Source organism: Ornithodoros turicata, chromosome 5, assembly GCF_037126465.1.
Source record: "Ornithodoros turicata isolate Travis chromosome 5, ASM3712646v1, whole genome shotgun sequence".
Taxonomy (NCBI): Eukaryota; Metazoa; Arthropoda; class Arachnida; order Ixodida; family Argasidae; genus Ornithodoros; species Ornithodoros turicata.
In genome coordinates, this window is record NC_088205.1 from 74,504,128 (window position 1) to 74,557,019 (window position 52,892).

At 48.0% G+C, this 52,892-nt stretch overlaps 4 protein-coding genes across 6 annotated transcripts; all 4 read left to right on the top strand.

Moving 5' to 3' along the window:
• The first annotated feature begins 302 nt into the window (after positions 1-302).
• LOC135394805 (cytochrome P450 2J6-like) lies at positions 303-14,087 on the top strand. The gene is made up of 9 exons (XM_064625796.1): positions 303-579; positions 2,824-3,032; positions 4,971-5,095; positions 6,854-6,960; positions 8,579-8,880; positions 9,878-9,987; positions 10,772-11,030; positions 11,656-11,846; positions 13,859-14,087. The coding sequence occupies exons 1-9, from the start codon at positions 559-561 to the stop codon at positions 14,035-14,037; spliced, it is 1,503 nt and encodes a 500-aa protein (XP_064481866.1). The 5' UTR covers positions 303-558; the 3' UTR covers positions 14,038-14,087.
• Positions 14,088-14,153: 66 nt separating this feature from the next.
• Positions 14,154-27,723, top strand: LOC135394806 (uncharacterized). Of its 3 annotated transcripts, none has more exons than XM_064625798.1 (7): positions 14,154-16,106; positions 19,508-19,657; positions 21,844-22,133; positions 22,518-22,624; positions 22,689-22,715; positions 22,786-22,866; positions 27,411-27,723. In XM_064625798.1, the coding sequence occupies exons 2-7, from the start codon at positions 19,544-19,546 to the stop codon at positions 27,578-27,580; spliced, it is 789 nt and encodes a 262-aa protein (XP_064481868.1). In that variant the 5' UTR covers positions 14,154-16,106; positions 19,508-19,543; the 3' UTR covers positions 27,581-27,723. The 3 variants fall into 3 exon arrangements, with proteins under 3 accessions (XP_064481868.1, XP_064481869.1, XP_064481870.1); XM_064625799.1 differs by having other exon boundaries at positions 15,934-15,979; XM_064625800.1 differs by lacking the exon at positions 14,154-16,106 and having other exon boundaries at positions 19,224-19,657.
• A 2,971-nt stretch (positions 27,724-30,694) lies between these two features.
• Positions 30,695-33,797, top strand: LOC135396197 (uncharacterized). The gene is made up of 3 exons (XM_064627221.1): positions 30,695-31,426; positions 31,616-31,722; positions 33,633-33,797. The coding sequence occupies exons 1-3, from the start codon at positions 30,837-30,839 to the stop codon at positions 33,719-33,721; spliced, it is 786 nt and encodes a 261-aa protein (XP_064483291.1). The 5' UTR covers positions 30,695-30,836; the 3' UTR covers positions 33,722-33,797.
• Positions 33,798-45,240: 11,443 nt separating this feature from the next.
• On the top strand, positions 45,241-52,587 carry LOC135396198 (uncharacterized). The gene is made up of 6 exons (XM_064627222.1): positions 45,241-45,784; positions 46,479-46,588; positions 47,610-47,636; positions 47,734-47,775; positions 50,364-50,523; positions 52,370-52,587. The coding sequence occupies exons 1-6, from the start codon at positions 45,360-45,362 to the stop codon at positions 52,482-52,484; spliced, it is 879 nt and encodes a 292-aa protein (XP_064483292.1). The 5' UTR covers positions 45,241-45,359; the 3' UTR covers positions 52,485-52,587.
• The last annotated feature ends 305 nt before the right edge of the window (positions 52,588-52,892 follow it).

A 52,892-nucleotide genomic window follows, 5' to 3' on the forward strand; every position in this document is an offset into this window, starting at 1 on the left:
AAGCGTTAACATCGTTATTCTCCTCCACTTGACAATTAACAGATCCTCTCTTTTTTTTTTTTTCTATGTCTGGTATTCAAATCAAGGTTGCGCTGCGGAAGTCGTCCGACGGGTTTGTTCACCGCACGTGGAAGGCCTTTCGCCCCTCAAGCGTTCATATCTAACTGGCCTTGTAGCGAGACAAGAAGTCGTTGATTGTCTCATCCTCCAGGTAGCAATGCAGATTATCTCTCATCGGTGATAAAATATGTGCGGCCGGTGTCTCGGAGGGATAATAAACGCTTAGTGGAGATATTAGCGACTTTTAGTAGGGATCTGAATGCGTGTATGCGATAACGGGGTCAAGAGCGCAATTCTTTCGAAATGGACGACGTGTTGCTTAACTGGAGTTGCGAATGTTTTTTATCGTTTTCGGAGTGCGCATTCCACCTACTAAAAGTCACCATTGAAGGAAGATAGCGAGCGAGGTGTTTGCTTTCATTGTCCGCCGCACAGCGGTGTCTGCATTCGTCCAGAAAGAGGAGACGGACGGCTGTTTTTACGGTGGAACGTGCAGCGATGGTTGACGGCGTCTGGTCGGTGAGTAATATTGTTATTCCTGCATAATATCTATATTAATTGAAAAAAAAATAGCATAGGCTCTTTGGCTGCACGTTGAACATATGTTTATAAGTCGCAAACGTCGCCTCACCAGCATTGGACAGCTGTTTCGGCCTTATTGGGCCTTCATCAGCAATGCGTAGGTGGGCGTCGTTTGAGCGAGTGGCGTCGGAAGGTCAATATATATATATTCCAGCTTGTTATGCCGGCTACGATTTCACGATTGCTGCACTCTTAAAAATGTGTCTTAGCTCGTGCGCGTTAGTAGCTAACGAGGGGCGGGGCACTCGTCGAGAAGGGCACGTGATAAGACACGTGCACGGCGCTCTTCGCGCGATTCGTGAAGGGCGTGGTATACGTCACGCGCAATGTGTCACTTGCCCATCTTTTTTAATTTCCCGCCCGCTTTTTTGAATTTCCCGCCGCTCGTTAGCCCATAACGACCGCAACAACGATGAAGCGATTAAGCCCCCTGATTTGTTGAAAACGGGAGGCGTACGCCTTTTATGTGACGCTTATGCTGTTCATAATTGTCACAAAAAAAGGCGTACGCCTCCCGTTTCCAACAAATCAGGGCAGATAACGATATTATTCGAGATCATGGTTGGCTAGGAGCGTTCTATGCGGTGAAGTTCATTTCTAAGAGTGTGTGATTAGAATGTTGTACAGGGTGTTTCTTTGACATGTGCTTTTTTTTTTAATGTACAAAAGCTATCAGAGCAGCATATAGATGCCGTTATTGCAGACGGGTTCTATATGGCAGGGCGGACATTCTGTTGAAGAGAGTATGTAACTATTTACCGGAAGTATTATGTACAAACTACGTACCAACTTGCCCACACCAGTTGCTTTGACGCTGAAGTACTAACTTTCATAATTAGAGGCTTTCGGGAAAATGTCAGATAGCAGAACTGCATTCAGTCATTACTTGAAGCAAGCCCGTTAACGGCACCAGTGCTGTGCTGATAGCTTTTTATGAAAAATGTGTATTAAAAATAAGACACCGCGATGCTTATATCACTTCCGCATTGCTGTCAACGGATATCCTCGCATATCCTCTCGCTCGTAAATCACTATTGAAGCAATCAAAGCAAATTCTCTAAAAGTTAACGCATCTAAAACCAAAGCTTGTATATTTAGACCTAGAAATACAAATAGCAGAGCCTGTGAAGTCTTGGGATTTGCATGTAGATAATATTGAAAGGAAGTCGTGTTGGATAATTGGAGTAACGAGTAGACATCGACACATTTTCCCTTTCCGTATAAAGCCTTACTGCTTGTTTTTATCACATAATAATTATTGTTTTCTAGTATGGGGAACTAGCTACGACGGAAGTTCGTAATCATGATGCAAAAAAAGAAAAAGAAAGAATGATACGCGTAGTTGCTAATATTAGCTATTGAGATTCAGACGAATACATATTTCTACGGTATAATATATTAGATATGATTTGAAAATGGGTTGTCTATTGAAGAAATTAAACGAGGTTAGCCGTAATATTCATTTGGAGCCAAAACATGTTTGCAGGTAGCACACGTTATCGTAATCTATGGAAGATTACACGGGTGCGAACTCACTACGGCAATCAGTCCTTAAATTATCTGCTACCTAATCTCTTACCTAAACTGAACTCCAAATTTCATTGTCAAACGCGTCACTTCGATAAGATTATATCTGCCGGTGGTGAAAACTGTAGATAACGACATAGAGTGAGCATGGCCTTTTATCTCGTTTTGTCTCATTCCCCACATGTTTCTCCTTGATTATCGCTGTTTTCACGACGAAGCTTGTCGTGAGCTCTCTGCACATGGAACCAATTAATGCGACGACGAGCTTCTTAGGTATCCCAATGGGCTCCCAATTATTATTATTATTATTATTATTCGTAGATTGATGGGTGACTTTATAGTAAAGGTGGTGGTGATGGTGAAAGGGTTCACCGTTGCCGGCCTAACACATGTGGGCAACGGCACGACTGACGGCCTGGGGAATGTACGTCCTGGGCCGACTTCTAAGGGAAGCGTGCTGGCCATGTCACGTCGAGACTGGGAGGTACACGGGTTCGAATCCCGATGCGGGCTGTGCTGTCTGGGACTTTTCCTGGGTTTTCCTCAGACGCTTTATAGTAGAGAGAGGAAGCAAGTTAATTGATTCGTGTGTTCACTGCCAAGGAGCTCTCAGCAGAAATGACACTCTGTTCATTTCTTCTTCCTTCAACGCAGTTCGTCGGAAACGAAATTCTGAACTGGAACACAGCTGCCGTATTGACGTGCACGTTTCTCTTATGGGTCGTATGGGATTACTTTTACGATGACCATCGGAAACTTCCACCGGGTCCACGTGGCGTACCGCTTCTGGGCTACTTGCCCTTCTTGGGAGAAGAGCACGTCACCTACCGAGACTTGTCAGAAACTTACGGACCAATCATCAGGTAAGGTCACCCACACAACTCTGTCGAAAAGGAAACTCCTATTGATTCGCACACCGAACTTCACTACTTGAGAAGACCGCATTCCAACATCTGCTCGGCTTCCAGAGTGGAGTATCGAGCATTGATTGAGCATGATTGATGCAAGTAAAAGAACGTGGCCTTGTTTCTTCTCCGGTTTCATCGGCTTTAGGTCATCCAGTGCATTAGACATAAGGAATTTTTTTCTTCGTACGCTATTGCAAGTTAGCTCACTTTGCTTTATATACTGTCTCCTGGCGTATCGGACCTTCGGAGTGAACCCGGCCGAGGACGCCAGCAACTTGGTGGCAGAGTACAAGTTGCTTAGACACGCCGTCTTCCGCGAGGGACATTGAATACGGGGTGCCGTGTGATGAGCTTTCATCGCACGTTAAAGAACCCTCAGGTGGGCAAAAGCAATCCACAGACCGACCGCTGTGGCGTCGCTCATGATCTCAGTTGTCTCGCGACGTGAACCCCCAATTATTATATAGGACCTTCGGAGTGCATCTTCGGAAATATTCAAACGTATTCGATTTGGAAATATATATTGATACCGCTCGAAACTTAGAATTCCATATTCGACTGGGAACTTGAGTCGAATATACAATCACTCGCATCGATATTAAAAAAAATCTGAATATCCGCAAAACGCGCATCTTGTTCAACTTAAGAAGGAAACGAAATCTAGTCCGCCAGCTCTCAAAATATTACTGCGCCGTGGATAGGATGGTTGGATGCAGAGAGACCACCCTCCCTGCTTGCGCCAGATAATGTAATCCATCAAGCTCACTCTGCTTCCCTATTGGCTGTTAAGACTGGGCGCATGACACTACGCTGCGGCAGAAAGTGCGCTCCACTAGTGATGGCGCATGGTGGCGCTGCAGTATTTCCCCTGGCGCGCTATTGCTTCTCCTTATCTCTAACGGCGTATGTAGTTGACGAACTAGATTTCTTGTCTTTGTTAAGTTGAACACGCGAATACATACTCGTTAGTGTTCCCCGCTCCGCATGGACTGGTGCTCCGAAATACAGTGCATTACATCTCTAATACTTACCGCTACTTACGCACTCTTAAAAACGAACTTCGAACAATTTATTTTAATTAAAATCAAATGAAAATATTTTTGAAAGATGGCAAATTCAGTTGCCACACAAATGCCGTTTACCCCGTATTTTTCCGTCGCCCCATCAGCATCAGCCCCATCTCATCATCGTATCTCTATTTTGTGTGTGTGTGTGTGTGTGTGTCCGTCGCCCCGTTTTTTTATAAAGTCCGTATGACACGTTTTTGAAACACCCTGTATATTTTTTCAATAGAAATCGCTCATGGTGTCCGGACCACCTTGCCTGAGTTGATATGGAATCACCCAACTAATGCTTCTTGAAAGTCGTTTCGCATTTTTGTTCAACTTTGTTGGAACATGGTATAACAGATCGGGCCTTCTGTTCTGAAAGCCTGCACTCTTAAAACAGAACTTCACCGCATAACACGTTCCTAGAGAATTGTCATCCCGGATGACATTGTTTGTCGGAAATAGCAAGCGTACACCTTTTTGTGGCACTTATGCAGTTGTCTTAGCTGTCACAAAAGGCGTACGCCGTGCACTTTGGAGTGGTAACGGCGCCTTTCTCTCCTTCTCAAGAGACGCGACAATGCGGGACGGCCTCCCATTGGTTTCCGCAAACGATTTCCCGCGGTGATTGGATCTTCAGAAAGAGAGAGAGAGAGGAAGGAAGGAAGGAACGCGTAAATTGTGGTTTCTTTCGCGCATGAATCGCGAATGGCGCAACGTATGAATCCGTTCCTTTTGTATTGCTGTCAATGTAACGTTTTTTTTTTCATTCTGTCAGGAGAACATTTTTACACTTGAGTGCGCCCCTTCAACACTGGTTAATTAATTACATTGTTTCTATTAGCGTGAAACTCGGTCCCAAGCGAGTGGTGGTGCTCAATAATTTGGAGGTGATCAAGGAAGGCTTGAACAAAAGAGATGTACTGCATCGACCAGCTTACTTCTTCCTGGCACGATTAAATATTCATGGTGAGTCAGAATCAGTTATCGTCAAAGTTACTTTTCATTTCAGCCACGATTACTCTACAACACAGCACGTCATACACTTTGATACCAAAATTTCATGACCCCGTTTTACACCACCTAACATAATTCAACAGGTCGTCGAGAGCTCATTAGAATTCATTAGGACGCATGAATGTACAAAAAAGGGAACTTCACCGCGTAGCAGGCTGTGCCCCAACCATTGCCACGAATGACAGGGTTATCGCTCGTGGTTGGAAGACAGAGGGGGTGGGGCGTACGCCTTTTTTTGAGCAATTTTCATAGATCTAAATTGCCACAAAAGGACGTACGCCCCCCCCCCACCCCTCTCTCTCTCCCTTCGAATCGGCAGCGGTAGCCTCATCATTTGTGGCAATGCACTCTTAAAAATGAACTTCACCGCATAGCACGTTCCTAGCCAACCATCATCTCGAATGATATCGTTATCTGTCCTGATTTGTTGAAAACGGGAGGCGTACGCATTTTTTGTGACAATTATGAACAGCATAAGTGTCACAAAAAAGGCGTACGCCTCCCGTTTTCAACAAATCAGGGCAGATAACGATATCATTCGAGATTATGGTTGGCTAGGAGCGTGCAATGCGGTGAAGTTCATTTTTAAGAGTGTTGGCTAGGAGCGTGCTAAGTAAGGAAGTTCATTTTTAAGAGTGTGGTTGGCGAACTGCGTGCATTGCGGTCAAGTTCTGCTCTTAGAGTATAAAAAGAGGAGATAAAGATGCAGGTATTAAAAAAATAAGACACAGAGGACGTTGTAATGATGTTCGACGCCTTGAAATAGATGAGATTTTCGATCAAATGCAGTCACGAAGGAGTTCAAGCGAAAACAAGACAAAATTCAAACGCTCAATCGGGCATCGTCGTTCGTCTCGTCTCCTCCTCTCCCATTGCTTCCTTCGATGCTCATTGTCGAGATAGAAGCTTTCAGCGTTTCGTATTCTCTTTCGACGGCTCAAGACACAGTTTGCACATAATGAATGATTGTGTATCATCGTGTATGATGTGAAAAATGGCAGACAAGTTATAATACAATAAATAGACTCATAACTTGTCTGCCATTTTTCACATCATACACGATGATACACAATCAGTAAGACACCAACTCCGCGTTACTTTCCCAGAGTCTGGAAGCTCTTAGCCATCAAGGTGCTGTGTGTCCTCAATCCTTCGCCCTTGAGCCCTAATTCCCCGTACGCATTCTAAAGCCTTTTGTGCCAACTGGCTGCTGTACCTATTCATGTGCTGTTCACTGGTTTCCTCCACGTACAACTCCGACTCGTCTGTATGTATGTCTGTCTGACCTTGTCGAGCCACCTCCTACTGATTGCGTTTTGTTTTTCATTTTCATTTTTGTTGATATTTGTATCGCGTTTGTAGTTCTCTTCACCCTTACCCTTTTCTCTTGTACCATGTGACTTGGTTTTTTGATATATGCTTCACCACTTGTAACAGGTCCTCAAACCTGAAGAAGTGCAGCCTACTGCACGAAAGTCTTGTTTTTAATGTATATAGTAAACAGCTGATGCTCTTAACCGTCTTCGTTATTTTTGATTCTGCATCGCCGGAAACTTGCACATTGTTTTTCTTCACGTTCTACGTTGTGAAGCCTTACTGTGAGATCACGATGAATCTCTCAATACAAATTGGAAGTCAACATATAACTATTGGGTTCTGTTTCTGGTTTTTATGAACATATTGTGCGTGTGTGTGTGTGCTTTGTCGCAGGAATTATTTCTTTGAACGGAGATGCTTGGACCGACAATCGTCGTTTCTGCCTCCAAGTGCTACGGGACCTGGGATTTGGAAAGAGCAGCATGGAGGAACGCATCAGGGTATATTCCATGATAGGCAAGCCTGAGCGATGGGCAAGACACGTAAACAAACACAAACACGAAGGCTCAGGGTATGGTTTTGCTTTCGAAATTAATGGAGAAATCGAACTGCAACTGTTAGTAATGAGACGGAAGAATGGTATAGTTCTTTCTTCATCTGTATATCGCGCGCGCGTAGGCTGCCGTCTTTCCGCGTCCTCAACAGTTGATTTATATATACAGGGTGTTTCACCTAAAGTGATAAAAAGTTCGAACTAGCGACGTACTCGCCGGAGGAATGTGGGACTTCCTGCAATTACCTTCTGGAAACTTTTGCTGCCCTGTAGGAAGGCTTTGGACAATTTTTAATTGAGAGAAATTTATTTTGTTCAATTGAACTTTGAAATTACCAAGCGAACCTCTTTTTTTTTTTTTTTTACAGACATATGAAGTCCTCCATCGGATAACCACAGTCCCAACAAAAAGTACGCGCAGTATCACAACAGAAATAGTCGCAAAAAAAAAACAGTAAAAACCCCGCTTTAGCCCCGCCTGTTTGATTTTCGCAAAGAAGAGCGCAAGGAAGGTGCGGGAGTGCAAGGAGGAGGAAGTGTTTCCGCCTCTTGTTTTACCTTGCTTTCCTCCACTTTGTCCTTGATGCTGGTGACAAACCCTCTTATCGCAAAGAAAGCAAAACAAACGAAGGTGGGGCACTTTCTCTTTCAGACGCACTTCTCCTGTGCGTTTCTTTGCGGCAATCAAGCGGGCGGGGCTAAAGCGGAATTTTTACAATTTTTTTTCGACTATTTCTGTTGCAATACTGCGCATAGTTTTTGTTGGGTCTGCGGTTATCCGTGGACAACTTCAAATTTCTGGAAAACAAAAGAGAGAGAGAGAGAGAGAAAAAAGAACAGTGAAGTTCGTTTGTCAATTTTCAAAGTTCAATTGACAAAGTAAATTTTCCGCAATTTAAAATTGTCCAAAGCCTTCCTCAATGGTGGCAAAACTTCCCAGAAGGTAATTGCCGAAAGTCCCACAATCCTTTGGCGAGCACGTCGCGAGTTAGAATTTTTTATCACTTTAGATGAAACACCCTGTATACACGAGACTCGGCAGACGGTATAGACTATTGGAAGTGTTAGGAGGCCAGCGATTTTTTTTTTATTTTACAATTTATCCACTACGAACTGGTCAAAGTGGCAATTTTTGCATACATTTTTAGTCCGTAATAATTCCTTCAACGCACACCTTATATCTAAAACGGTTTTCCTTACGCGTTTTATGATCATTGCACACTCTTAGAAATGAACTTCACCGCATAGCGCGTTCCTAGCCAACCATCGTCTCGAATGATATCGTTATCAGCTCTGATTTGTTGAAAACGGGAGGTGTACACCTTTTTTTGTGACAATTATGTACAGCATAAGTGTCACAAAAAAAGGCACGCGCCTCCCGTTTTCGACAAATCAGGGCAGATAACGATAGCATTCATGATGATGGTTGGCTAGGAGCATGCTATGCGGTAAAGTTCATTTTCAAGAGTGCAAACCCTGTACTGCAACTTCGATAACTTTGTACATGGTTCTCGCAAATTTGAAGTTTAAAATTCACTCTAACATGTTCGTGTTTCAACAAACAGGAAGAGTGCAAGTACCTGACTGACGTCATAGCGTCCCACGGCGGCAACCCAATAGACGTTGGGGCCTACCTCGCCCCGAGTGTGTCCAACAACATCGCGTCCCTGGTGATGGGTAGACGCTTCGACTTTGACCATCCCAGGCGTCGGTTCATGGATCGCTGTTTAAATATTATTCTCCACAACGCGGCCTTTTTCTCCGCCGTCGATTTCTTTTACCTTCTGGGAGCCGCGCTACGAGCGGTGTCCTACTTTGCAGCAGGGAAAGTTAGTCGAACCGTCGAAGAACTCAAGGACTACTTCCGGTAAGTCACTCAGTGCGGCGCTCCGAAGGTGAGATTGTGGTCGAAGTATCGAAGAAGGTAATGGGAATTGATGTTCTGAGGCTCGAACACAGAGAAAGGACAAATACATACAAAGCGTCAAGTAAGGTTTTTTATGTGTTTGTCCTTTCTATATGTTCCAGCCTCAGAACATCAATTCCCATCATGTTCAACAGATGCCGCCTGCGTCGCCCCGTCGTGTGAATGTGTGTGCGAGTGAGAAGACATGTTAGAGTGAAAGTGGAGTGAGTGAGTGAGTGTATGTGTTTGCCCCTTCAAATGACGCACACTTGGAAGTCACTGGAGTGGCGTGTTAGCCTAGCTGAATTCGTAAGAGCTCTGGACTGGTAATCCAGAAGGTGTGGGTTGGAGTCCTACAGCTGGCTAACCTTTTCAGTGGCTTCATTCTTTCATCGTAGAAGGTAGAAGGTAGTTGTGGGTTTCGCTTGCAAAACAAGGGAGCTCGTGGGAGCTCATGCGGAATGCTCCGGCGGAAGGAGAGGAGAGAGAGAGAGAGTGATGTTTAGGGAAAGTACGGCGAGCCCGCTCCGAACTGGCGGTTCGGTCAACACGACCTATAGAAACAAGGCCGTAACGTAAGAACCTTTTAGTCCCAACGACAGCCTGCTGTCTGCTGTCCTAAAATAGTCAGGACTGATAAGTGCGTAATTCTGTGCAGTGGTTTGCCTTGAGCGTGCTATGTGATGAAGGTGGTTTTAATAAGATGCACAATAAACTACAAGACAGCCGTTATATCGAACGCCGGTGTCAGCATTTTATTGCGGCAATTAAAAAACGAACGGTGAATTTTGCATGGTTCTTCAACAAAGCTGCGGTGTGTGGTGAACTTTCGTTTTCGAGAGTGAGTTCACTAGGAAAAATGGCGGTGACGTCTCGCAGTCTTCATCCTCTTAGCCAGTCTTCTATGGTCACAAAAGCTATTCGAGGGAATTGATAATTTTGTGCTTTTTCTTTTCAGGCGAGAAATAAAAGAGAACAAAGAAACCATGAAGGAAAATGAGGACCGACATTTCATCGACGGATACCTGAAAAAAATCGCTCAGAGCGGACAAGTCACGAATTACAATAGTAAGCAACACAAGTTTGCGTATATCATTCCAGCTCATTGAATCATCTTAACCCACATGCATTGCGGTAGAATCCTGCACCCTGAGCTGGGAAACAACCCATGACATCCTCATTTGCAATTTAATTGTTACTGTTTGCAAATTTATTCCTTCCCTTCCCTTTCGCTAAGTGACGAAACTGTTTATCGAAGTTTATCGAAGTTATCTGTTCAATGAAGCTCTTAGTCGTGTTCAGCGCTGCGTATTCCTGTGCGGTTCGGAGCAGAGAAATGTGACTAAATACATTTACAGGGATATGAGATGAAAGTAAATTTCCCTTATAGAGTAGATGACATACCCGGTACGTTGTGACAGTGCTGCAAAAGTTCCGCCAAAGTTGTGTCCTACAGGTAGTTACGCCTTCTTGAAGCTCTGGTGAGGAATGAAATGGGGAAGGTTTGATCCCAAACGTGCTTGTAGTATCAGCCTGTATACATGCTTAAAGTTGTCTTCAGCTTTAAGATAAGCATACGCCAGCGCTGGGCTCTTTTTCGAACAATCACAGGCCTACTGCCTGCTCTGCTGCCTTCGCGTATGTGTCACGCTGATTCATCAAATCCTATCAACCCATATTACGTGGAGTAAGGTCCCGTAGCCTGAGCGAGGAAACACCTCGTGACCTCATGATTCATAATTTAATTGTTGTTGATGTTGTTGCGCATACTTCAATAAAAAAAGCAATGTCTCTCGTAAATGTGACAGATTTACAGGTTCATGTTGCTATTTTTATCTCTTTTCCTCATCAGATCAGTATCTGTTGGGCAACATGATCAACTTTTTCGGAGCTGGAACCAATACGGTTCGCACAACCATTCTGTGGCACTTGCTGAATTGTGCCAGATGCCCGCGAGAAGTTCAGGAGAAAATTCAGAAGGAAATTCAGGACGTCGTCGGCAACGAGCGGTTACCATGCTGGGAAGACCGGCTCAAAATGCCATTTACGATGGCCGTTATCTGGGAAATGTATCGCTGGAGGACCATCGCGCCGCTCAGTGTTGTCAGAGGGTAAGTTCAATATACCGCCATCTATATGGGCCTATTTTATAACTTGTATCAATTGAGATATGCATATGGACAAAAAAAGGGGGTATGACCCCCACCCCCCGGTCTTGTCGAATCGGAAGCGACAACCCTATTATTCGTGGCAATGGTTGGTGCACAGCGTGCTAGGCGATGAAGTGCTGTGTTTCCCTTCCTTTATCTCCACCCTTCATCCTCTATCCTCGATCAGTCTTTCTTTTTTTGCTATAGTTGTGACGACGCCCACTTCTGTGTGGCCAACAACGCCGAGCCGATCCTGCCATTACCCCCCACCCCACCCCCCACCTACCCACCCACCCTCGCTGTTTTTAGAGTGTAAGGAGGTCCACTTGGCTTAACGTATCGTCATTTATTGTAATTTAAAAACAAAACAAACAAAAGCACTCCCCTATTCTCATAAAATCCTGCACATAGTGCGGACCCTCCGCATATTCCACATCAATGCACCGATTGTTTGAAAAGGCTTGAAAACCAAACAGTGCAGATATAGGCTGTGCAGAATTTATTGAGATATTCAACGTGGCTCCCTGTGCCATACACCTCGTGCTTGAATGGTATTTGTTACTTATGCTTCAAGTTCTTCCCACAGTACTGCAGCGGATACGGAAATAGCGGGTTACACCATTCCAGCAGGCACACCCATACTGGCGAACCTTTGGGCTGTCCATACGAATCCTCTCGTGTGGGATAATCCCGAAGAGTTCAATCCCTACAGACACCTCAGTGACGACGGTTCTAAGCTCCTGCCCAGGCACGAGCACATTATTCCGTTTAGTACAGGTGAGTTACCCGTAATGATCAAAATGGGGGATCCACGGTTGTTCATTCATTATCTTGCTGTGCCAGCTCGGCAATCAAAATGTATGCTTTCGCAAAACAAGATGTATTACCTCTGCCTACCATTATTTCGATGCGGGAAGCGCTCCCATTTTCTGTTGGTCATGTTGATACAGGCTGCAGCCTTATACATGTGTGTCGCGGAAAACGTGTAATTGAATTATCATAAAGAACTGAGCCACTTAGAAGCATGCGGTCAACGACATTTGTTCTTACTTAGGTTTTTGCCACCTCATGATGTGAAAGGCGTCTAATTTAAGTTGTACAGTCGACCCCCGTTTATCCGGACTTCATTTATCCGGATCCCGCGGTATCCGGACAAAAGGCACGGGAACGGATTTTCCTCCATGTGTTTTGTTCTCGTTTATCCGGACTTCAGCTTCCGGACTCGGACAAGAATTCCAGGGAACGAAAGTCGAAAATTCTTGTAATCCAGCTTCAGTTATCCGGACTACCGTGAGTAAGAGGAGACGCTGACCCCGCTTCGTCACCCCTTTTCGCTGTTTTGGGGTTATTCCCGTCACACGTCAGGGACCTACATTCCTCCGTAAGGGAGACAACCGTGCACGATGACCCCCTTTTCTATTTGTGTGCGTTGGGTCACGTTGACCAGTCGAGTCATTTGGAAATATCTCGAGCAACTGTCCGGTTCTAGAGGGGAGAACTCCAACCCGAGGGCCTGCTGCTTACGGCCCGTTGGCCGATGAAGACATTCCCCTAGCTGAGCTGCGATCCCTGATGCAGAGGCTCACTGCGACTGCCGTAGATGATGCTGCGGTTTCTGACTACGTTTACGTTGACAAGGATGATGAAGCGTGTGCAGCTATGACTGATGACGGTGTGATTGCTGCTGTTGCCTCCGATGATGTGCAGCAAAACGGTGCCGATGATGCCAGTGAGAAACAAGGCTCCGACATTGACACTTTGCGACCGCACTGACATTCTTCGAGCAGCACAACACCGTGGCTCAACTCAATGCACTTAGCAAAAGTTTGCGGGAATCGAGTGCCTACACTAATATGTAACAACTGTCATTGTCGAGATTTCTGTGTTTTAATTAAACCTTGCCCTGTAGGACGTTTGTATTCGGTCGTTTCATTTATTCGGATGCTTCGGTATCCGGACGATTTCGCCGGGAACGGCACGGTCCGGATAAACGGGGGTCGACTGTATTATATGTCACGTTTTACGAACTGAACCCGAAAATTTTCCAAGTAAACGTCGCTTTCTTGCCCCACCAATGGGAAGCGCGTGCCGAATTTACTCAAGTCCATGATAACTGACACGGATATTGAGAAGCTATCCCATGGCGCCCATGGCTATCCCACGAGGGCACTCAAAAAGGTCTAGCGCTAGGCTATTGGTGCTCCAGAAAACATGATGTTCGGCTGTTTTTTTTTTTTTGTTTTTTGTGGGATAGCTTCTCAGTATCCCCTGTCAGTTATCATGAACTTGAGTAAATTCGGCACGCGCACCACATTGGTGGATTAAAAAAGCAACATTTACTTGGCAAATTTTCGAGGTCAGTTCGTAAAAATTGACACAATAAAACTTAAAGTAGATGACTTTCACATCAGGAGGTGGCAAAAACCTAAGAGCAAATGCCGTTGACCGCAGGCTTCTAGGTGGCGTAGTTTTTTTTATATTAAAATTTATATCAATGACACGTTTTCTGGGACACCCTGTATAGCTACAAGCTAATACTTAAAACTGGAAAGCGGGTACGGGTTCGAATGCTGCTACTGACTGTGCCGCCTGAGATTTCCCATGGAAAATTTCTGAGAAATTCTCCAGAGGTATGCTCGCCAGTTGCCCATGAAGTCGGCCCATGCCGCAGAATAACCCCGCCGTGTTTCACTCCTTCCTGCTGTCATGTCCGTAGCCGTACATCCGCCACTGTTGACGCGACAATACAATGACGTTCTCTTTACATTTTGCATGCTTCTTTCTCACAGGAAAACGCATGTGTCCCGGAGAGACTTTCGCTACCGTCGAAGTGTTCCTTTACCTGACAACTCTCCTCCAGAAGTTCACGGTGATGCCGGCAGATGGCAACGAAATTTCGATGGTGCCTTGCATGAGACTCGTCGCTGTTCCCGCTGTCAAACAGGCACTCCGGTTTCTACCGCGATAAAGGATGCGAAATAAATTTAAATGGCAAAATAATAGGGATGCTCAAACATTCTCAAACGTAGCTCAAACGTAATCCAGAAGATGTGGGTTCGATCCCTACAGCTGGCTAACCCTTTCAGTGACTTTCATCTTTGGCTTTGTTTGTATCTGTCCCTCTATATTTGTTCCAGCCTCAGAACATCAGTTTCTCTCTTATTCACTCGTTTGCGTGCAAGTGTCATGTGCTCGGGGAGAATATCTGCGGGTATCCCTTTTGCAACTTTCATTCATTGACCAAATTTGGGCAACGGTAGAATGAAGCCGCCTTCGTTCAGAAGCAAGCAACGCAAGCAATAAGCAAACAAGCAACAGAAGAAAAACATGCAGTCGAAGGATATATATGCTTTCGGAATTGCGCTACAGTTTAGATTAAAATGCGAACACCACACGTCTTCGTGACAGTAAAGAAAATGGCGGACATCGGCCTTGCACGCACACCGAACGCACCGCGCTCCGACGTCAGACGGGCCTCCAGCCAACTCCAGCGTGGCTGTAACAAAGTATCACCCTGCCGCTGTAAGAAAATATCACTAACTTTAGCGGGTATCGTGCACTTGGCAATGTGTTGACGCTGAATCTATGTATTTTAGCAGACCCCACCCCGGAGCAGCCTTGGTAGGGTCTCAGCACCGCACCGCACACCTGACCAAACGTCGATAATAATATATTCTAACCAGAATTTTCGCGAAAGAGGACCCAAAACCGTCCCGATGCCGCCAGCAGTACCTTCCAACAAGGAGAGATTAAAAAGAGGAAAAAGAAGGAATCTTTCGCACCTGGCCATATGAAATTATGGCAGAATATGCACTTGCGTTCATTTGATGCGAAGTATGCCATAACGTGCAAAAGTTGCATTTATATGCACCACGGAACCCTTGTGTCCCAGACCACGACCGAAAAGTTTTTTCTTCTTTATTTCCCAGACACGTAACCATATTCGAGAAAAAAGATGTAGCTGCATGAGAATCCGCGCTCTAGTAATTACGGTAAGTAGGTTGAGTGATGTACAGTGACTAAACCAATCTCGGTAGTGAAAACATGGGGAGTACTTGGCTGAGAACGTCTATTGGAACAGTCTGTTCCCAACGAAATTGTGCGTTCCACCGTTCAATTACCCTGACCTGAAAGATAATGGCTCGTAAATTTAGCTCGGAATGGTCACAAAATGACCGTTCCGGTTAACAATCGCTGATGGCTGAGTCCCTGGGGAATGCTAAGGACTTGTAACCACAAAGAGGACAGAAGATGACGAGGCAAAAATGACAGGGAGGAAGCACGAACCACGTCACCGCTTTGCCGTTGGAGGAGGAGAAGGCGTTCCTGGGGAAACCAGTCAAAAGCAGCGAAAGTCTGAAAAGGGTGGCCGAAGGATACAATGGCATCTGGTTGCTTTGGATTACTCCAAGTATCACTTCGTGCCACACTTTCAATGTAGACTATCCAACTCCGCGAGATCTTACTTACCTGGAATGGAAAGCTACGGTCAAACACACAGCCATACATCTACAATGACTCTGCATGTGAGTTATGCAAATAACCAGGACATGGACAATGCTTGCCCTTGTGCCATGGAGCCAAAACAAGCGAACTTCACCACCTCCACCACTTCAACCACCACATTCTCCACCAACCATCACATTCTCAACCCACCATCACATTCTCCACCCAGACTGTCACCGTCAAGTCATAGTACAGTTAGACAACCTCATAGCCCTGGCCGATCTTCCTTGTGGCTACCATTCTCCGTGGGACGAAGAAGAAGAAGAAGAAACCCAGGCGTCTGCCGAAAAGCGAGCCCCTTGTGGCGCACGGTCATCTTTGATTGGTAAAAGAAGAAGAAGAAGAAGCGGAAGAAGAAGAAGTAGTAGTAGAAGTTGTTCGACTTGCGGTCTCAGGGGCTATTTGTAAGTCGACAAAAAGTCTCGGGTGTAGTTCGTTACCGGGACCACTCGTTTTTAAAAATTTGTGAAAGCGTTTGAAAGGTAAATATTGCGTAGAAGTGAAAGAAGTTCATATACTGAATCGAAAAAGGTAAGAATTATAAATTTCTGTGGACTAGAAGTTTTTTTATAGGCATTTCAACAACCCCATCTGATTCACTTTTAGCACCGGAGAAACACGGGGGTGTAGTTCCGTAGTCGGGCTTATGGCTTTTTCTAATTAGCCGGAGTGTTCAGAAGCGAAATAATGCACTAAAGTGAGAGAAAACCATAAAGCGCATATAAAAAAAAAACAAGAATTACAAGAATGTGTGGTGTAGAAGTTTTTTTATGTGCATCTGAACAACCTCATCTGATGCACTTCTAGCGCTGGAGAAACACGGAAGTGCTAAGCCTAACTGGATTCGAAACTGCTCATCTTGCGAAAGGTAGGAGGCTAAATCACCTCACTTTAGTGAGGTTAGGTCAAGTTAGGTTCTACAGATTGGGGGGGATCTGGGGGGCGCCCCCCCCCCCCCCCCCCCCCCCCCCCCCGAGGCACGCAGTAGGCGGTGCGGGCGTCGAGACTGTGCCTCGGGTTAGGTCAGAAGGTCCTGAGCCAAGATGGCGGATTGCCTCGAAGAAACGAGCGACATTTTTGTATGTTTGGTACGTTATACGACGTTGATTCTTGTTTTATTTCATCCGTTATTTTCTCATCTTTCTAGTAAAATCATCCGTTATTTAATGTCTACTTCCGTTTGTTTAAAAAAGCCATAAGCCCGGCTACGGAACTACATCACCAGTTCCAAGCACGATGACGCAAAAGGAAAGATCGCTCAGCTGAGTTTAAAACTGGAAGACTGATCGAAAACGTCATGTTTAAATCGTTCGTTATTGCTTGTTGCCATACGGCCTGCTTCGTCTCGCGGAGTACACACAACGGTGGACGTCAGTCACGCTATCGTAATGACGATCTGTTGCTGGAATGAAGATTGCAAGGAAAGATGTGTTTGCAAATAAAATCGTTGATTAATATCGCAAAGTTTCTTTTTGAACTGTCCTAATTAAGAGACAATGTTCTTGCATTATCCTCGCAGTCACTTAAATTAATTAGAAGACGCGCTTCGCCGCGCGTGATAATAAATTTCATCACTTCGCTAGAGCTTACGCTAATAATTTAGCGTGATTGCGTGGATTTGTTATGCATAGTAAATATCCGATGCGGCTGCGACATATGCTACAAATGGGACAGGCTAAAACGGGAACGCAAAGAAAGAAAACGTTGTCGAGGGATTGAGAAATAAGTGTTGCCGAACAGCTGTTCCCGGAACAGGAAGCAAAATGCGATGAAAGCGCTCTCGCAGTTGTTCCCGTTGGAATTTATTCCTGACATGGCCGACGTTCAGTCGAATCGCTGATTGCATTATAGTTCGCTCTGGAAGAAAATTGTCTCTCTGCATGTCCCGCTCGTAATGCGAAGGCAGTTTGACTCAAATTGTGACATGGAAGAATGCGCTGGAGACACAAGGAGACACATCAAAACGGGAATATGGGGAATACTGCTGTACAAGACGAAGTCTTATGCAGATGGAGCTGCATTAGTCTGTCAAACGTTTTGTGCTGAAGCAGACAGAACGTGCTGAGGAGCGCGTTGCATTGCAAATTTGAAGGCCACTCGACGATTTACTTCCCAGTTACGACCATAATCGGTCGACGTATTCACTCATTATAGTAGACCTTCACAGATATCATTCACCATCACATCACGGAGCATATGATGTGATTTTGAGTGGTGAGCTATGATGTGATACGATGTTGAATTTGATATTGAGTGAATGGCTATGGTCTGATGTGATGTCGAAACTTGTGTTGAGTGATGGGCAATAATAAGCAGGGAGGTTGAAGTCCTGTGATGGGCTTTGAAGCTGGAAGGCGAATGATGGATTACGATTTGGATTGGCTGTGAGTTGATATCGAATGATGGTTCGTGATGTTGGTGTGATGTGATGGGCTGTACTACCCTAGCCACACGGCAAACTTACCAGGCAAACCAGGAGGCGTACGCCTTTTTGTGACAATTATGCAGGACATGATTGTAACAGAAAAGGCGTACACCTCCTGTTACATCTCCTGTACAAGCCGTGTGATGTTGAATGGATTTCTAGATAAGTGCCGACCTATCTTTACGGCCGATATATGTAAGGGGCCATTAGTTGCATTTATGTCCACCTGCGTCTCAAGTTTTACAGCAAACGGGGTAATAGGCGCGTAGAAAATTAGCATCGCAAATACCGAAACCTACTGTTCGGCTGCGGCAACGCAGCAGGCCTCTCCGCCAGTGAAGCTTCCGCGGGAGAGGTCACGTGTTTAAAAGAACCAATGGGAACGTTGTAGGTTCTCGCTCCCTCGGGAACTGCAACGCACACATATTTCGCCCCCCCCCCCCCGTAAGTACTCTGGCGTGCAGTGCAATACAGGCCGGATGTAAGAAACTACATCCATCAAAGTGTCGCTACACCTTTGGAGCGTAGAGGGAAATGCGTGTAGCATTCGTGCCATTTAATTTGGACGTAGTTGAACTTTTGGGTCGGATGAATTCGTTTCAATATGCTGGGATAGATCTTGTAGCATTATTTTATTTATTCATTTATTTATTTTTATTTTTGTAAGTACATTAGACTCACGTTGCTGATCTGAACATTGCACGTACACTGTTAAAACAGAACTTCACCACATAGCACGCTCCTGACCAACCATCATACCGGATGATATCATTCTGTGTCATGATTTGTTCAAAACAGGGGGGAGGCGCCTATCTGGCACAAGATAATCTGTCCCAGATAGGCGCCTCCTCTCATTTTCAACAAATCAATGTACAGAATGATATCATTCGGAATGACGGTTGGCTAGGAGCGTGCTATGCGGTGAAGTTCTGTTTTAACAGTGTACTGCTTGCGACACACTTGCCCAGAATCAAGAGCTCGCGTTCCATCCCATCTGAAATATGCAGATGTTGCAAGTTGCGATATCCAGTTGTTTGCCTGACTTAATACAATCGTGTGGCATACGCCTTCGAACGCAGTATTTGTACAACCCCTTCGAGAGCGACGACACCAGTACGGGCAGTTTAACCCCTGATTGAATATTTCCCAATCAGTACATTGCACTGAATAGTAATGATAATGAAATTCGTGCAAGAGAAAACGATACTATTCTCAAGGTTGGTTGGCCTATGCGACGAAGAGGACTACCTCCCAAGCAGCACAATGTACTGAAAGTTGAGTGCAATAGGGGTGGCCTGCATGTGTCTTATCAATGTTACTTAGTTTCACAAGTCTGTTCAAGGCCTTCCACCTACCCGTCCAACCCTATTGCACTCGACTTTCAGTACATTGTGCTGCTTGGGCTGTTAGTGCCTAAAAATCCTCTCTCTACAGTGATCAGAAGCTTAACCTTGCCCGCTGCAAGGTTCGTAGATAAAAGTTATCTCGTCTCGTCGTTGCAATGCAGGGAAAGAATCATCAGTGAACCATTGCGGCGCAGAAAATGCCATCGAAAGAGAGCCTCGTCACCGTAACGACGTCCAAGCGGAAAAGTCGCCGGAAGCATCGCTCTTCCGAGAAACTGTCACAGAAGCCCACCGACGCCGATGACGAACAGGTAAGTATGAGAGCAACCATCGTACAACTAACGCGAACGCTCCTATCGTTACAGGGTGCGCAGTTTTCGTTTGGGGAGTTGACGGTCTTCTCTTTCTCCTGGCAGTGTTTCTAATTCGAAATAGTTATTGCATCCAATGATATAAACTGAGTCGTCTTTGATACCTGCAACGTAGACGTCATTTGTAAGACGCGAGTATATAGAACTTCATGGAGATAGGGCCTGTAAGAGTGCCCTGCGAGCATGCGGGACTCATGTGGAAAATATACACCTACATCGACTAAGACTTCTGTCAAAGAACACCCAAACAGCTGCGATAAACAGCAACTTAGACACGGACAGGAAGAGAAATTGTCGCACATATTTCACAATACCTACACTCTTGAAAATGTACTTCACCACATAGCACGCTCGTAGCCAACCATCACCTCGAATGACAACGTTCTCGCCCTGGATTTGTTGAAAACGTGAGGAGGAGCCTATTTTGTGCCATTATGCACGGCACAAAATAGGCTCCTCCTCCCGTGTTCAACAAATCAGGGGTGAGAACGTTGTCATTCGAGGTGATGGTTGGCTAGGAGAGTGCTATGTGGTGAAGTTCATTTTTAAGAGTGTACCCATACACACCAAAAACAGAACTTCACCGCATAGCACGCTGTTCGCTAACCATTGCTACGAACGATACACTCTTAAAAATAAACTTCACCGCATAGCACGCTCCTAGCCAACCATCACCTGGAATGATATCGTTATCCGCCCTGATTTGTCGAAAACGGGAGGCGTACGCCATTTTTGTGACACTTATGCTGTTCATAATTGTCACAAAAAAAGGCGTACGCCTCCCGTTTTCAACAAATCAGGACAGATAACGATATCATTCGAGATGATGGTTGGCTAGGAGCGTGCTATGTAGTGAAGTTCATTTTTAAGAGTTTAGCGTTATCGGTTCTGATTCGAGGAGAGAGGGGGACGTACGCCATTTTGTATCAATCTGGGTATATGATAATTGGCACAAAATGGCGTGCCTCCCCCCTCCTCTCTCTCTCTCTCTCTTCGCATCAGAAGCGATAACCCTATTATTCGTGGCAATGGTTGGCGTACAATGTGCTATGCGGTGAGGTCCTGTTTTTGGAGTTAACACGCTCCTAGCAACCATATTCGCGAATGCAATCCTTCTTTCTCCTGATTTGTTGAAAATGGGAGACATACGCCCTTTAAGAACACTTGTGCAGTTATGTTATTGTCACAAAAAGGTGTACGTTTCCCACAAATCAGGGGAGAGAACGATGTCATTCTGGATTGTGGTTGGCTACACTGCCTAGCACGCTCCTAGCCAACCATGATCTCGAATGATATCGTAATCTGAAAACAGAAAACGGCGTACACCTCCAGTTTTCACCAAAGCAGGGCAGATAACTATGTCAGTCGAGATCATGATTGGCTAGGAGCGTGCTATGCGGTGAAGTTCATTTTTAACAGTGCAGTAGGATCATCTCATCCGGTGGTGTTCTGTTTTGAGTGTGTAGCTGTGCAATATTTTTGTAACCGTTTTTTTTTCATTCGTCAGGCATAAATATCAGTATATTTTGGTTGCCACGGAAACGATAATAGTGTGAGAGAGTCCATGGCGCATCTAGTGTCACTATCGCACACACGGTCTGGAGAACGGCTGTAATTTCCAACACATCTAGTTTGTCCAGTGATTTGTATCACCCGGCTGCGTGGTGTTTACAAGACCCAAAAGTTGTTAACCGCGTTATGCACGCCATGGTCAATATTTTAACACGGCACGCAGAAAGGCCGATACGTATTAGCCCGGCAAAGTGTGTGAGAATGTCTCCTCTATAGACAGGAAACGAGTGATTGGACAATACCGGGAAGCCTATACAGTTCAAAATGAAAATACGAGTCACTTGACAACATCTAACATCACTTGGAGAAACAAGGCCTGATCGTTTAAACGACGTGGCGTTGTCATTCGGAGTCAGCCAATGACGACCGTGCTCTCGGCGGCCATGACTATACAGACGAGCCGCCATAAGCCCCATGGGCAGCCACTGGTATAGCCAGAGAAAGCCTGTGTTTGAAATCGTCTGAAGCCGATTGGCTGAAACAGACGACGTCCCGACCTTATACGTCCTAACGTGGGAGTGAGAAGAGGTATTAAGCTGGCTTTCTGTACCCAGGTGGCGTTGCAACACCAGGGCAGGCCGGAACCAGGCGGTAGTGAAGCAGAACCAGACGACAAAAAGTCAACCCACGCGGCCACGCAGAAAATGACTCCCCCGGAAGTACTCCCGGGAGATCAGGGCAACCAGCCGCCCTCTGGTGTCAGCGCTTCGGTGGCTTCTAAAGAGGAAGAGCAGAGGAAGGAAGAAGAACAGAAGAAAGAGAGAGGCCGAAAGAAATCAATAAAGGGTCTCAAGATGCCCGATGGCACTTACGTAGGGCTCGAAGACAAGAACAAATACCTCAAGTGAGTTGGGCTTATAGGAAGAAAATGACGCGGGTCACGAAACTTGGATGTGTGCCTGGGCGTCAGCCAGGGGACCACGTATTCTTCCTGCCCCCCCTTTCCCAATAGCTCTATTACCACAGGAAGGAACACATGAGCTTAACCGCCTTTGATCCCGAAACCTTTTTAAGAAATTGGTTCAGTAAGTTTAATGAGAACGCAATTTCATGAGAATCGGGGGGGGGGGGATCTCGAGCTAAGTCATGATTAGTGAAAATTGAATGGTTCAATTCAGAGAAACGCATAATATATTTAGTTACTACCGTATATTATTACATGAGCTAGAGAACGCCTGAGGAGGAGAATGCATACCTAACGAACGACATCCCTGTTATATTTGCACAGGGCGATGAAGAAAGAGTACCTCAAGTGCGACTATGTACCCTTCTGCATTCTCGCCTCTCTCGCCGCCGTTGTCATCGGGCTCATTTACCTCTATTCGTACAGGCCAGGTACGTGCTGCCGTAGAACTAGTACGTAAGCCTGTTAACTGCCTCGTCGCTTCATCTTTCACAGATATTTTCAACAGCATGATTGAAAAAAGTGAGTATCAGTCACACTCAAAATATATCCAGTGTTTTTAAATGCAGTACTTGTGCGCATGCTTTTTCAGTAAGAAGGTTTTTCGGGCTTAGCTCTGGCGAGGAGAGCACGACTGAAAGGCTACAGCAAACTACTACTCCCGAGGGTCCAGGTACGTTTGTCGCGCAGCACCGTAAACCTTCGTCGTGAAAATTCAGTTACCTACGTATCTTTTTGAGGCGCTTTCGGAAAGAAAGGTACGAATGAAGTAACTGGGATACGTGATACCGCACCCACTCTAGGATCTCTGTTTTGCTTGAATGAGCTGCAACTGTACGCTCTGGTAAAGTCGCTGCTGTCTATGTATTTACGTACTGGTGGCAGTGCTGATGATCACGCATCCTTTTTGGCGCATCCCTTCGGGAGTACCTAATTCGACCGTCGGTTACCACTCTTCTGTTCGATTGCATCACTATGCTCCTGCCTTTCGTAACAAGTAGTACAGCTTGCGGCACATTTTGTCTGCAATCGACAACTTACGGTTTATCCGGCCTGGAATTTCTGCTCTGGAATTAGTCGCAAGAAACATTCTTCCAACACGTGTAGGCATTAGACAGGATAAACCGCAAGCTGTCGATTCCAGACAAGTATGTCGCAAGCTGTACTTCTCATGATGAGACCAGCCCTTCACATGCGCACTAGCTCGGCCAGTAATACGATGCTTGTTACCCAATGGCTGTTCTTCGACCCTACTTTCGCTTAGATTCGACTTAGATTCTGTCCTCATTATAACCTAGCATACAGATATCAACCACACTGCAAGTGAACCAGGTGATCTCATATGTAACCCGGGGAGTATCGTGCAACTGTTAGATAGCGCCCCAAACGCGCGTTTAGCCTCCACGAAGCTCTCATCCATAACCGTCCTCCTGGAAGAACGTCACGGAAACGTCATGCGAGCCCGTGGGAGCAGATACGGTGACGTAAAAAAAGGCATTGTACCCTTCGGCGCACATTCAAACGCGTACGAAATGCGATAGCATTGCAGCAGACGGGAGTGCGGTGCTCAAGCTGTGAAGTGCGGCGATGTGACTTACGTGCGGCGAACAGCAAACCTGACCATATGTGTGCTTCGTCACACGCCGCTTCCTTGCATTATCGGCCGCACACCGCTTTCGTTTTTTATTTTCGGCTATCGCGTCTGCATCTCCCACTGCAATGGCGACACGTCTGCGAACTCTATTCTTGCCCGAATGCTCCGCAGCACACCGCCTACGCTGTAACTCTGCGGCATCCGTGTTGCCAGATGACGTGGACCACGCCGAGTGAGACGCGTTGTGCAGACACTGAGCGACTGGTAGCAATGCCGAGTGGGTAAAAGCATGCGCTCGTTGGTGGTAGGCATGGTCGTGCAGAAGAATAGGAGGTGGTGGGTTCGAATCATGCCACATGCTGTGCCGTCTGAGGCTTTTCCTGTGTCTTCCGGCAGACTTTCCAGACGAGTGTGCACAGTAACCCCCTGAAGTCGTTAAATCTTTCCTGACGAGGACGACGATGCCACCTCGTGCTTCACTCATTCTTCTCTAGCCCTTCCATTAGACAATGTCACCTCTGTTCCTCCCTTGTACTGTCTTCTACAAAGTGGTGCCGTGACCAGGATACACCGAACTTTCATTTGAACGTCCCTGAACGACTGTTCGATCCAACTGATCGATCAACGCAGACTTGTAGTAGCAGAGGTGACGGCGTTAATGAACGATCTAGAACGACGAAGAACTGCAGAACAACAACAACAACAACTTATTTTGAGATGGAGAGTGGGGAGGTTCATCGCCAGAGGCGATACTCTACCCCATTGCTGGTGGGGATGTGGGGAATAAAATAATGAGGCCCTGCATACAGCCCATGACGTCCAAGACTTCAAAAGTACGGATCGTCTACGAAACTTGAAAGTACGTATTCAACAACTTGACAGTCAGATAGAGCCAATGCTTACCAAAGAAGAATTTGAAGACGGATATACAAAGCAGATCGAAATGCAAATGAGCATCTTAACGTCGCTTTTCTATGCCAACGAGTACCTAAACAGAAACAACGCTGAATTCATCACGACGTCTGCTACCACTTTAGTGCCGAACATCAACGATTCAACAGGTGGAATTCAGAAGATCGAAATATCATCTTAGACTGTAACACGTTGCAGTCAACAACACAACGGTAAATATCAGGAGGCAACGCACGACAGCACCGCATTACCGAACGACGCACCTGTGACTGATCGTTCTGGCGTCGCTGCACTGATCACGACAAGGACAGATTGTGTCATGTGAAGTTTTGCAACCAAACGACTTTTCTCTCGACCTGCAAGAGATCAATTGCACACGATTCATGAAACAGTTCCTGGACGACATGGCTTTCCTACCCAATGTTCTTACTTCAGCAGGAACCGAACAAAGCACGTCTAAAATGACTGACGACCTGAACCACACTCATGTACAGCCAGCATCTACGACTAATCACGGGGTCGTCGAACCGCTATTGAAGGAAGACGATACGTAAACAGAACGACCGCATCAGACTGACCGCTCTTCTAAACAGCCTATGAAAAGAACAGGAAAGCATGGGTCGGACTCGAACAAGAGCGTGAACTCAACCTATACACCGAATCCTGCTGACATGATAAGAGAGACAGTGATCATCAATGTAACGACTTCTTGGGAAAGTACCTGTATATCACCGACCGCAGGTACAGGCTTGATGACAGCTTACCAGTACTACGTGTGGGACACCAGGTCTTGGATGTGCTATACTGCGAAAAGTACTGCCAATTGGCGAGGGTTACTGAGCAGGAGAGCCATCGGAAGACGACAGATCGCTCGACCTGAAAAGCAATGTCCTGAGGGCACTGAGCAAGAGAACATTGTAAATGACAGAAACTCCGCAGTACTCTTCCAAAGAATACGACCTTGTGTGTCAATGGAACGTCACCTGGTGCGCGAAGGACCACCATGGCTTCAAACATTTCATGTTACCACACACGTAGACAGCAATGGAACGTAATCGCCTATCGGACCTCCTTCTCGTATGACCATCACGGTGATAAGAACACACAAGAATCCGATATCGCCTTTTCGCGGGGGGGAGTCTGTTAAATCTTTCCTGACGAGGACGACGACGCCACCTCGTGCTTCACTCATTCTTCTCTAGCCCTTCCATTAAACATTGTCACCTCTGTTCCTCCGTTGTGCTGTCTTCTACTGCCCAGGTGTCACATCAGCCCTCCTCTCCGCCACTCCTTCCTGCTATACTCTCTCCGTCTGTCACCGTCTGTACGTCGCTCATAGCCACAGTTGCTTCGCGGCGCTGACGCGGAATAAAAAAAGACGCACACGTTAGGGAAGCGCTCTACGAAAACTATATGATATAGGAGGCTGTCAAATCAAAGATAAGTAACTTCATGTCAGCCACTTCAAAGGAATCAGGTGCTTGGTCTATGTCTTCGGAACCGTTATTGTAAAGACCTTCCAATCTGCTACATGTCCCTACTGAGCCAGGGCGGCCGCCGAAACGTTTCTTTCTCAGCCCGGGCGGCGCGATAAAGAAACAAGCAAACGAGAGGGAGAGTGCGCATCGCGAGAGTGAGGGCCGTCTCCAACCAGCGTGACGCGACGCGCCTACACGGCGGTCTCAAAAGTGCGTTAAGGAAACGCTATCGTATTTAGCACGCTAATTTTGGACATGCGTCGATTTCAAGCGAAAGGGCTCGAAGGAGAGCTGTTTGAAGTGAAATGGTCCGGCCTGTCTGACACATTTATTTCAACTACCTTAGGGGGTCGTTCCTTCCTCCCTTTAACTTTTCTGGAGACACTGGGTTTTATGTTTGTACGGTGTTAAAACGGGGTGGGGGTGGGGGTGTCGAAGTAGCTTGCCGTTGTTGGCCGTATTCGAGTGGGCATCGTCATGACCGTAGCAAAAAAAAAAAAATCACCACAGAGGGGCGGGGGGGATGTTGGCCACACAGAAGTCACGACTATAGCCAAGAAAAAAAAAAGAAAAGACTGATGGAGGATGGAGGGTGGAGATGCGTAGAGGGTGCATGAGTTCGTCGGGGAGAGCAACCACTACAGAACTTCACCGGATAACACGCCCCTGGCCAACCACAATTTCGAACGATATCATTGTGTCTCCTGGTCGGTTGAAAATGGGAGGAGGGCGCCTATCTTGGACACATTGTGCATGTGCAAGATGGCGCCTCCACCTGTTTTCAACACCACAGTAGACTCGTTAAGTGGCGGCTCCGGAGCACATGGAGCTCGCTCTTTTTAATTAAGCGGGACATCTTCTCTTGCGGAGTGTGGCGCTTCCGTGCTCCTACCCAAAGGCCGGAGTGCTTCTCGCGCTCTTCACCCTCCTCTCCGGTTAGACCCACCTGCACCTTAATCCTTTGAAGGCTGCAGACAGTCGGATCGGATGACTGCTCTACCGGAAAATAACATTCAGTGACACGCAGACGAATAAGAGGCCCTTTGCACACGCAACGTGCACACATCACGTGCACACGCAGCGCTCTGTTGGCTTAAAACCCGTTTAGCAGTCGCTCTGGAGCGAGAGGGCAGAGTGGAACGGACGGATCCAAGTCCCATCGTTTTTGTGTTAAGCAAGTGGTGGACTCTTCGGGAAGCTGGTTAAAGGTAAAAAAAAAAGTCTTCGTTACAGATCGGCACGTGACGACACCCATGGAACACCGACGCGCGGTGGACGACAATAACGGGACGGCCGTCGCATCCCACGGGTCTGCTACAAGGTTCATCGGGAGCACGGGCGTACTGCATCACGTCTTGCGCCATTACACCACCTTTATTTGTTTGTGTGTGTATTACTTGTAATTCCGCAGCAGTCTTGCTGCGGTGCCGGCTTCATCAGCAGCACGGAGTTCATGATCTTGATTGTGTGACGTCATCATGGATGCGTATCATATAGGATGACTTCCGAATACAATGTTTGCATAAAATATTCAATATGTGATAAATGATGATGAACGTTGTTCTTTCTTTTTGTGCAAATTATTAAATACGTTGCACAGAAATGTTAGTTTCTGGGCTACGTGTAGAATGCTTGCGGACATAGTCAATTTTACCGTCTATTACACATTTCCAGTCGCTCACTGTTGCCTAATGGCTTACTGGTTTACTTGAGGGATTTTTCTGGAGGGTTCCGGAGCCGAACCACGGAGCTGCAGAAGAAGGGGAAAATCATGCCTGATCATAAAGTATAGCAGGGAATAGAAGATCAGACATGCAAGCGTGACTACATTCGGGAACATTACAGTTTTGCCTGATATTACAGATGTTAATGTATTGATATGGATGTAAATATTATATGGAAGTAGCGGCAAGTAGTAGTATAAAGCTTTGCCAAAGGTCTTGCACACCGTTCTTAGCGTACGTGTACCAGTCCGCGGCTTCTTCCAGGAGTTGTTTCAGTTCGGCTCTTCGTTCTCCATCCAAATTCTCTCACTGTTCTGTGTAATAAACATATCCCCCCCCCCCACGACAACTAAGTGACTCAGGTACTCTAGTCGTTCGATGACGTCCTGACAAGACTACGTTATAGTGATGAACCTGTTTAGTGTACATGATCTTGCTCTTGTAGCGCACCTGAATTCTATGACGACAACAGCGAGGGAGCTTCACAGACACTGATTGGGCGAAACTAATGTCCGGCTCATAGCCAGAGTCGCTAGTGAAACTAGTGATCCCTGGGCTGAGAGGGCTTGCATCCAGAAGCGCTGCAGTGAAACAATGCGCAGAGAGAAACTGTAGCACAAACTGTAAGAATGGTTCATACCAGGGGCGTTCAAGTCAAACCAGGACTTTTCATTTTTCTCAAAAGTAAAATGAACTTACAGGCGAGAAATTAGTTTTATTTTTCAACTTAATCTCCAGCTGCACTAATGCACTTGTCCCAGCGTTTCACGAGGGGTTACATGCCAGCAGCGTAGAAATCCTTACCGGCGCGTAGCAGCCATGATCAGACCACATTCTTGACCTCGTCGTCGCAGCTGATGTGGCAGCCCCCAAGGAACGCCTTCAGTGGCCGGAAGAGATGGAAATCGCTGGGGGTGAGGTCTGGACTGTAAGGGGCATGTGGCAGCAACTCCCAGCCAAGTTCCTGTAAGGTGCGTGTCGTGAGATGCGCGGTATGCGGGCGTGCATTGTCCTGTAGGAGGAGGACTCCTTTGGTGATGAGGCCCGGCTTTCCGAAACTGGAGGTGTTCATGAATGATAGTGTTCAACGTTCCCGCAGAAAGATGCGCCTTTCGAGCCAGTTCGAGACATGTTATCCGTCGGTCCTTGAGGATCTGGCACTCCACAAGTTGGATGTTCTCAGGAACTCTGACACTGGGCTCTGAGCCGCACCTGCCGGGATCGTCCTGCGCTGATGTACGGCCGTCTCGGAACCGCTTGCACCACTCAAAGGCTTTGCTGCGGCTAAGTGTATCGTGGCCATACTGAGCCTGAAGTCTTCTGTGAATTTCACATGACTTTGCACCTTCATTCACGAGAAACTTAATGACTATTCGCTGTTCGATGTGCGCGCTCACCTCGTTGTCGGCCATCTTCTCTAGCACGTGTCTTCAGTTTTGCACAAACTTTGGACCACTACGTGGTGAACGCGGAGGCCTGTCGCGTGTGAAAATGATGAAGGAGAAGTAGCGGGAGCCATTTGTACACTCAGGAGACAGAAAGTCCCGGTTTGACTTGAACGCCCCTCGTTTATGGCGTGCATCCGTCTAGCAGCATGGATGACAGACAGTGGCATTAGTCATATCGCGCAAGAAAAAGGAAAAAAAAAAAAAAAACCTAGAGCTCTTTGCGCGTCCGGGTTGTAAAGATAGATGAGAGTACATTCAGAAGAAGATAGTCGTATGCATCATTACCAGCTGCATGCCGTCAAAAGTCTCTGCAAATGAAAGCGCACGTGACGCTTAAATTTCCCCGCTTTGCTAACATTTGTTACCTAAAGAATAAAGAGAGAGCAAGCAAGCCCCCCTACAATCTAAAAACAGAGCTTCGCCGCATAGCACGCTGCTTGCCAACAGTCATCCCGTATGACAGCGTTCTCTCCCGATGAAAAACGTTTCTGTGGCAATTATGAAGTGCATATTGCCACAAAAATGGCGTACGCTTCCCGTTTTCAGCAAACCAGAAAAGAACGATGTCACCCGGGATGATAGTTGGCTAGGAGCGTGCTATGTGGTGAAGTTCATTATTAAGACTGTAAGACAAACAAAAGCAAAGCAGACTGCCAGTAGCGGTAACGGGAACGCGACAGATGTTAAATTACTCTTCCCAGTGCTTGTTCCGTCTCGTTCTTGTCTTGTGTTAGGTTTTTTCTTTGCATTGAGCTTTTTATCGTCTTTAGAATGGATCACGAGCCCGCGCATATTTTAATCTTATTTCGTTAATTTACAGTTTTGTATGTGCGCGCGTATGTGTTATACTGCGAGAACACGAGAGCGGCGCTCCGCTCTGTGACGTAACCTATCCCTTGTACACCCTCTTAACTAAGGAAAGAGGAAGTCTAAACATAGAAAGAAAAACTCTTATTTTTCTTTCCCACTTACCAAATTATTCCGACTTAGACCCTGTAATGTCGTGTTTTATTGGTGGGCTGAGGGTGGGCCCAATACGGAATATTCCCTCTCCATGAACAGGCTGATGTAGAGTCACTAAATAAGCTACTTAGCATATTTTGTGACTCTAGGCTGATGCAGTGAGACTTTCTTCAGCATGGAGCCTCGTCCCATGCAGATTGTTACCTGACACAGGAAATTCCACAACGTATTTAGCAGGTCTTATTCAAGACGTAGACACACCACACGTAAGATACCAAGAGACGGATCACCATTGTCATGAGCGCTGGGTATATTATGCTATATGAGTATAATATGAGTAAGCAAAGAGATGGGATGGCATCATAGCCATCGTCATCATCATCACCTAATGTCGGCAAGCTTTCGCGAAGTCAGGCAGCGACATTTTTGCATCGAGCAAAATTGCCTCTGCAGGTTTGCCTCCACAAAAGTTCTTCGTCCTTCCTCTCTGGACTTGAACCTCTCTGATGTCCGATCGTTGAACCATGATTAAGCCAACCCGATCATTGACATTCGAGAGCCATGAATGCTCGAAGCGCCCCAAAGACGAACGACGACCTTCAGACCCACCGTTGCCCACAAACATCCAACCGTTCCGTCTGCAGCAACCGAACACCGCACACCTGGTCTATGTCAAGCGTCCACTGCAACCTGCACTATCATCATCGTCTTTGAATACCTTGAACCCTCTAGAATCCACCGTGCCTTCCAGTTTGGAACAAGGCGAGTGTTTAACGAAGAAATCGAAGAGAAGAACGTACGCCGGACTCTCTCCGGTATCCAAGATGCCCCCGAAGCCCGCGGTCCCACCCAGGTCTTCAGTGGCGCCGACTACCACTGGTATGCGCAAGACTACTGCGTCACCCAGAATAACATTTGCGGCGTACAAGCCGTTGACAGCGCCCGCAACGTCTGCCACAGGCAAGCTTTCTGCTGCAGGAGCAACGTGTAGAACACTTCCCCCGACTTCAAAGGTTCCTCACATTCCCCCAGTTCTCAAAGTTGCTTCGCAAAAGGGAGGTGGCACAATGGACGCTAAGGGAACTGTCTATAGGTCAACCCCTCGAATTTACATGTGAGTTTGAACGATCCTTAAAAGGGCAGAGTTATCTTATCACATTACCATGTGATGTCGCATAATGCATAAGTTTCGTATGTCCCAGCCCCTTTTTGAGTGTGTGCCGTGGTTGCCTTACTTGTGCCATATCATAATGTTCGTATGGATACGGCATTACAGCAATTACTTTTCCTGGTCCACTTGCAGGAAGCCCCCTGACGCACGTCAAAGCCACGACACTTTCGCTTGCGTCTTCTTGACAATACTGATCTTGGGCGTGGTTGTCTTCGCGGCGTTCGCAATTATGCACCCGGGTAAGCCTCACAATCGACTTCACTCGCTTTACTTCTCGAGGTAATTGTAAATATGCCCCCCAGCCTATTCACCTACTGCCTATTTTCACCCTAGAGGGTGAACAGTTAGTGAAGCATTTATTAACTCGGAAGAACATATCAGAAGTCTTGATCGCCCTTCGCAGGAAACGCCTTCCTACGAACAACATTCATGAGTATACCGTCCTACCGAACTATTGACGTCGCCAGATAGGTTCGATGCCGCAGCTTTCTGACCAATGATTAAGGACGTGTAACGACAACACCATGTAAACATTAGTGGTGACGAATATTGACATCATGTAGTCAGCTCGAATTTCCCATTTACACGCACCGCCTGTCACTGCTTCGTTTACGGCGTTTGGGTTTCGCAACTACGCTATATGCTGAGCGAGAAATCCACCGAGATGTCGAAACCGTACACGGAAAAATACACAAAGGTTTTGTCGGAACGTTCGTCGTACGAACAGCCAGGATTGCGGCAACATTGTCGCACGACACTCGCAGAGTCCCATGCATGCATGCAACGGGACTATCAATGCGAAAGCAGCAGGCCTAAGCGAGTTCCTGTCATCGAGATGACCACTGCCCTCGTATTTCCTCGTAAAGAAGACGCGTTTCACACGTATAACTCAATCATCTCGCGTGATCATAGATATTTGGTGGACCCATCGGCGCTCCTCTTATAACTATATCTGCAGCTGCGTTGATTCACGCGAGAGCCGGTTGCTGTTCGTTTCCAGAACTGGTAAATCGCCGACTGCCTGTACAAGGATATCGTTACTAGGGATCAAAAGCGTGATTTACACGAACAACTGCATACCCTGATCGAATGATATATGAATTATCTAGCTTACAAAGTACAATTTGGGGGAAGTGGTTTGTTGTGGCAGCTGAGTACATGGCGAAGTACGAAACCCCGTATGATATATCAGTAAAATACATCTAAAAGGTCGCGGATTGCCGCCAGTGATGAGTGGAAGCAGGTAATGTAATAGACGGCGGCTTGCTAGTTTCGCAATATCATTGTCGGCCTGCAAGACACATTTTTGGCGGGTTTGAAGCAAAATTATCACATGCAGGTCGCTAAGTTACAAGATATGGTATTGTACTGTGAGTATCAGCCTTGAAAGTAGACCAAATGCCGGGGATTGACATCTTTAATGGGCATATACACTGGCAAACAACAATACAACAAAGAAAAAGGTTTGATGTTTCGAAACTCGTTCGAGTTTCATCATCAGAATAACATGCCACAAGCAGGATGTCTCTTTTTATGTATCAAGGGTGCGTAGCATTCCAGTGGGGGGCCTGGATGCCTATTGATAACCTCTTTAGTTATCTTTATGTGCCAGGATTCCAGTGGTTTCCTCATCCCCAACGACCATCATGAACTAAAATTTCCGGATTTTCGAGACCTAATCTATGACCAGTTTTTTATCGCGTATTCACATAGTTCCCAGGCAGCACAATGTACTGAAAGTCGAGTGCAATGGGGGTGGAAGGTATGTGTCTTATCAATGTTCTTTAGTTTCACGGGTCTGTTCAAGGCCTTCTACCTACTCGTCCACCCCCATTGCACTCGACTTTCAGTACATTGTGCTGCCTGGGTTCAGTTTGCTTCTGTGCGGCCTTGTCAATATCTCTTTTGCGTCCCTTCATTCTAGTTTATGTCCTATTCTCCCGGTTTCCGGATGTACATCGCCGGACATTCGAGGCGTCATACGATGGTAAAAGCTTGGCGCGATAAAAATTGGTCATAGGTTAGGTCGCGATAATCCGGAAATTTTAGCTCTTGCGGGTCGTTGGGGGGTGAGGGAACAATTGGAACCCTGGCAAATAAAGATAACTAAAGAGGTTTTCTTAATTATTATTCATTTCCTTCGTCGCAGGTATGGTTCGGAATGTGTTCGCCCTCAAAGTATCTAATTTTACGCCACCGTCGCACGACCACACAGAGAACGAATATTTACTTAAATAAAGGCGGCCATTAATTTATTTTTACGCAATTGTATAGTGCGTCTAAAGTGAAATAAAGATGCATGTACTTAAAAAGAGCTGAACTGGTATTTGTGTGGTGTGAATCCTGAGTCCTTGCAAGACCTTCCCTGTCAAATGAGCAGTTGCGCCAATTACCACCGTGCCAGGGTTCTAGTGCCCAGAATTACCTCCAGGACCAGAGGGTCACGTATCGCTGTTCCAATCTGGAGCAAAGTATGTTGCCCTTATCAATATGGGAGCTGGATTCCTCCTTATCGGCGACAGTGTACAGGAGCACGCTGCCTATCAAGACACGTGGATCTTCAGTTCACAGATGCCACCCTACGTTTTGCATTTAATGACGTCATCATACCCCAGACATCAGTCCTCTACGCTGACCGCATTTTGATGGCAGGCGGCGAAAGCAAAGCTTCGTTCGTCTTCGTGGCCTGGCAATACCAACAGAATAGCAGCAGAAGCTCATTCTGAATCTCGCCAATGGCGGATACGTCCAACCACATCTCGTCGAGACCTTTTTCTTTCTCCTGACACCGGACGACGGCACGGCAGATTATGCTGCTGGCGGGTGCGCAGAGAGCGGGTGGCTTTTGTCAGCAAATCGTGCAATGGCTAGCTGAGCAGGACTGGGGACGCTGGAACAACTGACGCACAGTATGTCTCCTGTGCGCTGGTTGAGGATGGCATCCTGCTCAGGCGCATGCTCCATGCGGATGAGGACGACGGCTCATCCTGATTGTTGATGTGATCCTGATTGATGTGCCACTGCTCTGCGTAAGTCTTTCGTACGTTACTTTCATGACTCAGCTTTGGCGGGTTAGAGCAGTGTCCGGAATGTTTATGACGAATTGTGTCTTGTCGCGACATGGCCAGGAATTAGGCTGGACGCAATAAAGCATATACGAACCTGTCCAATATGCCGGAAAGGAAAACCTCATGGGATGTTGCCGCGCTTGCAGCCTGTTCTGAGCAATAGACCATGGAAAATCGTTGCTTGTGATGTTATGGGACCTTTTGTCCTGTACCCCGAGAAATAACCGTCAAAGGCGTCGCCACGTAGCGTGATGACGCCTTTACCTGTTTGTCGTTACGGATCATATCACATAGTGGGTATAGTTGTTCCGTCTTGGTACACTGACCTACGAGAGAGCGTGTCAATGATTACTCGGCATCTCATGCCGGTGCAGGTTCCTTGCTCGTCTCCATCACTCAGTGCTACATCACAAGTATTGTTTTCGTACCCCTGCGGTGTCATAGGCGTACAGCACGAGAAGACTTACTCACATTAGTCTCAGGACAATGTTACCGCGCGCGTTAATCGTAACCTGATGGTGATGTTGGTTGCTTTTACCTTACAACGTCACCGTGACTGCTTGCACCACGAGTGCTTCGTGTTGTGTCTTCTGTCTTATTGTTATCGCCTATTGTTCAGGTACCTTCAGTATAGAGTTCACCGTGATTGAGATGTCTGCACGGGTCAGGTTCTCAGGCTCTGAGGTCCGCTACATGGAGACGGTTAACACATCTATAGGCTTCACCCCGACGTTCCTCACCCTGAGTAGAGACTCAACCTTTCTAGTAGAGAATACCCTGGGCCTCCGATATAGAAACAACGAGCATCCTTATTCAACATTTGCTGAGGTCCTCCGGAACCGACTGCACTGTGCGTCCCAGATGGCACGTCGTCCAGCCCGCCGATGGTTACGGAACAGGAAACGGGACCAATACACGCTTGGGATCGTACGACATCCGACACCCTGATGGATCTGTCATGGACCTATCATCCTCAGCTTCCTTTACAGGACCTGGACCAGGATAACCGTTCGGGACCTGCTTCGAGGCGCTAGGGTTTGCGCCCCGAAGGTAATGATCGTGGTATCCACTATCTCGGTCACTATGACCTAGGCTTTAGTTTATTTAGCTTTGCGTTTATTGGAGCGATTTCGGTTTCACGGCCCTCCCCTATATTCTTGGGGGGAAGGCCTTCTCAGGTACTCATAGCGCAGAGTTATTTCCTCACCGTATTCTCCGTTCCCATTTCTTTTTCAGTGTCACGCTTCATCGAGGGAAGAATTGATCCCCTCGTCCTTTTCATGAGCCTGCAATATTCATGAATGCATGAGGCTTACATGTTTGTATCGTCCATAAGTGTGGTCTGCCTCGGCCAAATCTCGTTGTTTATGCAATATTCAACATGCCCTCTTACTGCTCCCGGTCTCCTGGTGGGCCTGCTCCCGCGTCTCACATTCAGCGGTCCCTGGCTACTTGGACCACCATTTCGGAGAAGCGCCCCGTGCCGTGTGGCTTCCGCAACAAATAGTCAGTGGAGGGTCGTCGCCCTTACGAGGTGATAGGACTAGGCCCTTGGGCGAACCCAAGGACAGTCTTTTCGCCTTTTAGGGGGCCCACGCTAGCCGAGTGCCACCCTTGTGACCTCCCGCTCTCGCAAACAGATGATGAGCGTCGTCTGTTATACCAGAGCTACATCGGTCTACCTACCGTCCGGGGCCTCCTCACCGGATCAAGCTGGAAGCCGCGCGCTCTGCTGGTGACGTCTCTACGATCCTGGCCACTCTTCGGCAGCTCCGGCCAGGCTCATATCATCTCGAGAGCCAGGACCGTCAACACACGCTGCGCTGATAGACATTCCAGACGACCCGTGGACTTTTGAAGTTGTAAACCTATTCTTCAGGGTACTGGAATGGCGTTAGACGGTAAGGCAGAAAGAAGGAAGCGCGATGGCCCGGGATGGTTAAAACCCATGGGGCGCATTGTTTGACGCTTATTCACTTCCTGGTTGATCGCTGATGAACGAGGGGACGGTACGAGCTTCGGGAAAAAGTTGGCGGACGCCGCCGTTATTACGAGTTCTAAGGTAACTTGTTAACTAGTCAGCCTTGTTGTTCGGTCTAACTGTAATGTGCTGTGTCTTCCTCTACGGCTGAGCAGGAGTTGAAGGTGCGCTTCCCGGATGACACCGCCGTCCTAGCTGCGAGTACACTCTTAAAAACGAACTTTTAAAGGCGTAGGCCTCCATTTTTCAACAAATCAGGGCAGATAACGATATCATTCGAGATGATGGTTGGCTAGGAGCGTGCTATGCGGCGAAGTTCGTTTCTAAGAGTGTAGTTCCCATACGTCATAAGATAATCTCATTTCTTCGTGTCGTTTTCCTCCCATACTCATTGCAAGTTAGGCACAGACGATCATTAAAGGATACGGTATGAGAAATTACATATATTTTCTCCGGACTCCAATATTGCCCACGTTTTTAAGTTTACGATGGTTGTGCAGTTTGGGAATGTCCATGGTGGCGATGTGTCTGAAAATATGGCCTCTATTTAGATGATGTGGGACGGAATAAATTTGCTCGTGACCTCAAGATTGAGCTCCTCTTGAGATCAAACACGCATACGTAATAGACTATGCTTTCTGTACTACATGTGGAATGGCAGAATCACCTCGAAAATTAGCATATGAAAAGACGGTGTGGTTAGCCTAACAATCGTTCGCGTTTGGGCGTCAGTCGTGGCGTTGCCCACCTCTGTGAGGCCGATAACGGCGAGTCCTTTCACGAGCTCCGCCACAATTGTTCGCGTTTTTCACGCAAAAAATAGCGCGCTCTTATTGAGCTGAGATCAACATCTACTCAGTAGAGGGCGCTCTTTATTTTGCGTCTGGAATAGAACAAAAATTAAGACATTCGAAGTTATCATCCAAAAACTTAAGGTGCTCACATTGAGCGGAAATTAAGCACTGTTACTCAGGAGAACAATTTGCTTTTTATATTGCAGGAAGAATAGGGAAGGAGAGGATATCCGGAATTTGCCAAGAGCCTGCCAATGCCTTACCATGTCTTTCTTTTTTCAGCAAAACATTGCACGTATGTGCCCACATGAGGCTGAAATTAATCACAGTTACCCTAGCAGACGATGGTCTTTATTTTCCAGGTGGAACTCGCAGGTGGAACGCGGTAGAGAGAAGGGCCTCCGAAATAGGGCCTCGAAGAATGCCAAGAGATTAGCCTTACTATTTCTTTCTCTCTTGAGCCAAACATTGTACGCGTTCGTATGAAGATGAAATTAAGCACAGTTACCTAGCTGACAGGTGCTTTCGACTTCGCAGTTGGAGCTCGCAGGTGGAACGGAAGACAGAAGGACCTCCGAAACGTGGTCTCAAGGAATGCTATGAGGTTAGCCTTACCATTTATTCTGTTTTGAGCCAAAGGTAGTAAATTTACGTATGAAGGTGAAATGTGAAATAAAGCACAGCTACTTAGCAGACTGTGCTCTTTATTTCGCTGCTGGAACTCCCAGTTAGAACAGGGCAGAGAGAAGGCCCCGCAAAATCTGGCCATAAAGAATGGGGAGGGTTTACCCACAATTTTTCCCGTTTTGAGAAAAAAAATTGAGGTGCTCATGTGGAGCTCAAATAAAACAGGTACTGAGCAGAAGGGGCTCTATATTTTCGCAGGTGGAATGTGACAAAGGAGCAACTCCGGAATTGCACCGCGGAAAAGGCAGAGGTCATCTTGATGCAAAGTGTCAACCCCTTCATAGCGGGTATACAATTACATTTAGTTGATTAAAACATGTACATGCTTTTATTCAGTGTTTAATAAAATTTATTCGCTTGTTATGGAGAGTGTGATGCAGAAGGCACAATAAAGATGTTTTGCTGAGAGGATGGGACGGATGATGAAAAGGTGAGTGGCTCTACTTTCGTAGACGGAAATTATTAATCAACATTTAGCGTCAGAGTGGTCGCTAAAAAGACCCTTCGAATTTTGACCCTAAGAAAACACCAAGGGATTAGGCTTACCTTTGCCATTTTCAGCGAAAAAATAAAAATGTTCAAATCGTGCCACAATTAAGAACAGATACTCAGCAGGAGATGCGCTTTTATTTTACCGCCAGCTTGGTCGCTAAAAGGGACCTTCGAATTTTGACCCTAAAAAAACACCAAGGGGTTAGGCTTACCTTTTTTTGCCATTTTCAGCGAAAAAATAAAAATGCTCTAAATCGTGCCACAATTGAGAACAGATACTCAGCAGGAGATGCGCTTTTATTTTACCGCCAGCTTGGTCGCTAAAAAGGACCTTCGAATTTTGACCCTAAAAAACACCAAGGGGTTAGGCTTACCTTTTTTGCCATTTTCAGCGAAAAAATAAAAATGCTCAAATCGTGCCACAATTGAGAACAGATACTCAGAAGGAGATGCGCTTTTATTTTACCGCCAGCTTGGTCGTTAAAAAGGACCTTCGAATTTTGACCCTAAAAAACACCAAGGGGTTAGGCTTACCTTTTTTGCCATTTTCAGCAAAAAAATGGAAATGCTCAAATCGTGCCACAATTAAGAACAGATACTCAGCAGGAGATGCGCTTTTATTTTACCGCCAGCTTGGTCGCTAAAAAGGACCTTCGAATTTTGACCCTAAAAAACACCAAGGGGTTAGGCTTACCTTTTTTGCCATTTTCAGCGAAAAAATAAAAATGCTCAAATCGTGCCACAATTGAGAACAGATACTCAGAAGGAGATGCGCTTTTATTTTACCGCCAGCTTGGTCGTTAAAAAGGACCTTCGAATTTTGACCCTAAAAAACACCAAGGGGTTAGGCATACCTTTTTTGCCATTTTCAGCAAAAAAATGGAAATGCTCAAATCGTGCCACAATTGAGAACAGATACTCAGCAGGAGATGCGCTTTTATTTTACCGCCAGCTTGGTCGCTAAAAAGGACCTTCGAATTTTGACCCTAAAAAACACCAAGGGGTTAGGCTTACCTTTTTTGCCATTTTCAGCGAAAAAACAAAAATGCTCAAATCGTGCCACAATTAAGAACAGATACTCAGCAGGAGATGCGCTATTATTTTACCGCCAGCTTGGTCGCTAAAAAGGACCTTCGAATTTTGACCCTAAAAAACACCAAGGGGTTAGGCTTACCTTTTTTGCCATTTTCAGCGAAAAAATAAAAATGCTCAAATCGTGCCACAATTAAGAACAGATACTCAGCAGGAGATGCGCTTTTATTTTACCGCCAGCTTGGTCGCTAAAAAGGACCTTCAAATTTTGACCCTAAAAAACACCAAGGGGTTAGGCTTACCTTTTTTGCCATTTTCAGCGAAAGAATGAAAATGCTCAAATCGTGCCACAATTGAGAACAGATACTCAGCAGGAGATGCGCTTTTATTTTACCGCCAGCTTGGTCGCTAAAAAGGACCTTCGAATTTTGACCCTAAAAAACACCAAGGGCTTACCTTTTCCAAACCCTAGGCTAAAAAACTCCCCTGATTTAAGTTAAACCCTCACTATATGTAAACAGTAAAATGGTCAATAGGCATTAGCACAACATGGAAATTGCCACTATTTATCAGTCTGGTTCGTGTTCCAGATCCCAGCAAAAGACTCACCTTGAAATCCTGCGTCCGACATGAACGTGGTTCAGGTTTCTGAGCTCCGGTGTTGTGAGTGAGACGAGGAAAACACAAGTTCATGGTATTTTTATTCCCTTTGTTTTGAAGAACATAGAAGGATGAAGTGCCGCTTAAGGTTAACAAAATGAATGAATCTGAATATGAACCCAGTGCTATAAGAAATTCTCATATCGTAGAATGCGTTGACTGATAGGGTGCCCATGTCCCTGCAGATGGACAGACAGCCTATAAAATGAAGAGTCACAAATCACATCACATAGACTAAATTATGATGATGACGTGAGGAAATTGAAATTCTCTTCATTACTTCTACACGAATCCGGTTGGGTTTAGAACCGGGGGGTGATAATGATACAAGTGGGTGGGCGGGCTGGCTGACTGGCTCCTTGTCATTGGTTGCTAAAAAGGACCTTCGAATTTTGACCCTAAAAACGCAAGGAGTTAGGCTTACCTTTTTGCCATTTTCAGCGAAAAAACAAAAGTGCTCAATTCGTGCTGGAATTAAGCACATAATTAAGAATTAAGCACAGAACTAATAAGGAAGGAAGGATGGAAGGAAGGAAGGTTGGAAGGAAGGAAGGAAGGTTGGAACGATGAGTGGATGGATGGAACGAAGGATGGAAGGAAGGAAGGAAGGAAGGCTTGGCTTGGCTTGGCAGGGTCGGGTCGGGTCGGGTCGGGTCGGGTCGGGTCGGGTCGGGTCGGGCAGGGCAGGGCAGGGCAGGGCAGGGCAGGGCAGGGCAGGGCAGGGCAGGGCAGGGCAGGGCAGGGCAGGGCAGGGCAGGGCAGGGCAGGGCAGGGCAGGGCAGGGCAGGGCAGGGCAGGGCAGGGCAGGGCAGGGCAGGGCAGGGCAGGGCAGGGCAGGGCAGGGCAGGGCAGGGCAGGGCAGGGCAGGGCAGGGCAGGGCAGGGCAGGGCAGGGCAGGGCAGGGCAGGGCAGGGCAGGGCAGGGCAGGGCAGGGCAGGGCAGGGCAGGGCAGGGCAGGGCAGGGCAGGGCAGGGCAGGGCAGGGCAGGGCAGGGCAGGGCAGGGCAGGGCAGGGCAGGGCAGGGCAGGGCAGGGCAGGGCAGGGCAGGGCAGGGCAGGGCAGGGCAGGGCAGGGCAGGGCAGGGCAGGGCAGGGCAGGGCAGGGCAGGGCAGGGCAGGGCAGGGCAGGGCAGGGCAGGGCAGGGCAGGGCAGGGCAGGGCAGGGCAGGGCAGGGCAGGGCAGGGCAGGGCAGGGCAGGGCAGGGCAGGGCAGGGCAGGGCAGGGCAGGGCAGGGCAGGGCAGGGCAGGGCAGGGCAGGGCAGGGCAGGGCAGGGCAGGGCAGGGCAGGGCAGGGCAGGGCAGGGCAGGGCAGGGCAGGGCAGGGCAGGGCAGGGCAGGGCAGGGCAGGGCAGGGCAGGGCAGGGCAGGGCAGGGCAGGGCAGGGCAGGGCAGGGCAGGGCAGGGCAGGGCAGGGCAGGGCAGGGCAGGGCAGGGCAGGGCAGGGCAGGGCAGGGCAGGGCAGGGCAGGGCAGGGCAGGGCAGGGCAGGGCAGGGCAGGGCAGGGCAGGGCAGGGCAGGGCAGGGCAGGGCAGGGCAGGGCAGGGCAGGGCAGGGCAGGGCAGGGCAGGGCAGGGCAGGGCAGGGCAGGGCAGGGCAGGGCAGGGCAGGGCAGGGCAGGGCAGGGCAGGGCAGGGCAGGGCAGGGCAGGGCAGGGCAGGGCAGGGCAGGGCAGGGCAGGGCAGGGCAGGGCAGGGCAGGGCAGGGCAGGGCAGGGCAGGGCAGGGCAGGGCAGGGCAGGGCAGGGCAGGGCAGGGCAGGGCAGGGCAGGGCAGGGCAGGGCAGGGCAGGGCAGGGCAGGGCAGGGCAGGGCAGGGCAGGGCAGGGCAGGGCAGGGCAGGGCAGGGCAGGGCAGGGCAGGGCAGGGCAGGGCAGGGCAGGGCAGGGCAGGGCAGGGCAGGGCAGGGCAGGGCAGGGCAGGGCAGGGCAGGGCAGGGCAGGGCAGGGCAGGGCAGGGCAGGGCAGGGCAGGGCAGGGCAGGGCAGGGCAGGGCAGGGCAGGGCAGGGCAGGGCAGGGCAGGGCAGGGCAGGGCAGGGCAGGGCAGGGCAGGGCAGGGCAGGGCAGGGCAGGGCAGGGCAGGGCAGGGCAGGGCAGGGCAGGGCAGGGCAGGGCAGGGCAGGGCAGGGCAGGGCAGGGCAGGGCAGGGCAGGGCAGGGCAGGGCAGGGCAGGGCAGGGCAGGGCAGGGCAGGGCAGGGCAGGGCAGGGCAGGGCAGGGCAGGGCAGGGCAGGGCAGGGCAGGGCAGGGCAGGGCAGGGCAGGGCAGGGCAGGGCAGGGCAGGGCAGGGCAGGGCAGGGCAGGGCAGGGCAGGGCAGGGCAGGGCAGGGCAGGGCAGGGCAGGGCAGGGCAGGGCAGGGCAGGGCAGGGCAGGGCAGGGCAGGGCAGGGCAGGGCAGGGCAGGGCAGGGCAGGGCAGGGCAGGGCAGGGCAGGGCAGGGCAGGGCAGGGCAGGGCAGGGCAGGGCAGGGCAGGGCAGGGCAGGGCAGGGCAGGGCAGGGCAGGGCAGGGCAGGGCAGGGCAGGGCAGGGCAGGGCAGGGCAGGGCAGGGCAGGGCAGGGCAGGGCAGGGCAGGGCAGGGCAGGGCAGGGCAGGGCAGGGCAGGGCAGGGCAGGGCAGGGCAGGGCAGGGCAGGGCAGGGCAGGGCAGGGCAGGGCAGGGCAGGGCAGGGCAGGGCAGGGCAGGGCAGGGCAGGGCAGGGCAGGGCAGGGCAGGGCAGGGCAGGGCAGGGCAGGGCAGGGCAGGGCAGGGCAGGGCAGGGCAGGGCAGGGCAGGGCAGGGCAGGGCAGGGCAGGGCAGGGCAGGGCAGGGCAGGGCAGGGCAGGGCAGGGCAGGGCAGGGCAGGGCAGGGCAGGGCAGGGCAGGGCAGGGCAGGGCAGGGCAGGGCAGGGCAGGGCAGGGCAGGGCAGGGCAGGGCAGGGCAGGGCAGGGCAGGGCAGGGCAGGGCAGGGCAGGGCAGGGCAGGGCAGGGCAGGGCAGGGCAGGGCAGGGCAGGGCAGGGCAGGGCAGGGCAGGGCAGGGCAGGGCAGGGCAGGGCAGGGCAGGGCAGGGCAGGGCAGGGCAGGGCAGGGCAGGGCAGGGCAGGGCAGGGCAGGGCAGGGCAGGGCAGGGCAGGGCAGGGCAGGGCAGGGCAGGGCAGGGCAGGGCAGGGCAGGGCAGGGCAGGGCAGGGCAGGGCAGGGCAGGGCAGGGCAGGGCAGGGCAGGGCAGGGCAGGGCAGGGCAGGGCAGGGCAGGGCAGGGCAGGGCAGGGCAGGGCAGGGCAGGGCAGGGCAGGGCAGGGCAGGGCAGGGCAGGGCAGGGCAGGGCAGGGCAGGGCAGGGCAGGGCAGGGCAGGGCAGGGCAGGGCAGGGCAGGGCAGGGCAGGGCAGGGCAGGGCAGGGCAGGGCAGGCATGACAGATGTGTCCGCATACGGACGCTGTGGATCCTAATAATGGGAGCACAAAGCTAACATGGTGTGGAAGCCGACCCACCATTACTAATCAACAGGGTCTCCGTGTAGGGCGGCAGCTGAAATTCACGTGTGCCTAAAGGGCATCTAAAGGGATATGTTTTGTGAGTCATTGTATACTTTACTGTAGATATCGTAGTAATTCGTTACTGGGACACGTTGAGAATATTTAGAGAATATTCAATTATTTTTCTACAACGAATACACCAGGTGACCCCAGCAGTTGCTACCGAGAGAAAATCACTGTTGAAATATTTTGTACAAAAGTACCTACAGGCATTCTATGAGTCCAACTTTGGAGGGTCATTCTTCAATTTCAGTTTATTTTCCTTAACGAAGGGAGGAGGAGCAAAAAGCCGGTCAGGCAATAGGCTTCCTGTTGAGTTCCACCTGCAGGGTAACCAGAACGATTTAGTGCATAGCTGTACTTCATTACTAAATACTATATGAGCACACCGTATACAGGGAGTTTTTTATACTTTACAGGAAGAACTATACGAACGTCCTCTCAAAGAGAGTATGTAACTACAAAATGACTAATTACCTAAAATTCAATAATTAACCGTTTAATTACGGGATTTGGAACAGATGCGGGATAGCAGAATGGGAGACAGTCTTCGTTGAAAGCCATTTCATTTTTAAATAATCGTGAAGGATAAAAAAAACGCCCTGTTTTTCAACAACATATAAGCACTTTAATTTGTTTTTACTGAAAATACAGAAAATGTTAAGGCTAACATCTTTTGCATTCTGAGAGCCTAAACTTCGTAGGACATTTTCCCTTTCCAGACCCACCTTGAAAATAGGCAGTATGATCTATTGTGTGGATATATTGAGTATAAGTGTAAGTACTGAGTATTGAGTGGATCTACTGAGTATAATCCTATCCGAGCTGAAAAAAAAAGTCAGGTGAGGATAACCACTTGGTGCTTCCTAAGATCAAATTCCGGAGGTCTTCCATCGTTTCCAGATGACTATCCACATTTAGCCTCAGAAAATGCCAAGACTTTCCTTCTTTTAGAGCCGAGAAAAGAAACAAGTAGAGAATGTAAAGTCAATAGCCATTAGCCTGCAGGGAAATGCAACTCAGACTTTCTTTCGACATAAAAAAGATGAATAAAATAAGTAAGAAAGAAACCTGCGCCCTCAATAAACGCAGTGTTTTCAATTCATGTAATTGTGCTCTACGCACTGCATTGTACCGGCTTTCGCTGGCACACGGTGGTCGGTCCTCTAGGGAAGCAATCAAGTGACGTCACTTCTGCCCTTCTGACGTAACCTTGGAAGCTTGACAATGTACGGGGCTTGCGGAATGGGCAAATATTTTAATGAGACATCCTAAGTGCTATATGCGTTTTGCCAGCGACGGCAATAGTCAAGCCCTACAAAGAATTTTTTGCGCGAATGTTTAAATTTTAGGAAATTTAACTTCACTTGGCCTTAGGGTTAGCAGCCATACTGCTGAAGAAGGTGAAGTCTGAGTTCCTCATGCTCTGGTCAATCTCCCCTGATGAATCAAGCAAGCTATACCTTGATAACACATTGTACGAGGTACCACATTTACCGTCGATCATGGCCAGAAGGTGTAAAAAGGAAGAAGTGAAGAAGAAGAAGAAGAAGAAGAAGAAGGACTGCATGTTGGGACTGTTCCAACTGTTCCTTTTGCATACCTCGCAGTAAATTGCTCAGTTTTAGCAGTAGACACATCGTTGTGTGGCGATGGCACTAGAGTACCCAAAGGAGAACATGATGTACGGCAAGGGAAAACCCGCGGCAACAAAACAAAAGAAAAAGCCCGCACCTCTGCTCCAGCCCCAGGAGAAGGTGAAACAACCAGAGCTTCAACAACAGCCGCAGCTGCAGCAACTGGAGCTACAACACCCGGACCTTCAATACCAAGGTATTCAACAGCCGGAACCTCACCAACCAGAAGTCCAACATCCAGAGCTCCAGTACCCAGAGATGCAGCATGCACAGCAGCCAGTGTTATCACAGAATTATCAGCCCCAGCCGGGGTTTGAACCGATGCAGCCACCACTTTCTATGCGAGGAGGAGGGCGTCCCGATAATGATCGGGAACACATGTTTCCAGCCTTTCCTCATCACAAAAGGGACTCATCCGCCACTTCGCTTCTGCCCGTTCCGTACGTATGCGAACCACACCGAAGTCCGTACACAATTCACAGACAAAAGCACACAGGCAAACTGCACAACCACTGACGCACCTGGTGGATGTTGCACTCAACAAATAGGTCTGCAATTTAACAAGTAGCCGAATGTTGTGCTCTGCTCACGGTGCCTCCAGAGTCGCCCAAAAGCTGCGAAAACTGCTTTGAACAAGCTCTGGGTGGTTTTCGTGGTTTTAGTGCGTTTAGTGTCGCCGATATTGATAGTTTTTGGTTGACACGTAAAAGCCTCTACGCAGATACTGACTACAATAGACCTCTCCCTGTTTGTAAACAAGTGACGTCATAGTGTGGTGACAGCGCCACCAATTTGGTAGAGTGAACTACGCTCGAAACTAGAGGCGAACATGGTCGCATTCGAAAGCCACGGTCTTGAGGAGATTACGATGGTCTCTGAAAGGCACGCGACCTTCGTGAAACTCAGCTATCCCCTTCCGATCTGTTTCGGTATTAGTCTGTTTACCAACGTAATAATGACGTTTCTCGGGTAGAGGTCTATTAACTACAGCAGTTAGTATAGCACTCGTTCCGTGGTACCCCTTGTATGTCTCTCTGAGAACAGGAAGTGACGACATACATCGTTTAGGCTGTGGCATACAACGACAACTTTATTTGATGATGAGCTGTCACATAAATGGCTGATGTTGCACAGATTTATGAGGAAGAAGATGGGGATGTTCTACACGTGGCAAGTCTTCGTCATGTGGATGGCCATATCCGGAACTATTGCCTTCGTATGCACCTACGGAGCTTTCAGAAAATGTGAGTTCCATTTGTCCTCTACATGACAGCAATTACATTCTCTAAAGGCGGACTCAAGTCTTAAGAAGTCTATGGGGAATTTTGTTCATAGCGTTTTCGTAAACCTCGCTAAATTTCTACACGAAACAGGTACAGGCGCGTTCCCCCTCGAATTTATCTAGGGAATGACATATTTTTGAAGGCCTGGCGCTATCCGCTGATTTTGTCATATTTTCAATACATGGGAGTCTATGGGAGATCGATGCAACAAAATCGCTTCTCTCGGCACGGCCGCCGGCGATATTTGGGCCAAAAGGATGTCATTCCCTACAGTAGAAGTCGGGGAATTGATAGCAATCAACAAAATCGACAGGGTTATTGCAGTTTACCAGATCCCTACGAACGAAAACATGGCTTTGTCATTTGCTTGCATGTTCTGCACGCTGGCGCCGATTACAATACTTCCATAAAGCGCGGGAAAAAAGCAAAGCGAATAAAACAATTTTGCGACGGTGCAGCCAACTCTCTCCGGAAGCGAACGTTAACTGGACCGCATGAGTCCGCCTTAAGTACGTCATAAATGAATTTATGCCCATCCCAAGCGATAGATAGCTATAGATAGCTACACCAGCATATACCGAAACACGTACGTAACAAATCTCGACATGTGAATTACCGTTCGCTTTATCAGACCTAGTAGCTACCCACGGCTGTGGTCCGTCCTTTGCCACTGTTTTGAAATTAATGTTGCATTACATTGTGTTAGTCTTGGCGATACGTACGTGCTCAAAAATCGATACAAGAAGCTGAAAACTCAAACGTGAGGTTTCTCCTTAGCCCGAGCAATCTTATAAGTCAAGATGGTATCCAAGATGGCAGTAATGAGTAACAGCGAATATATAACATTTCTGGCCACCATTCTTTCCTTTCTTTTCTCGGTACTATATAGAAATTCAAACTGTAATTGGGAATGTACTGCGTACCTTGTTACGCAGAAGTTGCTCTAAATGAACGTGAGCTAATAAATTAATTTCTTTGGCAGATTTTTTATCAAAATCAAGGTCTGCGGGTAAGTTTTAACGTATAGCGACAGGGTATGGACGTACCAAAATACTTCCGATCCTGTTGAGCCTCTGCAAGATGAAACAATGTTTTCTTCCTCACAGTACCAGGAAGTATCCACAAGCCAAATGTACATCAGCTTTATCGTGAGTACATTCATACTGTCAGATGACAATTGTTAAATTTAATTGGTAAACCACATGGATAGACCGAAATACGCGATTGCGCTTTCGCCATCATGTGCTACATTACCAAGTCGGTTTCGTGGAATCGAAAGAAGTCGATATCGTCTGCAATTAATCTATTGAGTTCGGACCTTTTGCTATCAAAAATTACAGGACAGATACGACTCATGTAACGCGAAATTTAGCGTCGGCTGTGCGTGTGGCGAAACGCGGTCGGATGAAAGTGTGTAGACAAATAAATTGATTTAAGCGCAATGAGTATTGATTTGCGTTCACTGAAATGGTTGGCGACGTGACTGGTGCGCTGAACGAGAGGGCTGTTCTGGAACACCCAAGTCTATGCACGAGCCATGTACTTGTGGGTTGGCGGATATCGGTGCACAACAAGGTCCAGTTGTTTGGACACGTCACTTAGGAAAGTGGTGTGCTTGGCCAGTGAAATGTCCACGGTGAAGTCTCCGACGACGAGAAGCGTGTGCGTGCGACAAGACGCGATAAAGTCGCGGATGCGTTCGGGAGCGGCGCGAGACGAGATGTAGCCCACAGCCACCACCAGCCCTGTGGGAAGCTGCACGGTACAAATTTCTCCAACGTCGTCTCCAGGAAGGGTGACTTCAAGTGGTCTGACCAGTACTCCGGGCACGCGAGTAAATGGCAACTCCGGCCGCCAGGTTGCCCTGTAGCCTCTGCGACGCGCCCCGCAGCAGCACCTGAAGCCGTTTACTTGCTATCGGTCTCTCAGTCTTCATCCACGTCTCGGAAAGACACAGAAGTGGTGTCTTATGGAGAACACAGTCGTGCGCAACGTCTTCTGCGTGGAGCTGTACGGAGGGTACATTTAGGGCTGCGAGTATAAACGAGCGGGGTGCTCGTCTAGTTGTTCCACGCACTACGTAGTGATGGTGCGCAGGCAGTGCTTTTGCATTTGATGAAATTGTCCGTCAAAGTTCTGTCGATGTTCGCCTTTCTGCGATAGAAGTTGAAGTCATTGCCAGCTCGCTCAGCTATCTCCAATTTTCCATCGATAGCGGTTGTAAACTGGTGGGATCATCCTCCTTGCTCCCAACGCTGAGCGCACATGCGAATGACAACGACGCCGACGGGATCTCGGGAAAGTCTCTACTAAAATTGTACACGCTGTAAAACTGTACAAACAACGTATCTCGCTTGCCTTTCCCCGCTGTCTACGTCGTTCTCGTTCACGCCGCTCCTGCGGTAGTATCTTCCCCATGTCGTCGTTTTTGTGCGGACATGCGAATGCCGACGACGCTGACGCGATCGCGGAAAAAACTATGGATCAGTCTCTGTCGCAAGAAAAGTCAAATATTCTGCAGCATGAAAGCGAGGAATAGAAGAATGTGCAATACACAATCCAATAACCTTTTGTAGGAGATGTTCAAACGTTACTTATCGAATCTGGCAAAATGGAGAACAAGTGTTTCAGTAAGTCGCGCTACCCTTACGAGGCAAATAAGATGATGAAACTATAAATGACTTGTAGTTCCCGAAACTCTTAACCTCTCACGCAGTGGTATGCTGAACTAGTTCGCGCGTATCGAGGAAAGTGCGCGATGCAGTGTAACTTGCTCTATCCGCGAGGAACAGCTTCTCGCAAATTACACCTTGAAAGTATCCTAAGAAATGGTGGCCCTGCCGTTGATTTTCACCATGACGTGTTGAATGTAGAGTTTGGACACTGACGTCCGACGACGTGGGGTATATAGTCATTAGAGAGTTTCAGTGCATCGTACGCTATCACCTTTGCGTACGTAAGGGATAGCGTTGGTGGTTCTGCGCAATGCGCGAAGCTCTCTTTATGTTTTGCGCGTGCGCAGAACCACCAACGCTATCTCTTACGTACGCAAAGGCGATAGCGCACGATGCACTAAAACTCAAATGAATCCACCAACACGACAATGCTTTCGGCGGCCGTAGCTGTATAAGGAGGAGTGCAGCCACAAGCAGCACGAGCAGCCACTACTATCCACAGAAAACATGTGGTTGAAATCGCCTGCGGTGATTGGCTGAAGCCGACGGCGGTCCTGACTTTATACGTCCACGTGCCGAAGGTGCGACCAGCTCCCGTGGCTCAGTGGTTAGCGTGCTGGCCATGTCACGTCGAGACTGGGAGGCACCCGGGTTCGAATCCCGGTGCCGGCTGTGCTGTCTGGGGTTTTTCCTGGGTTTTCCTCAGACGCTTTCAGACATATGTCGGCACAGTTCCCTTAGAAGTCGGCCCAGGACGCACATTCCCCCAGGGCGTGAGTCGTGACGTTGCCCACATACGTGAGGCCGACAACGGCAAGCCCTATCACCACCACCACCGAAGGTGCGAAAGGAGCCTTTCTTTGTCTAGGTGGCATTGCCAGAGGCGAAAACCAATAGCCAGTTCCTCTGCTGGAGTCCTCTAAGCAAAGGAACAATAAACACCTTGACTAGCGTAGCATTCCCTAGATTCCCCGGATGTTCTCGAAGAACACTTGCGGAACGCTTGAAGCCTGTATCGTGTGTGGCGTCTGACTGGAACGCGCTTGCCGTATGTTTTTCAGCAAACTTCCTCAATTCGAACTGCAGTGAGGAAAGCCCCTGCACGGGAAACGGGATGCAGTGTGTCACCCACATATGCGTCTGCGCCGAAGGATACCAACCGAGGAGAAAGATCTGCGTTCCCAGCAGGAAGTTCGATCACAGAGATCGACACACTACCAGGTACAGAAAGTTTGTTACGACCAAGATACAGCGCGGAAATTATTTAAACGTACCGGGTGAACGCCCAGTATGTTTATGTATAGCCAACACGCTGTTTTCGTTTTATCTGCACTGCAAATTATTCGTCCAGCCGTTCGACAACGAAGATGCCCTTTCATTTTCCTCTGTAACACTGTAAAAAAAATAAAAATAAAAAAAAGACGAAGAAGAAAAAAGAGTAACTTGGAGATCAATTATAGCTTGTATTACCTCAGATTGCAATTACTCCCGATTTTAGTCTTCTTATCTTTCCACGCCGAAACTGGGGAGGTGAGGCGGGTTCGAACCTCCGCGCCGACTGTGCGGTGTGAGGTTTTGCCTGGGATTTCCGGTAGACTTTCCCGGTGAATGTCGGCACAGTTCCCTCTGAAGTCGACCCAGGACGCGTACTAACATCCATATCCCCCCCACTCCTTTCCGGGGCTGTCCTCTCTCCATCTGTCCACGTCTGTATATACGCCGCTCATAACCACAGTTGCTTCGCGTAATTTCGGGATTTTGCCCAGGATGTCGTACAGGACCGTATCTATCTGCACATCCGTGCTATCACAAATTGCGATAAACTGTGCGTTTCTTGTCATCCCTACAGAACATTCAAGTAAAAGAAAGGCAAAAAAAAAAAAACTATCGGGGCCAAACTTTCGCGGCGTATTTTATTGAGGATTAGCAACGTGCCGGAACTTTGACTTGCGTTTGGGATGCGTCTGATCTTCTTGTCTGCTACGGAATATCTTGTGGCTGTGCCTCAGGATATTTCCCGCGGTTAGCAGTGCACGAGAAGACGTGGCGTTCAGCCCTTGTATACTTAATCGGCAGCTAAAAACCAAAGACGTTTTTCGCATCTTCCGCTGGATGATTTTGTGGAATGTCACGTGTGTAAATAGACGGAACGGTGCATTTTTGCTCTGCTACACTTTTATTCGTCCAGAATAACTCTTTTGTGTTCTGGTCTGGAGTAGCCGAGTCTAGTCTTCTGAAAATGCTGTCGCCATTTTCTCTTTCAAATATGCGTATTCATGAGGATCAAAGGAACAAAAAGAGAGATTCTCCAGCGAGAGAGAGATTCTGCAATATTTTTTGTGTAGCCTTATATAGATTTGAAGATTCCTTCTGATCTCTAAGAGTTATAATGCTACTTGAGGGCTTTCCTCGACATTCACATGAGTCAGCAGCTAAAGTCTTTGTCTCTGTCTAAAGTCTTTGTGGTGTGTCGTGGACGACGAAGTTGGTTCGGTTTCGTATTACAAGTTATATTTTACGGGGAAGGGACGCTAGAAACCAAAAGTAGGTAAGGAACAGTGTGTTCCTTTTCACTCGCATACCACCGAACATTCGCTGTAGAGAAAGCCGAAATTTATTATCCCGAAATCCCGGGATTTCGGGACCATGAAGTTATGCCGGTATCCCGGGATCCGAAACTTTACTCCCTAGCACCGGAAATAGTTCCTAAACTTTCGTGCACTGGGCCCCGGAATGGACTAACGGCTGTTGAATCCATATACTCCCCAAAAGGGCTGTTTACTCCTGGAGTGTACAGCAAGCCTAGGGTTGACGACTTGACGCAGGACATTACCTCAAACAGACATTACCATTGTATTGACTAAATAAAGATTACGATTAGGATTACGGCTACCTGACCTCTGTGTGAAGGTGTGTTCTGGAAGTACACTGTACGAACTGGTGTAACGTCTCGAGGGAAGTATGCGACCGTTGATTTCGACTATGTCTTCTGGTGTCTCTTCAGACCTGAAACAGACAGTTGAGTTGAGTTAGCGGGTAATGAATGCAATCTGTCTTTTGTTTCCAGCTCCGCAGATGAACCAAGAGTTGCAACGCCGATGTACTGTTCCGGAAACGATTGTCCCACGCGTCGTGATGGGAAAGCAAGAAAACGAAAGCCTCCGAATAACGAAATACTTTAAAAGCTGCACCTTAAAAGGATACATGCCGCGGACATCTTGGACGTTTATGATACGAAATGATGTAAAAAGTAATAGATTCGCGGGAACAGAGCTTAAAGGCTTGTGTCGTGTCGTGAGTTGTCCTAAATTGGATTAGTTCTTCTTTCCCAAGAAGAAAGAAGTATTAAATAAGACCCGGTTAAGACGTGTGAAATTTTGTATCTTCCGCTTTGCGGAGATCTCTTGTAGTGTGAACGTTACAGTGATGTGGACTGAATCTTTAGAAGCTTAAGAGCTGCTGGATCTTATTCACGAATGGTGTATATGGGTATTCTTGGCAATGGCATTATCTAATCTAATATAATCTAAATCTAGACCTGATCCGTAGCTTTGCTTTCAATCGCAAGCAATCGAGTTCAAAGGCTCCCA

What these genes read in the sequence shown, in the direction of transcription:
- LOC135396198 (XM_064627222.1), top strand. Translation starts at nt 45,360, where the DNA reads ATGGCACTAGAGTACCCAAAGGAGAACATGATGTACGGCAAGGGAAAA. An exon ending in CTACGGAGCTTTCAGAAAAT is followed by an intron (nt 46,589 to 47,609) that starts GTGAGTTCCATT and finishes TTTCTTTGGCAG; the next exon opens with ATTTTTTATCAAAATCAAGG. An exon ending in AGAGATCGACACACTACCAG is followed by an intron (nt 50,524 to 52,369) that starts GTACAGAAAGTT and finishes TTTTGTTTCCAG; the next exon opens with CTCCGCAGATGAACCAAGAG.
- LOC135394805 (XM_064625796.1), top strand. Translation starts at nt 559, where the DNA reads ATGGTTGACGGCGTCTGGTCG. An exon ending in TGGTTGACGGCGTCTGGTCG is followed by an intron (nt 580 to 2,823) that starts GTGAGTAATATT and finishes CCTTCAACGCAG; the next exon opens with TTCGTCGGAAACGAAATTCT. An exon ending in GCATGGAGGAACGCATCAGG is followed by an intron (nt 6,961 to 8,578) that starts GTATATTCCATG and finishes TTCAACAAACAG; the next exon opens with GAAGAGTGCAAGTACCTGAC.
- LOC135394806 (XM_064625798.1), top strand. Translation starts at nt 19,544, where the DNA reads ATGCCATCGAAAGAGAGCCTCGTCACCGTAACGACGTCCAAGCGGAAA. An exon ending in GACAAGAACAAATACCTCAA is followed by an intron (nt 22,134 to 22,517) that starts GTGAGTTGGGCT and finishes ATATTTGCACAG; the next exon opens with GGCGATGAAGAAAGAGTACC. An exon ending in CCTCTATTCGTACAGGCCAG is followed by an intron (nt 22,625 to 22,688) that starts GTACGTGCTGCC and finishes CATCTTTCACAG; the next exon opens with ATATTTTCAACAGCATGATT.
- LOC135396197 (XM_064627221.1), top strand. Translation starts at nt 30,837, where the DNA reads ATGATTAAGCCAACCCGATCATTGACATTCGAGAGCCATGAATGCTCG. An exon ending in TCAACCCCTCGAATTTACAT is followed by an intron (nt 31,427 to 31,615) that starts GTGAGTTTGAAC and finishes GTCCACTTGCAG; the next exon opens with GAAGCCCCCTGACGCACGTC. An exon ending in GTTCGCAATTATGCACCCGG is followed by an intron (nt 31,723 to 33,632) that starts GTAAGCCTCACA and finishes CCTTCGTCGCAG; the next exon opens with GTATGGTTCGGAATGTGTTC.